Genomic DNA, 71896 nt, shown 5'->3' on the forward strand with positions numbered 1-71896 from the left:
TTTAAAAATACTCTGGTAAAAGTAGAAGTACTGACTAAACTTCTTTACTCAAGTAAAAGTAAAGAGGCTTTGAAATGTACTTCAGTAAAAAGTACCCATAACTAGCAGCTGGGAGTACTGCAAGGTGCCGAGCTGTGGAGACGCAGCCGGACCAGGTATAACCCTCATTAATGATTATATTAATAATGACCAAACACACATTCACACTAAAGGAACCAGCCTGTTTGGAAAATGTAAGAAGTAGAAAGTACAGGTATTTGTGTTCAACATGTAAGAAGTAGAAAGTACAGGTATTTGTGTTAAAAATGTATGAAGTAAAAGTAAAAAGTTGTCAGAAAATAGTAAAGTACAGTAACAAAGTGTTTGTAAAAGTTGAACTCTCTTAATGACAATTTTCACGGGGCTGGTGAGTCCACTACGGACTTATCTTTGGGAATAGTGAGAGGAAGGATAGCAAGGGGCGTGGCTATCCTGTGGCACAAAAAGCTGGACGCTGTCATTAATGTCATCAGGCTTGAAGTTGACTGGTGTATTGCTGTTCAGATCAAAATGAATAACAAGGCAAGGCAAGGCAAGGAAAGTTTATTTATATAGCAATTTTCAACACAAGGCAATTCAAAGTGCTTTACAAAAAAATGAAAGACATTAAGAAAATGGCATTTAAAATCAGTCATTAAAAATAAAAGCTAATAAAATAAACATAAAAAGAAAAAATACATGGATAAAAGTTACAGTGCAGTCTAAGATATGAATAGTTCAATCAAAATCAGCGACAAAAAGAAAAGTCTTCAGCCTGGATTTAAAAGTAGTAAGAGTTGCAGCGGACCTGCAGGTCTCTGGGAGTTTGTTCCAGATGTTTGGAGCATAATAACTGAACGCTGCTTCTCCATGTTTAGTTCTGACTCTGGGGACAGAAAGCTCACCAGTCCCTGAAGACCTGAGAGATCTGGATGGTTCATAAATAAGCAGGAGGTCAGAAATGTATTTTGGGCCTAAACCATTCAGTGCTTTATAAACCAGCAGCAGTATTTTTGAAATGTATTCTTTGACACACAGGAAGCCAGTGTAAAGACTTCAGAACAGGAGTGATGTGATCCACTTTCTTAGTGTCAGTGAGGACTCGAGCAGCGGCGTTCTGAATCAGCTGCAGCTTCCTAATAGATTTTTTAGTGAGACCTGTGAAAACACCATTGCAGTAGTCGAGTCTACTGAAGATAAAAGCATGGACAAGTTTCTCCAGAACCTGCTGTGACATTAGTCTTTTAATCCTAGATATGTTCTTTAGGTGATAGTAGGCTGATTTAGTAACTGTTTTAATGTGACTGTTGAAACTCAGGTCAGAGTCCATGACTACACCTAGATTTCTGGCTTTATCTGTTGTTTTGAAAATTGCAGGCTGAAGCTCAGCACTAACTTTTATACGTTCTGCCTTGGCTCCAAAAACCATTCCCTCAGTTTTATCTTTGTTTAATTGGAAAAAGTTCTGACACATCCAGTCATTGATTTGTTCAATGCAGTTATTCAGTGTTTGAATTGGAGCATAGTCTCCTGGTGAAATTGTTACGTAAATGTGTGTGTCATCCGCATAGCTATGGTAACTTATTTTGTTGTTTTTCATTATCTGAGCCAGTGGTAGCATGTAGACGTTAAAGAGAAGAGGCCCCAATATGGAGCCTTGAGGTACCCCACATGTCATATTTGTCAACTCAGATGTGTATTTACCTATAGAAAAAAAAGTTCTTTCTGTCCTTTAAGTAGGATTCAAACCAATTTAGAGCTGTTTCCGAAAGTCCCACCCAGTTTTCCAGTCGGTCTAGTAATATGCTGTGGTCAACAGTGTCAAACGCAGGACTGAGATCTAATAATACTAACACTGAAGTTCTGCCACTGTCTGTGTTTAAGTGGATGTCATTAAAGACCTTTACAAGAGCAGTCTCAGTGCTGTGGTTTGGACGAAAGCCTGACTGGAACACATCAAAACAGTCATTTAAATGCAAGAAATTACTCAACTGTTGAAAAACAACTTTTTCAATAATTTTACCTAGAAATGGGAGGTTTGATTTGGGCCTGTAATTGTTCATTACTGAATCATCTAGATTATTCTTTTTTAAGAGCGGTTTAATGACTGCAGTTTTCAGGGCCTGTGGAAAAATACCTGAGTGAAGAGATTTGTTTACTATATGAAGTAGTTCTGAGGCCATGCAGGGCAAAACATCTTTCAAATATCCTGTTGGAATAATATCAAGGCAGCAGGAGGAGGACATCAGAAGTTGTATAATGTCCTCTAAGTTTTTATCATTAATCTGATGGAATTGTGTCATGGTGTTTGACTTGATGTTAAGTGGACACAGAGACAACACATTTGCTGTACCTGATGCAGAGGCACTGACTGCTTGTCTGATTTTCTGAATTTTGTCAGTGAAAAAGGAGGCAAAATCATTGCACGCCCTGGTGGATAGAAATTCAGAGGCTACTGACACTGGGGGGTTAGTTAGTCTGTCGACGGTAGCAAACAAGGCACGTGCGTTGTTTTTGTTTTTGGTAATGATGTCAGAGAAGAACGATTGTCGTGCGTTTTTCAATTCCAAATTATAAAGGCCAAGTCTCTCTTTATAGATTTCAAAGTGAACCTGGAGATTTGTTTTTCGCCACCTGCGTTCCACTTTTCGACATTCTCTTTTTTCTGTTTTCACAGTCATGGCCTTTCTCCATGGAGATATTTTCTTCCCAGTCACTTCCTTTACCTTAATTGAAGCAATGGCATCTATAACATTTTTAATTTTTTAATTAAAATGATCTACTAGCTCATTTACTGAGATGTTAGCAGGGAGTTTAGCATTCTCAATGTATATACGTACACCATATGAGTCACAGCATAATGAAGATGAATACCTGAACAGACTTGCTTTTATACATTCTTGTATTGTTGATAATCATTCCACCAGTGTTTTTGTAGTGGGTGATATGAATGCTGACATATCAGACAAAAGGTCCTTGTTTGCTAAGCATATGCTACAGTTTTGCGATGATAACAATCTCATATTATCAAGCCAAATACTTCTGCCTACAGATAGCTATTCATATATAAGCGAGGCCTGGCATACAACTTCATGGTTTGAGCATAAGCACTGCTAATGCCCATGACATTGTAAGATCAATTGAGATTGAGTATGAGGCATCAATGTCAGATCACATTCCTTTTGTAATGTCACTAGACTATGATAGTCTCCCTGAGATGTCTCAGGAGATTAAAAATGCCTGTAGCACTAAAGTGCATTGGTCCAAGCTCACAAATGAGGATAGGCTATTGTACTATGGGATAACTGATGTCCTGTTGAGTGATGTATATCTACCCAAAGTAGCAACTCTGTGTGTTGATGTGGGTTGTAATTAGTGATGCACGATATTGGGTTTTTGAAACCGATACCGATAACTTCCTGTTTCTCAAGACCAATACCGATAATAAAAAAAGATGTACGCCACTAATTATTTTAACGCGATTAACGCATGTGTATTTTTTTCCCTTGGCCGCCCCGTAGTTTCAGAGCGCATCGAGTTTAAAATACCATCTACAAGCTGATGCTGACAGCCCCGCTCCTGCCGCCCGCTTGTGGCAGACCACACTTCCACGCTCACCAGCAGGCACCGACTGGCCATCGGGAGGACCGGGAGGGTGTGTGTATGTGTGGCCCGAGCGAGCGAGAGAGAGACCTTACGTGCATTGTTGTTGTTAGCATCTGGTGCTAGCTAGCTGCGCTAACGGATATAAGAAGCTGTTTAAAATGAAAACAGAGGAGCGACATTTTGCCACAACTGCGCCGAGCACTTGACTTTATGCAGGAAGCCAGACAGCGGGACATTGTACGAAAAGTCAGCACACTCAGCACGGATAGTGCACAACATGATTGCAGCGTCCAGGCAGCTCCGGTTCGAGCATATGCCTTGAGTTGCACATAGCTCCAACGCGCGCACGCACGCACGCACACACACACACACACACACACACACACACACACACACACACACACACACACACACACACACACACACACACACACACACACACACACACACACACACACACACACACACACACACTGTATTGTATTTTTGTCTTCGTACACTTTTAACACACCATCGTAACGATGGCGATGTTTCAGGTGACTGATCAGGTTCAAAGTATTAGGGAGCGCAGGATTTGTGAAGAACTCCCCTCTTCCTAAACCACTAATACCACAGTACTGGAAAAACGGGAGGAGCCGAGTGAAAAACAAGCGCCCCTCATCCCAATCCACCCACACCGCAGGATTTGTTTCTTTTTTTTTACCCAACAAATATATTGTATATTATCGGGGCTATTAATACTTTTATCGGGTTTATCGGGATGACGTCATAACTCCTATCGGACCGATATTTATCGTGCATCCCTAGTTGTAATGAAAGCTCTCACCGTGAAGACCTCTGTAACATATATGATTGTATTGTGGGAGCTGTATTGGAGGCCAATAGACCGTGCTATACCTGGAAGAGACACAACGTCAAGCCAGGGTGGAATAAACATGTGGCTGATCAATACGCTGAAGCCAAGAATGCTTTTGGGTCCGGGCAGGAAGGCCCAGAGAGGGGCCTGTTCTGGATCTCAAAAAGCGTACAAATGCTAGATATAAATATGCAGTTCGTTATGTCAACAAACATACAGAAACATTGAGAGCGGACTCTATGGCTGAAAAGCTCCTTCATAATGATGTGACTGGCTTCTGGAAGGAGGTGAGAGCTCTGAACAGGGCCAGTACGTCGTTACCGTGTACCATAGAGGGAGTATCTGGAGCCGATAACATAGCTGAGTTGTGGAGGCAACATTACTCTACCATACTTAATTGTGTTAAAAGTGACCCCTACGAAGTTGGTAATGTTGTGAAAAGTGACGCAGTGGGAATCACAGCTAAAGAGGTTTATCGAGCGATTGAACAGCTAGTTGATAACAAAGCATGCGGCTCTGACCGAATCACTGCAGAGCACCTTAAACTGGCAAGCCCGAAGGTTGCAGTTCTTCTTGCCATTTGTTTTACCGGCCTCATGACTCATGGTGTGTTGCCAGACTCCATGTTGACTGTTACTTTGGTCCCTGTCATTAAGGACAGAGCGGGCAAGGTAGGGAGCGTGGATAACTATAGACCAATTGCTCTAGCCAGTGTGTTATCCAAAGTCCTGGAAATAATTTTGTTAGATAGATTATGTTCTTATTTATGTACTTCAGATAACCAGTTTGGCTTCAAGGCTAAGCATGGTACTGAGCTATGCATCTATGCTTTGAAGGACATGGTAGAAACATATAGGAGTCAGAATTCCACTGTTCTGATTGGTTCATTGATGCCTCAAGGCTTTTGACCGAGTTAACCATCATAAACTGTTTTTAAAATTGAGACAAAGAGATGTGCCTAACAGTATAATTAGGATCCTGGCTTATTGGTATGCCAACCAGAGCATGCGGATCAAATGGGGGAATGCAGTCTCGGCGCCATGTGGTGTTGGTAATGGAGTCCGCCAGGGGGGGCTCCTCTCACCGTGCCTTTTTAATATCTATATGAATGATCTATCAGATGATTTAAGCGTCAGTAAAACAGGGTGTGTGATTGGTAATGTGATTGTAAACCATCTTATGTATGCCGACGATTTGGCTATTGTTTCTCCTAGCAGTGCTGGTTTTCAACAGTTGCTAAATGTTTGTTCTGATTACGGAGTCAAATTTGACGTTAAATACAATGCTAAAAAGAGAGCTGTAATGATCTGCAGAGCAACGGGGGATATGAACTTTTGTTTTCCAACATGCTACCTGTCAGGACAGGTGCTGTCTGTTTGCTGTAACACTTCATGTCTCTTCTACATCAACATGTGTCCCCTCTTCTCCATGTCTCTTCTACATCAACACGTGTCCCCTCTTCTCCATGTCTCTTCTACATCAACATGTGTCCCCTCTTCTTCATGTCTCTTCTACATCAACATGTGTCCCCTCTTCTTCATGTCTCTTCTACATCAACATGTGTCCCCTCTTCTTCATGTCTCTTCTACATCAACATGTGTCCCCTCTTCTTCACGTCTCTTCTACATCAACATGTGTCCGCTCTTCTTCATGTCTCTTCTACATCAACATGTGTCCCCTCTTCTCCATGTCTCTTCTACATCAACATGTGTCCCCTCAGCTCCATGTCTCTTCTACATCAACATGTGTCCCCTCAGCTCCATGTCTCTTCTACATCAACATGTGTCCCCTCAGCTCCATGTCTCTTCTACATCAACATGTGTCCCCTCTTCTTCATGTCTCTTCTACATCAACATGTGTCCCCTCTTCTCCATGTCTCTTCTACATCAACACGTGTCCCCTCTTCTCCATGTCTCTTCTACATCAACATGTGTCCCCTCTTCTTCATGTCTCTTCTACATCAACATGTGTCCCCTCTTCTTCATGTCTCTTCTACATCAACATGTGTCCCCTCTTCTTCACGTCTCTTCTACATCAACATGTGTCCCCTCTTCTTCATGTCTCTTCTACATCAACATGTGTCCCCTCTTCTTCATGTCTCTTCTACATCAACATGTGTCCCCTCTTCTCCATGTCTCTTCTACATCACCATGTGTCCCCTCTTCTTCATATCTCTTCTACATCACCATGTGTCCCCTCTTCTTCATGTCTCTTCTACATCAACATGTGTCCCCTCTTCTTCATGTCTCTTCTACATCAACATGTGTCCCCTCTTCTTCACGTCTCTTCTACATCAACATGTGTCCCCTCTTCTTCACGTCTCTTCTACATCAACATGTGTCCCCTCTTCTCCATTTCTCTTCTACATCAACATGTGTCCCCTCTTCTTCATGGATCTTCGCCATCACCATGTGTCCCCTCTTCTCCATGTCTCTTCTACATCAACATGTGTCCCCTCTTCTCCATGTCTCTTCTACATCACCATGTGTCCCCTCTTCTTCACGTCTCTTCTACATCAACATGTGTCCCCTCTTCTTCACGTCTCTTCTACATTAACACGTGTCCCCTCTTCTTCACGTCTCTTCTACATCAACATGTGTCCCCTCTTCTTCATGTCTCTTCTACATCAACATGTGTCCCCTCTTCTTCATGTCTCTTCTACATCAACATGTGTCCCCTCTTCTTCATGTCTCTTCTTCATCAGCATGTGTCCCCTCTTCTTCATGTCTCTTCTACATCAACATGTGTCCTCTCTTCTTCATGTCTCTTCTACATCAACATGTGTCCCCTCTTCTCCATGTCTCTTCTACATCAACATGTGTCCCCTCTTCTCCATGTCTCTTCAACATCAACATGTGTCCCCTCTTCTTCATGTCTCTTCTACATCAACATGCGTCCCCTCTGTGGAAAGAGACTCTGAAAGTTTCAGGAACAAAGATTCTCTCTCTTTTTGATCCATATCTATAAAAACCTGTCTGAAAATGAGCTGATCAGATTTTGGCCACTTTATGATGTTATAACGATGTGTTGGCTTGGTAACCATTAGCCAATCAGCAACCAAGGTAACCCCCCCCCCCCCACCTTATCACCTGAATCTCCTCTAGAGCACCATTGAGTTCTTTGTAACCAAATGTCTCTCAGAGGGGCGTGGGGAGGGGCTCCTTATTTTCATCTAAAGTAACAGACAGAGAATCAGCATTTTGGAAACAGGGCTGAAACAGAGGGGATTATGGGTAATGCTGCAATGATCTGTTTGGTGTTTCAGCCAATCAGAGACATGTTCTGGATATATATCTGAGACCTGTAATATATTGATGAAAAACAGTATAATAGAAACCTTTAAGATAAGAAGATAAGAAGTACTTTATTGATCCCAATTTAGGAATTATTTTCCGTTGCAGCAGCGTAAAAAAGACAAGGCATTGTACATTAGAGAAATTAAAAGACTAGAAATAAACAATCCAAAATGTAAATGTCTAAAATAGAAATATAATAGCATTAAAAAAGTAAAACCTTGTGTTTGCCACGTGTTGAGCCTGTGTGTATTCCTAATTCTCTGTGTGTTGCTGGGTCAGACTGCAAAACAGGAAATGGAAACACATACCGGGGCGTGACCTCCATCACCTTAGTGGGCGTGACCTGCCAGGCCTGGAGCGCCCAGAGCCCCCAGCAACACAACAGCTTCACCCCACAGACACACCCCACCAAAGGGCTGGAGGGAAATGTAAGTGTGTGTGTGTGTGTGTGTGTGTGTGTGTGTGTGTGTGTGTGTGTGTGTGTGTGTGTGTGTGTGTGTGTGTGTGTGTGTGTGTGTGTGTGTGTGTGTGTGTGTGTGTGTGTGTGTGTGTGTGTGTGTGTGTGTGTGTGTGTGTGTGTGTGTGTGAAGGTTAGAAATAAAAAAATCATAAAATGTGTTTCCATTTGATTGATTCCCTCTTTGTTTTTCATTGTTAGAGCTGCAGAAACCCAGATGGAGATGTGAACGGACCGTGGTGCTACACGACTGACAGGAACAAGAAATGGGACTACTGTCAGATACCCTACTGTGGTATGTAAACAATATTTGTGTGTACAATATAACAGCGAGATTGTAACTACTAAACCTATGTGTTCCGACCCATGACAACATCAGTTGTCCGGAGTAACATATCAAGAATAATATTGGATAGATTGTCAATGGAGGCCAAATCGTTGTCCTCCTTGAATTCTTGACTGGAAACTCTCTCTTTGCAGCTGGAATGAGTTGCGGGACGCCGGTCACCAAACCGAAGCGTTGTTTTGGTCGGATCGTGGGCTGCTGCGTGTCCAGACCTCACTCCTGGCCGTGGCAGATCAGCCTCCGCACCAGGTGAGGCAAAACAAAACTGAAGTATTATTCAAAGTGATGTACGACATTTGTGAGAATATGATAAAGATTGGCTCAGCCTGATGCGCCCGTGAAGATGGCCGCATTGTCTTTGGCTCTCTCCAACTAAGACTGTTGAACACCTGAACTGCTGAAACAATTCCATAACATTCATCTGCTACTTAGTAATAACTTGTATATAGACTCGTATTGCGCTATTCCACTTTTTTTTAAATTATTTTTCTTTTTGTTTTACATACATATAGTATACTTTAATATTGTTTTAATATTGTCTGCTTATCTGTATTATTGTGTTGCATTGTTGGAGAAGCCGGTGACCTAAGATTTTCAACGACATAATTACTCTAGCTATGTTAGTTTGACAATAAAGAACCTTGAGCTTGTGTAAAAGGAGAAACCAGTCGTCTCTGGCTCATATAATTAAGTACACATTTATTTGTATTATATTTTGTGCTTTTTACTCAAAATTTCTGTAAAAATCCATGTATTTGTGTCCACAAACAAAATCGTATAGGGTTTAAGGTGTGTTATATTATCTGATATCAAAAAAGGCGATATTATATCTGTCTTTTTCCTACTTTAACACATTTCTGCCAACAAAATAAACCCTACGGAGAGCTGGGATGTAGGCTGTTTTTTTCTAACAGCATTTTCAAGTGTCAAGAATAATTTACCTACATTGGATTGATTTTGCTCATTTATAACTGAACTTATGAGGCGATATATGTACCTCTAGTGAGAGGCCCAGCTCTTTGTATATTTTTCTGTATGTGGCCCTAGGTGAAACAAGTTTGGACACCCCTGGACTAAATCTGGTTTACTGAATGTTTGTCAATGTGTTGTTCAGGTCAAAGTGCCCTTCAGCCTATAAGGTGCTGCTGGGCGTTCACACAAAGCGAGCCAACGAGGCGTCCAAACAGGACAGGAACCTGGAGAAACTGGTCCTCGGACCCAACAGAGCAGACATCGCTCTGCTGAAGCTGCAGACGTGAGTCTATCCTCGTAATAATTAATCATACTAGTTATAGCATTACTTAGGAGTTAATTTACTCAAATGTGGTGTTTAACATACATTATATATCATTTAACTCGTGATTTCAAACAAAGCCACTTACAGAAAAAGTGGAAACCTTTTTGAGGTCTTTATACAGAAATGAGAAGCTATTTTTATGATATTGGCCAAACCCTAACCCATATGTTTTCTGAGATGTGTTTTCTGTGTTTGAATATATTTCCAAAACTGAAATCTGAACATTGGTTGAAGCTAGGTTCAACATCTTTGTTTGTTTCTATTAAAATTAATTGTTTTGCAGAGTGAATATATTTTATATCCGTCCATCAATCAGAAAATATTGTTAATTAAACTTTATCTGAACCAACCCCTGATTAAAAACCTTCAGAATATATAGAAATGAAACAGATAAGTCTGATTTATTGCTACTATAGGAGAGATTTCTGACTCACAGTATAAATAAAGAAAACAATGCATTTAGGAAAACCTTTAAAGGTATACATATATTGTGCAAAGTACTACAAAGTTGTTGTTGTTGTTGTTATTATGAGCTCCCCCTTTACCAGAGGCCTGTATACGAAGCTGGTTCAACCTAACCTGGATATGTTTGAGTTAGCCAGTTGGCCTAATCCAAAACATACGCGCTCTCGCTAAACGGTACTACGATGCGGGTTATCAAGTGGATCGCTCAAACCAGCCGTGTCCTATCTAGCTAGGTGCGCGTTCACATGAAAGGGGTGGTATCTGGAGCATTCGACCAATCACAAACATGGAGAAGCGCACTGACAGCGCAGCGTCATACTTCCTGAATGAAAAGTCAACTTTAATATTAGACATATGAAGAAGTTACACTTTAAACATCCATGACTTAAACACTTTATCCAGGATCAAAGCCACAGAGCTGCACCTGCAAGGTGAATACAGCTGGGAACAGAACAAGTGTTTGAATGCGTACATTAACAGGTTTATGATATCACTGCCCCGTCTAAGACACGATCTGACTTTAACTACATTTGACTCGAGTGTTTCGTCAACTTAATGTGTTCCTTAAGATAATACTTCTGCATACAGTCTGTGACACTGTGAGTGTTGCACGGCCAGATACGGCTCAATCAATTTAGTGTTGTGCGTTGCTGTCATAGACTGTATATATAAATGGACGTAGGGTCCGTGACGTCACCCATAGGATTCTGCAGAGTTGCCGTGAAGCCCTTAGTAGGTCGGAGTCGGCCACTAACGGCTCAACAGTGACGTCAGAGTTCAACTCCCGCCTTCTCTAGCCAGCTCCAAATAAGGGCAAAGAGGCGGAGCCGAGGCGGGACCTGCTGCCACCGAGCTGGAAGTTCCAGAGCTAGCTGAAGCTACCAAGCTAAGCTAACATGCTCCCCATCTGCACGCTGCCGTCGCATTTTACGTTTCTAAGGTAAGCGGACATGAAACTATTCAGCAAAACTATAAATAATAATCTAAGTTATTGAGTTTTTAGCATAATACTTCAGAATCTTAAAACCCCTTAATGTTTGTATGCAATTGTGCTAAATTCAACACTGGAATCAAGCAAATATTAATGTTTGCATGACATTTGTTATTTATATTTTGATATCACTTAACTATACGTTTAATACATTTAAGTCAAGCTAAGGTACATGTGATGGTAGCTAGTTAGTGCTCTTACCTGTGAGGCAAACAGCATAATAACCAGACTGTATCATTAAAACTAAAGTACCAGTTCTAGATCCTTGACTTTAGACAAACAATTCAAAAGACAAAATGTATTTAAAGACCAATCTTTATTTGAATGTGCCTCTTAACCTGATATATTAGTTACACAGTAATAGTATTGACAATCTAAAAAAACTAAGCAACTCAACAGTCAACTTTATGTTTCTTATTGTCTAAAGCAGTGGTTCCCAAACGGTGTGCCGCGGCACACTGGTGTGCCGTGAGGCAAGTCCAGGTGTGCCGTGGGATTTTGTGACAACCATATGTTATTATTGCAATATACACTACACAAAAATAATAATTTTTTTATTTACTATATCAGTACTTTGTATGCACTAATTTCATAATACAGAGGCAAACTCTATGCCTAAAAACAATTCTTTAAAAAAAAATCCTCACAGAACCCCATATTTCGCTGTTAACGCAGTTGCACAGGTGGGAATTATAAGACAGTGACACATCAACGGCTGAAGGACAACATTAAAACAGAGAAACACGCAAGAGGGAAAATGGAGCGCTTTCTTGTGCTGAGAAAACCACCAACCACCAGTGCAGAGACTGCCGACAACCCACCACCGAAAGAAAATAGGAAAAAAACGGTCAGCAGACAGTATCATGAAAGTTACCTGTCTTATGGCTTCAGTTGGACCGGGGATGTCAAAAATCCTCAGCCCGAGTGCGTCGTCTGTCGGCAGAAGTTAGCTAATGCGAACATGGTTCCAAGCAAGCTGAAGAGGCACATGGAAACCAAACATCCCTTCCATGTTCAGAGAAACTTGGCCTACTTCAAAAGAGCGCGGGATCTGAACCAGAGGCAGCAAGACCGTTTGTTGGATTGTGTGAAAGTGTCTGAAAAGGCAATGGAGGCTAGTTACATGCTAGCGGAGCTCATTGCAAAGCAGAAAAAACCTCACATAATAGCGGAGACACTCATCCTCCCAGCTTGCAAAAAAATGGTAGGTATCATGCTGGGTCCAGATGCCGAAAATGAGCTATCCAAAGTGCCGTCGTCTGATAATACAATTAAAAGAAGAATCGACGACATGTCAGAAGACATTGAGCAACATTTGACAGAGAAACTGCAGGCGAGCGGCAGATTTTCCCTACAAATAGAGGAATCTACTGACATAAGTGGGGCTGCCCAACTTCTGGCAAATGTCAGATATGTTGATGCTGACTCTATCAAAGAGACGTTTTTCTTCTGCAAAGAAATGGAAAGCCATACTACGGGAGAAGCAATATTCAGGGTACTAATAACTATTTAAAAGAGAACAGTCTGACCTGGAATATGTGCGTCGGTCTTTGCACAGATGGTGCGGCAAGCATGACGGGGAGAGTGAAAGGATTTATTGCTAAGGTGAGAGCACAAAACCCACATATCGTAACAAACCACTGCATTTTGCATCGAGAGGCATTAGTTGCCAAAACCATGCCCCCGGAGTTGACTGAGGTGCTGAATCAGGCTGTGCAGATGGTGAATTTCATCAAATCAAGGCCCCTGAAATCTCGCCTCTTCTCCCAGCTGTGCGCCGAGATGGGAGCCGACCACCAAAGCCTGATCCTCCACACAGAGGTACGTTGGCTGTCACGGGGGAAAGTCCTATCCCGTCTTTATGAGCTTCGGGAAGAGCTTTTGGAGTTTTCACGTGAACACGCTGTCCCACATAAAGACAAGCTCGCGGGTGAGAGGTGGTGGGCCAGGCTGGCTTACCTCGCAGACATATTTGGGCATCTCAATGAGTTAAACGCCAAGCTTCAGGGCAGGAATGAAAACATTTTATCATCCACAGACAAGATTCGGGGGTTTATGGGAAAACTTATCCTGTGGCAAGAGGCTTTGGAACAGGGCTCCATGGACATGTTCCCGCTGGCATCAGCTGCGCCGCAGGCAGCTAGGGAGCGCGCTGTATATGCCGAACACATTCAGACCTTAAAAGAGAGGTTTGAGCGCTATTTTCCACGTGTGGCTGACATCGAGGACTATGACTGGATCCGAGACCCATTCCACCAGGAATCCTCAACAGAAAAGCTCATTATGAAAGAGAGAGAGGAGTGTGCAGAGCTCCGTGAGGACCGCACACTGAAACTCAAATTTAGTGAGCTCCCACTGGATCAGTTTTGGTTGGCTTCTGCATCGGAGTACCCAAGCATCTCCCACCACGCGATTGAGCAACTTCTTCTTTTTCCCACTACCTAGCTGTGTGAGTTGGCGTTCTCTACTCTGGTTTACATGAAGAACAACAGGAGGTCACGGCTCTCTGTTGAACAGGACTTGCGAGTGGCCCTCTCCTCAGTGCCACCAAGGATTAAAAAGATCTGCGCAACCCGACAGGCTCATGTATCTCACTAATTTTTAAGTCGGCAAAATATTTATAATAGCACATTTATTATTTATTTTATTATTATTATTTATTTTCAATGCTGAAATGTTACATTTATCATGTGTAGTTCAGGGCCACGGACAGTGCAGCTTCCTTGCATTGACAGTTCTCTGTGCTGAATTTCTGCTGAGTTTCCTTTGCCTCATTTTTTATTTTGTGACCCGTCTGGTTTAAATGAATGTGTTGCTGCTTTGATGAAGCCTATTTTGATAAAGTTTCAAATATTTCTGAAATATTTCGTTATTAAATATTTCATGAGTAATATAGTTGTCTTTGTCACATTTTATTTGGCATTAGTAACAAATTATGCACATTTACAGATATTTTACATTATATGAGTGATAACACGTGTTATAAGGGCTATTTTGCACAATAGGTGTGCCTTGAGATTTTTACTTGTCCTTTGGTGTGCCTTGGGCACAAAAAGTTTGGGAACCACTGGTCTAAAGCATTTATTATTTTCATTTTCCCTCTCTCATATTCAGTGTGGACGGATTGAGACAGCGTGGTGTCCAGAGAGCAGCTGAGACTACAGGGAGAAACCTCTGTGTGATGGACGTCCAGTCTGTTGGTTTGGAGAGGACTGACGGTCTTTCCTCTGCGAGGAGGACCAGGCCTGATGGAGGAGCCCATGCTGGGCATAACTGATACCAACTGCACAGGCCTAGTCTGTCACTTTATTTGACTAAATGTGTTTACTTATACATTTAATAGGTTTACACCTTCTGTCCATTTGTGCTTTTTATTTAAAACATTTGATTAACTTTTGGTTCACATTTCAATAAATTGAATTTGCACTCCTTTTGTCCATTATTCTTACTGAAAATGTTAGATTACACATTCACATCTGACTGAAGATTGGCCCCATTTATTTGTGACGTTGCAAACTCTGCGGTACAAGGCACAAGCGATGTGAAGCTCATAAAGTGAGGCAAATAGAAATAATCAGCTGATGGAGTGTAGATGTGGAAATAGCTGCATTCGATCAGCTGACTGTTTTTACAATAAAAGTAGTTTCTTAGTGTACTGGTCTTAAAATCTCATAACATCAGCTTTTAATGTTCTTCTTGGATGTTCTTCTTGACCCTCAGAGAAGGAGAAAATGTCGTGTGTTTCAGGCATGTCCTTTCCTAACAAAAATGACAGGAAACATAAAACATATTATTGCAGAACAAGTGTGTTATTTATCAAAGCGGTGTGTTTGTGTGTTTAGGGGATGTAGATATAATTATTTTGTAATTGTAATGTTTTTTTTTTATTTTAACAGTGAGCAATCAGATTATGAATGAACAGTATGAAGTTCATCAACATTGAAATATATGTTATTATCAAAATAATATTTAACTGTTACAAAACATTGTGCAACTGTAGAAGCTTCCTCTGTTGTCTCACTGAAAGAATACATTTTACCACGTTTTTACAGACAATATTGAGAGATAAATAGTAGCAGTTCTCACTATGTGTTAAATATCTTTGCCTTCAATACATTAAATTAGAAAGCTGGCAAAGTCATATTGATAAATATCTATATGTAACTTTTTGCATGGAATAAACCCTCAACTTAACTTATGTGTAGGTGATCTAGTATTTAGTATTGTTTAATGGAATGTATATCAGTGTATTCAAGTCAATACTTCATTTATTTAAACCAATATCTTTCTTGATTCTGTGTACAGTATGAAAAAAGAGTCTTTGTACCTGAGCTGAAGTTCACTGCTGTGAGGAGTCCAGTTCTGTCTCTCACTCTCTGGTCCAGCCTGTCTGCATCACCTGGACACCTTAAACAAACAGATATATGTAAAGTACCATGTGTACAAACAATATAACTGATTCTCTTCTGTTGAACATGTTGGATTGTGTATTGTCCAAGTCAGGGTCTTTTTTATTTTACTGTAACTTTGGAAGTTGTGTTACCAATGCTTACTGTTTATTTGATACCCATTTGGTAATGCAATTAATAAAAACAATAAGGTTTGTGTTCGTTCTTCAGATGACTGTGACGTTAACGTGTAAGCCCGATAATGAACTCCAGCTCAATCAACCATGTTGTAATATCTAAGTAATCATCTTGAAATATGACATTAATAATTGTAATATACACACATCTTATTGTGAGGTTGATTTCACATACACTACTTCGACATTAGCTTGTCTACATACTTGATCATAGCCAATTTAAATTAACCTTAGATGCATACAGTTCCTCCTACATAATAAAATATCTCTAAGTTACAAGGATGTAACCTTATGTTATCAACCTCAAACAGAAGCCGTTTGTTCAACAGTATTATCCCACTTAACACTTGTCTATTTCGTTTTAACCTTTATATATACAGTCTATGATTTTAACTTGGAGGGTACGATTAGCTACCACTAGCTTACATGCTAACCCAAGCCTTACCATTCATTACGTAGCTGATTAAAATCATTAACACATAAATAAAGCACTCAAATTTTACTTACCGCATTCATGCACCGTCTGTTTTAACACACACAATAGTCACAATAGTCTGATATATAAGCATGAAGAACAAACAACCACGGCCGGCTACAAGTTGTGTTTCCTGGATGAGCTGAGCAGGCAGAGTCCCTGTAGCTAGCTTCACGGAGCAGCTAGCAGAGAGACAAGAAGCTAACAGCCGCAGGCACTTGACAGAGCCGTCACTCAATGTGACCACGCCCTAATTTATGCACACATTTTAAGACCTAATATAAATAAAAGGGTCGTGTTAGAAAACAATTCACTCACAGATCCATAATCATGAAGTTGGAATCTAACTATATCGATAATAAAAATATATGGAGCCAGGGAGAGAAACATGTTTTTTTCTGCTGTAAAGTTGGGCATTTTAACATGGGGTCTATGGAAATTGCTCCTTTCTGCAGCCATCGCCTATCGGCCAATATATGAACTGCAGTGTGTGGCACTTCCGTATTGGCTTCCCGGCTCTTCCCCAGAGTTTGTCCCTTGGTTGCTGTCTTTTTAATAATGTTATACAGTTGTGTTAATTTACAAGAAAATAACTAAGATTTAAAATGTAAACTTAATTATTCTCTGAGATTAAAGCGTGTTAATCTAAATGTATATATATTTGCAAGACATGGATATCATGACATGGTAATGTTATATGTAGCGTGTTTATCACCATGTTTTACAGCCGTTAAACTGATATTCCCCCCCCCCACCTGCAGGGTGACAGTGGTGGCCCCCTGGTGTGTCACTCTCAGAACCGGTACGTCCTGCAGGGCGTCACCTCCTGGGGTCTCGGCTGCGCCAACGCCACAAAGCCCGGCGTCTACGCCAGAGTCTCCAAGTTTGTGGACTGGATCGACACAACCATCAAAGCCAACTAAAGAACATCCAGCAAATACTCAACAACAACAACAACAACAACAGCATCGGTTGCACAAAAAGTGACTTTTCATCGTGCTTTTTGAACATACTTTAACATGTTCGTACTGTTCTGCTCCAACAGAGTTTGTAGTCGGAGATTATCGGTTTTAAAAGACGTGTTTTATTTCCTGTGGTGGAAAAATATAATAAGCAAAGGATAGGATGTGAAGCTGTGATTCTCTGTAAGAGTTGAACAATAAAACCTAATACAAAGGGAATTGTTAAATCATGGTTTATAGATAGTTAAATAAAACAAAAACTGTTCCTTTTTTTGGCATAATGTTAATAAATCTACACACACACATTCTCACACACACACACATACCATGTATACATCACTTCAGGGGACCCTGGACATTTTCAAAAAAGCCCTCAAAACGCACCTTTTTACCAAGGCTTTCCCCACTGTATAGTTAGTTTAATAGGTTTATTTTTCCGCTACTTCCCCCCCCACCCCCTTAACCTGTCTGCCTTTTTTCCCCTACCCGACTTGTAAAGCGACCTTGGGTTTCCTGAAAGGCGCTATGAAAATATTATATATTATTTATTATTATTATTACATTGACTTACATGCATTTCCTGGAGACTTATCCTAACCTTAACCATAACCAACACATACCTAACCCTAACCCTAACCCTAATCCTAAACCTAACCAAGTCTTCACCCTAAAATTAATGATTCCTCTTATGGGGACCTCCAATTTGTCCCCATAAGGGAGGCGAGTCCCCACACGTGACTATGTAAACAGATTTAGGTCCCCACAAGTATAGTAATGCTAGACCACACACACACACACACACACACACACACACACACACACACACACACACACACACACACACACACACACACACACACACACACACACACACACACACACACACACACATTGAAGGATCCTTGGTTTTTGTCTCCTTTTTCTTTGGTTTTGAGGTAAAATGTACTTTAAGATGAAGAACGCGTGATTTTATTTGGAAACATACTTTATTTTTGCCTCTTACGCCTGCTTCCCATTTAATTTTCGCCTTGAATTGATAGACTATTAGTAAATTACATTAAAAAAAGGCAGAACAAATGTGGGTATAAAACATTATTTTGCTATTGTTAAAAAAAGTCCTTGAATTGTATCGTGCTGTGTGATTTTCATTCATTAACGCAGCCTATTGTGCATGTGCACAAATCCTCCAGCGACACTGAACAGGTGATTGTGGATGTTGTTATGAATAACTCCATTATACTTAATATCCCTGAAAGTACCCCATTGACTTCATCAGGTTATCCTTTGAGTCTCACATTCAAATGCAGATCATCAACAGCACCCTCTGCAGGTCATCACAAGGTATTACAGTGTTTCCCCTAGGATGGAGTCATAGCAGCGGTGCTAAGGCACGTGGGCCCAGTATAATGTGAGCGCGGAGCGCATGGAATTGTTTAGTGTGTGCGTGTGCGAAGTGTGCCACGCCAATTTGTTTCTATGTGTCAGCACAAGAAAGGCTCTTGAGGCCTAGTACCAGGGCCGGTTCTAGCTAATTTACTGCCCTAGATTTTATATGTAAAGAATAAATGAAAAATCTCTACAAAAGGCAAATACACTACAAAAAACAGAAACTTGTTGACATAGGTCATATCCGTCAAAATGGCTTCAAATGTATTCAGTATTGTATGAGCTTGTTTTAATTGGGGGGTGGACGTCACATCCTCTAGGGGGGTCCGGGGGTATGCCCCCCCCCCGGGAAGATTTTTTTTTTTTTAACATTTTAAAGTAAAATGCTTCAATCTGGTGCACTTTGAGCACACAATTACTAGAGACCTGATCTAGGGGGTACAACTCTAAAACACCCATATGAAAAAGATCGGTTTACATTTTAATAATCAAATAAGTATGTGAACATAACCAATAACCCACCATAGCCAATAACACATACATGTAACTTATTTTATTTTTGTTGTTCATTCATATCTTATTTGACCTAGTTAACATTTATTTATGGTTTACTGTCCTATAGTATACATTGGAATGATTTCAAACCTGTTTTTATTTATCCTAATAATTATAAAGGAGTGCCTTGACAATATGTGTTTACATAATTTGTGTTCAAAACGTGTGAGTGAGCACCCTGGCAGCCGAGTTCTGCACATACTGGAGCCTGTCCAGGGCTTTACTGGGAACCCCGAACAGGACTCCGTTGCAGTAATCCAACCGGGAGGAGACGAATGCATGAATGAGGGTTTCGGCCACGGAATCAGAGAGTGATGGTCGTAGACGGGAGATGTTCCTGAGGTGATAGAAGGCAGACTTAGTGACGGATTTGATGTGTGACTGAAATGAGAGAGTGGAGTCAAGGATGACACCCAGGTTACGGACTTCGGGAGACGGGGAGATGGAACAGCCGTCAATGTGGAGGAGGAGATCCCCAACCTTCCGGAGCAGTGCTTTGGGGGCCACAACCATGAGCTCAGTCTTCTTACTGTTGAGTTTGAGTAGATTTGCTGTCATCCAGGTTTTTATGGCATGGAGACAGTTGACCAAAGACTGTGGAGGGAGCTGGGCGGATGGTGAGGTGCTGAGATAGAGCTGAGTGTCGTCAGCGTAGCAGTGGAAATTGAGACCGAATTGACGTATGATCTGGCCAAGGGCCAGATCATACGTCGTTGATCGTCGTATGAATGTTGTTACTTCAAGGCCGAAAATTAGGATGAGCGCCAATGGTCAAAAATGTTTTTTCCCTCCCAGAGCTAGCAGTGCAGCGCCCCCCAGATCTGGTGCCCGATACCAAAAATCGGCCCTGCCTAGTACATACAGTGGCAATGTCTCAACATTTAGCAAAAATACACCTTTATTGAACATACAGTAACACAAATACTACAAATCCACATAACAAACAATCAAAAATGAAAAAGGGTCGCCACTTATTATTATTTTAATTTCTTTTTTTAAATGAGTTTTATTTTATTTTTTTGGGTAGCTAGCTGGCGCCCCCTAGCAGCGGCGCGCATATTTCAGCAGCGGCGCGGCGCCGCCACTATTTGTATATAGGGGAAACACTGTATTACATGAGTTCTGATAAATATTCTTTTATATATTTGTTTCTGTTACAGCAGCATGTAAACACACACTAAATATATATATCAACAGTAAAATAATAATGTGTGTCTTGTTAGAAAAAGCTTCCAGCTCTTTCTCTTTTAGTAGACATATGACAACAGTAATAGATAGATATAATTATTAACAAAGCACTTATATACTAATAAAGGACTGGCTTATCTAAAGCCAGTTGAGTAGCACTTGAAATGTTTGGCTCTATGAAACCTGATGTACTTATATGATTCTGTTTTCTTCAAGTTTGTATCTTGTTGGTCGAATGCACTTATTGTAAGTCGCTTTGGATAAAAGCGTCAGCTAAATGCAATGTAATGTAATGTAATATGTTAAAAGAGACCTATCATGCAAAATGCACTTTTTGATGTCTTTTATACATAAATATGTGTCCCCGACCCCAGTGTGTACCCAAATCTTTTAAAAACGTGGGTACAACGAGCGGATACAGATTTGCTGCCGATCTGACGTCAAATCGGCGGAGGACCCACAGAATGTTGCTATCAGAAACAATGCCTGACGTGTTTTGGACGTAATCTCGTATTTGTTTACATTAGCAAGCCTCGCTAACACTCAGAGCTAACCCGTACTGGAGAGCACATGAGTTTAAAAAGCAGGAAATATAAAAAGGAACTCACCTTGTGATAAACCCGCAAGAGAAAAAGCATTTGAGCTCCATACTGTTTCAGAAATAATCCTTGATGTGGTTTAGAACAGGATGGCATTTTCTCATGGCCCTACAATATATTGTTCCACTATATCATAATATGTCCACTTTAATATCTTGCACTCAAATACTTCTTCCAAATGTACTGAAATCATCAAAATAAAAAGTACTGATAAGGCATAGACATCAGTCAAACCCTGACCCTTAATATACCCCAACATGTTTGTTAAATTGATGTTTTTAAGGCACACATTTCTCGTATTAATCAGTATTTCTCAGCACTAACACACTGAACTGTCTAACATTGGTTGTTTTGTAATCACATGTTTGCAGTTGAGGACCTTGGTCCCTTTTAGCTAAAGATTAACTGTAGCTTTTGATCACATTTGATGTAGATCACATAGTATGCCCCAGTAAAATAAGGAATAAAGTGTGTGTCACATAATAACATCATAACACACTTGTACACATCATAATTGAAATAAACATGCAACCGTTTATGTTATAATGGAAGTATTAGCGTAGCAAAGGACATGCTTAGGTTTGACGCAAATTCCAGTAAAGTGATAGAGAAAATGGGCCTAATGATAAAACATAAAAGGTCACATGATGTAAAAAAATCGGTCAAAGCTCATCTCCTAAAATCTTTTGTAGCTGCAGCAAATAAACAGATTAGCTTGAGAAGCTTTTGGGTAAGTATTAAAAAACATGCTACATTTGTTTATCCTGATAAATATAACATATAACGGAGAAGATGTGGTTTACATGCAACATTTAGTGCTGTAAAAATCTATGTTTAAGAAGGTTTTTGACCTCTTTTGCCGTCCTTGTCGGGCCAATAATTGACTAGCGATAGAGCTGTCCTATTTATTTTCAGGACATCCTGAAGGGAGCCCAATAAGACACCAAGAGGACCCTTGGTGACTTCGTCGAATATGAGCTGCTAGAATAAAAAGGCCTCAACATGGACCTGTGTAAAGTGGCTTTCCTCCTGGGAGCCCTGATCTGCTCCGGTAAGATATAAAGGCATCTTTGAATGATAATTAAGGTTAAAAAACAATATAAATGCTGTTATATATGTAAAAAAACAGACAATAAGATGATATTTTGCCCTATTTGAGATTAACTCATTAGGACAATGTGTCCAAGTTGATTAAATGTGTCTTTTAATACTATTTTGATCATTTGATGAAGACATTTCTGCATGTTACTAGCACCATTTGTGTCCCTTGCACCATTGTCTTGCGCCATTTAGTTTAGTTTTATGTCTTAAGTATATTGTATGATGTTGGAAGTCCCTGGGAATTAAAATTATCTTTGGCCAAAATACGCTGTAATTATTTTCGAATGATAATCTTGAATCTAGAAAGAGACAAATCTAGAAGCACATAAAGATCATGTGTTCATTTTAACACATGATATTTACCTAGTTTAAGGAATGGGAAGAAAAAACATTTTGAAAATGATCAAAAAAACGTAATGTCTGTGAGAAGCGCTAAACAAATGTGTTTTATTTGCTTAGTTTAACTATAAATAAGTGACAGAAAGGCAAATACTGTCATTCATGTGGATTCATTCATAATTGTAAAATCACACATTTTTTAATTACATTTCAGAAATCTCATTGAAATACCTGACAATTTGAACATCAACAATCACCAAATCGTCGAAAACAATCGCATTTAAAATCTGGAATTGTGATCAATGAGCTCAACCACGGGCCAAAAATATCAAATATTAACAAAGACAGTGTCTCACATACTTTAAATGAGATTAATGCATCTACACATACATAATATATGATTAGACAATTAGATCATTACAATTATTAGATCACAACGTTGTTATGTCATGTGGTTTTCCCGAATGGGATATTTATAATTTAATAGACCTATTTGTTTAGCTCATCCTAATTTTCAGCCTTGATGTAACAACATTCATAATTAAGTAAATGTAACACCCTTTTCACCCCGGTTACACTTTTCATTTGTCCTGTACGATGGGCGCTGTAAGTGATGAAAGTGGGGGATGTTGACTTATCTGGCGGCCGCAGCTCACAGCCAAAGTGCGAGCGAGCAAGAGAAAGAGAGAGAGGGTGCGCATTGGTACCACGGATTGTTGTTGGATTGAGGCTGATAACTACAGCTCAGTGAGGTAAAGGACTCTGAGTGTTTAGATAGTTAATTTTAGTCTAAGTTATCTCAGTGGGTCTCAAACGGTTTGGTCACAATTTCACATATTTCCAAGGCACTCCTTTATAATTATTAGGATACATAACAACAGGTTTGAAATCATTCCAATGTATACTATAGGACAGTAAACCAACAATATCATTTAAGTAGGTTATTGGTTACGTTTAAATACTTATTTGGTTATTAAAATGTAAACTGATCTTTTTCATATGGGTGTTTTAAAGTTGTACCCCCTAGATCAGGTGCACCAGATTGAAGCATTTTACTTTAAAATGTTAAAACAAATCTTTCCGGGGGGGCATACCCTCGGACCCCCCTAAAGGATGTGACATCAACCCCCCAATTAAAACATGTTCATAGAATAATGAATACATTTGAAACCTTTTTTATGTATATAATAGGGCTGTCAAACGATTACAATTTGTAATCAGATTAATCACAGCTTAAAAATTAATTAATCATGATTAATCACCATTCGAACTATGTCCAAAATATGCCATTTATTTACGTATATTGTTGTGGGAATGGAAAGATAAATGAAAGAAGGCGGATATATCCATTTAACATACAGTATCTATGTTTATTATAACAATTTTCTGCGTGCCAAAATGAAAGACAACCCACACACCTATCAATCATCAAACCGTGGGGTCTTAATTCATTACGTGTTGATTTCTATCAACGGGGGAGTACTTCAGGAAAGTCGACAGAGGGGGGGGGGCGGTTGCGGCTAGTGGAGTACTTCGTGACTACAGAGTGTGAACGTTGTGATCAGCTGTTTTAGCGCAGTTCTCCAGTGAAGGGGGAGTCTCCCTCCGCAGCCGGTTGGCGTAGTTTTGGCACAAGTCCGTTGTACAGACCGACGTTAACAGCAGCCTGTCTGTGCACACGGAGACCGACTCTGTCGTCCAGTGATCTAACCGCCTTCTGGAAAAGCTTCACAAGTACGTCGGTACGTAAATGCGCTGTGTGACACAAGTGACGGTACGCATTTCAGATTACCACATAACCTGCGTACCAGTTATGTGCACCCCTGTACTACAGCAAAAGTATTCTCCGTCGGGACTTCCTGCAACAACACCACGCCGTTATCAAAGATGTTCTATTGAGAAGATGATCACTACGTGACAAAAGTTTTCAAAACCGTGGCAACTGAAATCAATCTTACTAACTGCTGTCTGTGCAATTTACTCCGCGCGAGTTGGCAGACTTTATTTTGCTTACTTTAACATCATTGTTCATGGTGGGGCTAATCCATTTATTGGTATGGGTGTAGCCTACCCCAGCCATACCCTGGCGCTGCCACTGGTGGCACGTATGGGGCGGGCCATTCTGCACATGCGTTAAATGCGTTAAATATTTGAACGCAATTAATTCAAAAAATTAATTACCGCCGTTAACGCGATCATTTTGACAGCACTAGTATATAACCAACATGTCAATACGTTTCAGTTTTTGTAGTGTATTGGTCTTTTGTAGAGATTTTTCATTTATTCTTTATATATTCTATTGTGTATTGCTTGGAGGGGGGGGCCACCAAATCATAATCTTGCCTTGGGCAGCAAAATGTCTAGGACCGGCCCTGACTCTGACCCACAGATAGTCATTGAATAAAAGTGCTGTACTTAATTACACATGTATTACAATGTACTAACCTTGATCATTTGCATTTTTTTTAAAACGTAAAGATACCGTGACGTGTTTTCTGTTCTGACTGTGTTTTGTATTTGCTTTCTATGACTCAAAGTCATCACAATATTCAACACTGGGTTTTCCCGGCACAATGTTCGATGACTCAACTTTATAAACAAATGTATGAATGATCTTAGTTTGATTTAGTTTTTTGTGCTCTAGAACCATATGACTTTCTAAAATGAAAAACACCAAAAATGTATAACTTAATATCACTTCCTTTAGGATAGTATATACTGTATGTCTACTGCAGTGTATATAATAGGGAGGTAACGATACCAAAAACTCACGGTACGATAATATCGCGATATTGAAAAATAAAACTAGGGCCACCAGGGTGGGTGGAGGGGGTCAGGAGGACGGGTTTGGGCTGATAACCCAGGAGCACCGCGGAGGACCCGGAAGGGATCTCGGGTGGACGGCCCGGGGGCAAGGCAGAAGCCGAGAAGGGGGACTCGGGCGGACGGCCCGGGGGCAAGACAGAGTCCAAGGTGGGGGTTATGGCGGGGCCAACTGTTACGGGGCGTAACAGTAACAAAGTATTTGTACTACACTACTTCCCACCTCTGGTAATTTGGCATTATTAAAAACACTGCCATAACTTACGTTGTTTGTTCCCCTGTGAGATCTATAACTGAACTTCCTATTTTCAGCGTGCGAGCCCCCCACCATCGTCCCGGAGCTGAGCTGTTACACCGGGGAGGGAGAGTTGTACCGCGGCACCATCTCAGTGACCGAGTCCGGGAAACAGTGCCAGAGCTGGTCCGTTCAGACTCCTCAGAAACACAACCTCTCCCCAGACAACCACCCCTGCAAGTAAGAACAAATACATCATATATTAACGATGGGCTTATTCAGTGGTGGAAAGTATTTTTATATATTTTTTATTTTATTATTAATATTTAAACTTCTTTTGGTAATTTTATTAATTATAATCCAGTGAAATAATAATACTTTTTCCCCCCAAAAAAAAATCACCATTCTGCATAATGACTTCTTCATTTTATTATTTTTAGTTTATTTTAATATAGATGTATACTTACTACTACTAATACTACCATTTGTAATGCCAGACTTAAAGACTATTTATACTGTGCTATTATTACTTTTTCTAAAATATATTTTATTGTTTTAGTTAGCTACCTTTTTTCATGATTATTTCTGCGTTTTTTTCCCGTCAGAGGCCTGGATAGCAACCACTGTCGTAACCCGGACAACGAGAGGATGCCCTGGTGCTACACCACCAACACTGAGACCCGCTGGGAGCACTGCAAGGTGCCCAGCTGTGGAGCCGGACCAGGTATAACCCTCATTAATGATTATATTAATAATGACCAGAGACGGCAAAAGTACCCACATCCTTTACTCAAGTAGAAGTACAGATACTCGTGTTTAAAAATACTCTGGTAAAAGTAGAAGTACTGACTAAACTTCTTTACTCAAGTAAAAGTAAAGAGGCTTTGAAATGTACTTCAGTAAAAAGTACCCATAACTAGCAGCTGCTTTAAAGAGTACCTGCCCCCCCTTTATATTAATAGAACAATAATGTCATTGTTAGCTAATGAATGTTTCCATGCTGAACAACGGCAACATGACAACGTTTCCATTGGTCCCTCTTCTTTAGAGAAGACCAGGAAATGATGGATACACGGATCGTGTTCAAATCAATAGGCACGCAATGACTCTAAAGAATAATGATCACGCCACCAAACACACATTCACACTAAAGGAACCAGCTGTTTGGGAAATGAGAGAAGTAGAAAGTACAGGTATTTGGGTTCAACATGTAAGAAGTAGAAAGTACAGGTATTTGAGTTCAACATGTAAGAAGTAGAAAGTTCAGGTATTTGAGTTCAACATGTAAGAAGTAGAAAGTACAGGTATTTGGGTTCAACATGTAATAAATAGAAAGTACAGATATTTGTGTTCAACATGTAAGAAGTCAAAGTAAAAAGTCGTCAGAAAAATAAGTAGTGGAGTAAAGTACTGATACCAGAAAATACACTTAAGAACAGTAACAAAGTATTTGTACTACACTACTTCCCACCTCTGGTAATTTGGCATTATTAAAAACATTGCCATAACTTACGTTGTTTGTTCCCCTGTGAGATCTATAACTGAACTTCCTATTTTCAGCGTGCGAGCCCCCCACCATCGTCCCGGAGCTGAGCTGTTACACCGGGGAGGGAGAGTTGTACCGCGGCACCATCTCAGTGACCGAGTCCGGGAAACAGTGCCAGAGCTGGTCCGTTCAGACTCCTCAGAAACACAACCTCTCCCCAGACAACCACCCCTGCAAGTAAGAACAAATACATCATATATTAACGATGGGCTTATTCAGTGGTGGAAAGTATTTTTATATATTTTTTATTTTATTATTAATATTTAAACTTCTTTTGGTAATTTTATTAATTATAATCCAGTGAAATAATAATACATTTCCCCCCCCAAAAAAAAATCACCATTCTGCATAATGACTTCTTCATTTTATTATTTTTAGTTTATGTTAATATAGATGTATACTGTTATGGAAATCTAGGACCCAAACACGGCTGGAGAGTACAAGTCAAAAGTGATCAAAACAAATAAATGGTGAATCAAGCAAAGCTGTCTTTTGGTTATTTATTTGAAGCTTCAAATACACGATACAATAATATAATGTCACAGGTCGGACAGAGTATGAAAAGTCTGCCCGAGAGTGCGCAGAACAATGAAGAAGCAGAGATTATATAAAGAAAGAGTGGGAATGTTATAACTCTTGGGTTCACACGGTCAGATTGTTTATGAGACACCCAGTGGCCTTGCAGATAGCATAACAGTTCTTGTGTGACTCCCAGTCTGCTAAAACAGCTGTGGCCTTGCAGAGCCACAAGAGAATATAATAATAGTAAGAATATATCAGGAAATAAGAAGCATTTGGTTTAAGCATATGAAAGATATAATAAGGATGATAATAACTAAAAATGTCCACTACATTCTCCCCTTTTGATCATACTTGATCAATAGAAAAAACAAATGATAGGATAGACTGATATAACACATCAATGAATACACTCCATTGCTGGTTTAAGTAAACACATCACAAATATATCATAGAAAACTGGCTGTTTTTGTGGAGGACAGACTCCAATATAATGTAAGCATAAGAGAGGAGATACACACATGATTATATTGATAAATCGGAATCAGACTCTTCTGATTCTAGCTGATCTATCTCACTGTGGCGCAAAGGATTGTCTTGTAATGGAATAGTAGTATACTGAACGAAAGCTGAGGATACCATACTGGAAACGCATTTCTTCAGTATTGGGATAATCAAACAGGTACAACTGATTAATAGGCCAAAAATGATCGCCAGGGGTGTAACTATACTAGCCAGCCATGCTTTCCACCCGCCTGATGTAAGCCAGGCCCACCAGTCCCAGCCCCCTGCGTTGGATATGTCATCAGCTTTCATGTCAGCTAACAGGTTGTTAAGATGCAGCACGGTGTCAGTGATGTTCTTGGTGGCGTCGGGAATGTAAGTGCAACAGGAGTCACCGATCACATGACACAGGCCACCCTTTGAGGCGAACAAAAGGTCAAAAGCGAATTGGTGCTGCATGAGCATGTTCCTAGAGGCTATTATGAATGGGGTCAATGCCTGGAAGCCTTGCGTCGTCTCGTAAGTGAGGTTCTCTAGCCGGACGTGTAAGGTATCTATTTTATGGGCATTGTTTACTGTACCCCACCATGGGAACAGGCCACCCATGAATTTAGTCATATCTCTTTTTACCTTGTGGTGGTCGGGGTGTTGGAACTCTGGGTAATGATGTGTCGTGTGCATTAAGGACGTGAGTACAGTGACTGCTGGATTCAAATCCACTAGAGTGCATGTACCTATCCAAAGGGGAGCCAGAACTTGATAGAGCTTGTTGCCGCACAACCAAACGTAATCTTCTGGCGCGCTAAACCCAGCATCACTGGGCCACGCCAGTTGGAGGGAAATATGTTTAACATCAGGGAATGCTACGTTAGAAAGGATTCTCTCAGGGGCACCCGATATGTGACAATACGAGATTTTGTAAGCACCGTCACCGCATGTGTTGCGGGTACAACCAGTAGTAGTGCCTAGGAAAAAATAAGGTTGTGTAAGAGACGTTTTGTGGTAAACTCTCTGGATGCATAGGCTGTGTTTCATCCCTCTCAAATGACTGGGGTGCACATGGCTGACGGGTTGGTACTTTGCGTATGTGGTGTCAAGCGTGGATGCACGCAAAGAGGAGTTAGACCGATTGCTGCATGGTGGGGGAAGCTGCCTAGCATAACGCCACTCGGTTACACTGTCTTCACCCTTGATGGGCCTTGTCAGAGCCATACACGCGCAGAGGTGTTCAACCTGGGTCAGAGAGCGCGGACGAACTGGCACGGACATTGATGAGTCCTGGGGGAAAAGGGTGCATGCATAACATGACCCATTTTGTCCTGCGGCCTGCAAGAATGATCTCAGAGTGTGCCACTAGACGTTACCGGTGATCCCATTACTGGTCTGACCCACATCAATGTTGCTATGGTCGTTATCGCCTATGTATAGATTAAATGTAGATGTACATATGGATGTCAATAGTGGCGTCAAAGGTTGCTTACGTTTTTCCGGGGTCTGAGTTTTGGGCGCGATGTCTATGTAAAATGTGCCACACGGGTCAGCGCCGGATACATACATACAGACAACAAAATAAAATAAATGTGGTTCGCCCTGCTTTCCCCATGTACCTCTTAGATGTACATCTTTCCTGTGACTACGATCTTGCAGTGGCTGGCGTGGACCCACGTAGCTCTCTCGGCGACCTTGACTGCTGTCTGGGTGACGAGAAGTACCTGGTAGGGACCTTGCCAACGATTGGATTTCCAGCTCTTTCTCCGGAAATCCTTGACCAGCACGAAGTCGCCCGGTTGAAGGCGGTGAAGCGGACCAGTGGCAGGAGTAGGCAAGGCTGCGGCTACCTGACGTCGGATGTCTGCTAAAGTGGATGATAGGTTAACACAATATGACAACATAGCATCCTCACACAAAGTTGTGGAGGGAAGAGGACATCCTGGAGCCTTGAGTCCAATCTGTGGAGGAGCCCCAAAAAGGATTTCAAATGGGCTGAGTTGACTCCGTGTTCTTTTCCGCATCCTCATGTACATCAGCACAATGGGCAGAGCTTGTGTCCATGACAGACCTGTGTCTGCACAGCATTTTGCTAGTTTGTTTTTGATTGTGCCGTTCTCTCTTTCCACCCCACCCCCACTCTGCGGGTGATAAGCACAATGCTTTCTGATGTCCATGCCCATGTATTCTCCTATCTGCGTAATGGCCTCATTAGCAAAATGTGAACCGTTGTCACTAGAAATTGTGTCTGGTAGTCCCCATCTAGGAATGATTTCCCTCAGTAGTGCCTTTGCCACAGCATTTGCTGTCTGTGCTTTTACTGGGAAAGCTTCAACCCATTTGGACCACATGTCGACCACCACTAAACAGTGTTTCTTACCCTCTGATGGGCTAAGCTCAATGAAGTCCAGCATTAGGTGCTCAAATGGCCTGGTGGGAGGTGGATGTGCTCCGGGTCCTGTAACCTTTACTGGTCTACCAGAATTTTGCATAATGCAGATTAGGCATGCTTCACAGTGCTTTTGAGCTGTTACTGTGAATCCCCTTGTGAACCACTCCTGATTAATAGACTCTAACATCCCCCCTTTTGACACATGATCCCACCCATGTGTCAACTTAGCGAAATGAGGGAAAAAATGTCTGGGAAGACATAGATTGGAATTTGGGCCAACCCAGGTGCTGGATTTTGGGTCAAAAACAGCCCCAGCAGCCTTCCATTGAGCCTTCTCAACTGGCGTAGCTAGCTGCTGCATAGAAGTCAGTGATGACATTTTGTCAGTGAAGGAGGGGACAGGGATTTTAACAAATGAGTGTGCGTGAGGTGCGAGAGGAATCAGGGCAGCTGCCTTTGCGGCTGAGTCAGCAGACGCATTTCCTAGGGAAACTGGGTCTGTACTGCTTGCGTGTGCGGCACATTTACAGACCGCAACCTCAGATGGGAGCAAAATGGCGTCTAGTAAGCCTGCAACCAGTACATGGTTGAGTACTGGTTTGCCATCAGATTTCAGAAATTGTCTACACTAACAAATAGCCCCAAAATCGTGTACTACCCCGAAAGCATATCGTGAGTCAGTGTAAATAGTCACGGTTTTGCCTTCTGCAAACGTGCAGGCTTCAGTTAGTGTGATGAGCTCTGCTGCCTGTGCTGAGAGGTGACATGGAAGCGGTCCAGAACGGAGTACAGCAGAATCTGAAACAACAGAAAAACCCACCCGATTAGTGCCCCCTTGGTCGCGAGAGCCAGACCCATCAACATACAAAATGAGGTCAGCGTTGGTCAGAGGAACGTCTTTTAAGTCCGGTCTAGGTGTGCACACAATGGAAATTACGTCAACCGTCTTCAGGCAATGTTCAAACTAAATGAAGTCTCTCCTTTTGAAACATCATGTGTTGAAATAAACACCTGCAGTTCAAAAATAAAAAATGAATTGCCTAATATTTTTGTTGTGGAATCAATTAATTTCTTTCTTTAAAGGCAAAAACATGAAAAAGCTAAGAGAAAAACCCTATTGAATACAATATTATTTGGAGCAACTTAATTTATAAATGGTTGTCAACTTAAAAACATGTGTTCATGTTCAACATGTGGTAATTAAGTACATACAATTTAAGATTATATTTAAATCATACGGTAAAACAAGTTGGAACTTTTGGAGTAATCAACTTAAAAACTTGTGTTTATGCTACCAATTATTAAGTAAGTGGTAATTGAAAACACCTCTGATTGTAGAGGAAAAGCCTTCTCCCCTAACCCAAATAACTTTGTTGCTTTAACAACATTTCAATAGAAGTTGTCTTAACTCAATAACCATCGATGCAACCTATTGCCTTGATTTTCTTTGTTTAGCCAAGGCATTTGTTGTTAGAGTGTACGTAGACTGGGCCTCCCATATAACCTGGCTGAGCCGATATAAAAACCAATCAGCAAATAACTTTTCAATACATTATTGATTACTATTTTTTGAGGTACTTTTAGGTTGGAAGTGAACATAAGTCATAGGTACATGGTGTACTTTTCCTTCACTACATGTATGTAATACCTTTAGTTACTTCACAGATGTGGATGAATGATGTGAAATATAACCAAGTGTTAAATCAGACTTTAGTTCCCCCTGGAGTAAATCCACAAGCTACCCTGCAGTCTACAAAGTACTTCAGACTAGCTGCACCTTCACCAGCTTTGAGAACACTTTCATGATCAATCATTATAAAACACATCATATATTATTCTGAAATTGACCAATCTGCACAACGACTACTTTTACTGTCTTTACTTTCACTATATTTTTATAATACTTTTCTACTTTTACTTGAAGAACATTTTGAATGCAGGACTGTTACTGTAACACTCTGGTATTTCTACTTTTACTCAAGTACAAGATCCGAGTACTTATTCCTTTACTCAAGTACAATATCTGAGTACTTCTAATTTCACTACAATATCTGAGTACTTATTCCACTTCTGGTAGTGTATTAGTCTGAATTGTAGCTACAAAATCACACAGAGCTGCATACAAATAGAATAATATGTACACGTGTGTACAATGATTTGTAGGTAATTTTGACTACTCAAGACACCTCACTTATACATCTTCAAAGTATTGGCTTTCAGAATATTAAACTTGTTTCGGCAAATTCAGATGATAAATACAACTTTGAAGCTTGTAACGGCATAATTACAAGCAGAGAACGGACTAATGTAACATCACAGCAAGCATAACAACAGCCGTGTGTTATGAACACATACGCAAGAATGACATCATCTGTCGCTTAGTGACTTTTTTAACATTTAGTCTTAACACAAACGTGTGAATGTGTAAGGTTTACCATTATATTCAAATGTGAACAAAAATTGACTGTCTTTGTGTACCGGAACACTGGAAAAAAAACATTTGAGACATCTATGGCAGTAAATATGTTGCAGAGGCTGGAACTTGGGAAATAATCAGATAAGAATTGCGGACGAGCGTGCATGCACAGCTGCATTTACATCGTAAATCCTGGACAAATCTCCACTCGTCAGGAGGTTTGTCTCTGATCTTTTTGACAGGAAACACTGGAATCGTTACACGGAATAATGACCCCTTGTTTAAGCAGAGAGGTAAACACTGGCCGAATGCCATCAACAGCTTCACGTTTCAATGAGTACGGTACGGAACGTGAACATTAACCCTACGTCATATCTGTGAGCTGCCCAGAGTGAGTATGGCACATCTGAAAGCGCGGCAGGAAGCTCAGAGATATGAGAATTACCTTATCCTCAACCAACAGCAATGTGCGCAGAACGGCTACGTTCGTGCACATTTTCATTTGATACACGTCACGTGACATAGAGTACATGACATATTCTGTGTGTGTAGGTGTCTAATCAGTGACTGATTCCCAATCTTTAACGATTGGACCCAAATCCCTCCATCTATCAGTGGGCCCCCTGGCTAGTGAAATGTGTGTACCGCCCCTGGGATTTGACACAGCTGGTTGTGTCTTGTGTGTGTGTGTGAGTCTAACAGAGATAGCGCTACCCAGCGAATTCCAATACATTTTTAAACATGAGCTCATCATTCACACATTCCAACAGAACAACTCTCATCATAGCATTTACACGGATCTTTCAACCACGTTAGCAGTACAATGCAAAATGAGAAGCCTCCACACAGCAGGTGGAAAACCACGTTGACCAGTCAAAAGCAACAACTCCTGAGAATCAGGATATGTCAGCAGCCCATTGATACACATTCACCAGTTCTTTATCATCAAATGACACTTTTTTGAACCATCGTAGGAGATGGCTGTCGGACTTTAAGACCCTCATTTGTGGAAAAATGAGGTCCAAGCCGAACCGGAGAATCAGATCTCTGCCCAGTAAATGTATTGGGCAGACAGATAAAATAACTGTTTTTTACTGATGTGGGAAATGGATTACTGTCAACACCGTTATCTCCACTCTGAAGTGGTACAGAAACTTCTCCTTTATAGTTACCCAGCACATGAATAAATCTATCACTAAATTTGCATTCAGGCAACTCTGCCCTTTTTTACCACAGAATGTGTAGCCCCAGAATCAACCAAAAATGTGTGGGACATTTCTTAATGCAAACATTCACTGTCATATTTCAAATATGTACCCTTTTTAATTACAGACATGTCCTCTAATTCTTCTAATTTCTCAATAGCATGTATGATGCGTGTGTGTGTGTGTGTGTGTGTGTGTGTGTGTGTGTGTGTGTGTGTGTGTGTGTGTGTGTGTGTGTGTGTGTGTGTGTGTGTGTGTGTGTGTGTGTGTGTGTGTGTGTGTGTGTGTGTGTGTGTGTGTGTGTGTGTGTGTGTGTGTGTGTGTGTGTGTGTGTCACTTCCCTGGTTAGATGCTGCTGGCTGAATTTCCGTCTCGCTCGATTGGGCCCCTTCCTTGCTGTCCCCCTCTGCCTCCACTCACTGTTCTGTGAGCAGTCCCATAATCCAATGTTCAACACTTGAAACATCTTTCGTCAAATGAAGGTCTTGCTTCTCGTCCTCTGTCTCGGAAAAACCTCCTCTGCCTCTCCCTCGGTATTGTGATCGGCCAGCATTTTGTTTAGCTTGCGCTGTGTCTGTGAGTCCGTTGAGAAAGGCATTACTGAGGTTTGTTTCCCAAACACCTGCTTGGTCTCCTATGGCATCGGGTTTGTTTATCCCGCTGTTGTCGAGCTTGGAGTTGACGCTGACTGCATGGCTGGGGCTTGTAGTGGAGGTGGTTGAGGTGTTCCAACCAGATTGCCAGGGTTGTACGCCGGAGGAGGGAAGGGATACCCAGTCGAGGAGAGGTCATTCAGGCCTGCAATGGAAGGACACAGAGATGTCTGGGGTTTACATGTCTTTTGGAAATAATGTATTTCTTTTCTTCACATTCATTTTCAACCAATATTTTATTTAATGCCCAAGGCATTTTTTTTTTTTACTCCCCAGTATTATAAACACTTTCTGTGAGTGTCCAGTTTTCTATAAGTCTTTTACTTTAATTGTAGGCTACTCTTCTTTTTCATCCCATCTCCATACTCTTGTAATTTATCTCCCAGGTTTTTGATTTTTATTTTACTCAAAGAACCTCCCTTAGGAAATCCGAACATTTCCGTCCATATATTTAATTTAGACAGACTTCCTTCACCATATTTTGCTCGCATGACATCAACAATCGGACCCTCAGGAGGCTGTACACACCCCCTCCCCTGCTTTGCTCCCATAGCAAAGCCTTTTTAAAATGTTACCAAAACACTCCGTGTTACCAAAACACTATTTTTCATCCGTCGATGCCAGATATTCCAAATATCTCTGCTTTCGAGCAGTCCCTCTCATAAATGTCATGGAGTTTAATTACGTTTAACTTTAAACAATTTAGACTTTGTACATCTCACCCAATATTGGAAGCCCCTTTTAGTTCGCTGGATCTCGTGAAGTCAATCGGTTCCACCCCTCGCGCTGGTCCCCTCGTCCCGTACGTTTTTTTCCGTCGAGGTAGAGGAAGACCAAAAGATCCCGGAGCGCGCAACCACCAGCGTCCAGAGGTTTTCCCGATCAAACATACAGAGATCCTGCCGACAACGCCATTTGTTATGGAAATCTAGGACCCAAACACGGCTGGAGAGTACAAGTCAAAAGTGATCAAAACAAATAAATGGTGAATCAAGCAAAGCTGTCTTTTGGTTATTTATTTGAAGCTTCAAATACACAATACAATAATACAATGTCACAGGTCGGACAGAGTATGAAAAGTCTGCCCGAGAGTGCGCAGAACAATGAAGAAGCAGAGATTATTTAAAGAAAGAGTGGGAATGTTATAACTCTTGGGTTCACACGGTCAGATTGTTTATGAGACACCCAGTGGCCTTGCAGATAGCATAACGGTTCTTGTGTGACTCCCAGTCTGCTAAAACAGCTGTGGCCTTGCAGAGCCACAAGAGAATATAATAATAGTAAGAATATATCAGGAAATAAGAAGCATTTGGTTTAAGCATATGAAAGATATAATAAGGATGATAATAACAAAAAATTTCCACTACAATACTTACTACTACTAATACTACCATTTAATGCCAGACTTAAAGACTATTTATACTGTGCTATTATTACTTTTTCTAAAATATATTTTATTGTTTTAGTTAGTTACCTTTTTTCATGATTATTTCTGCGTTTTTTTCCCGTCAGAGGCCTGGATAGCAACCACTGTCGTAACCCGGACAACGAGAGGATGCCCTGGTGCTACACCACCAACACTGAGACCCGCTGGGAGCACTGCAAGGTGCCCAGCTGTGGAGCCGGACCAGGTATAACCCTCATTAATGATTATATTAATAATGACCAGAGACGGCAAAAGTACCCACATCCTTTACTCAAGTAGAAGTACAGATACTCGTGTTTAAAAATACTCTGGTAAAAGTAGAAGTACTGACTAAACTTCTTTACTCAAGTCAAAGTAAAGAGGCTTTGAAGTGTACTTCAGTAAAAAGTACCCATAACTAACAGCTGCTTTAAAGAGTACCTGACCTCCCTTTATATTAATAGAACAATAATGTCATTGTTAGCTAATGAATGTTTCCATGCTGAACAACGGCAACATGACAACGTTTCCATTGGTCCCTCTTCTTTAGAGAAGACCAGGAAATGATGGATACACGGATCGTGTTCAAATCAATAGGCACGCAATGACTCTAAAGAATAATGATCACGCCACCAAACACACATTCACACTAAAGGAACCAGCTGTTTGGAAAATGTGAGAAGTAGAAAGTACAGGTGTTTGTGTTCAACATGTAAGAAGTCAAAGTAAAAAGTCGTCAGAAAAATAAGTAGTGGAGTAAAGTACTGATACCAGAAAATACACTTAAGAACAGTAACAAAGTATTTGTACTACACTACTTCCCACCTCTGGTAATTTGGCATTATTAAAAACACTGCCATAACTTACGTTGTTTGTTCCCCTGTGAGATCTATAACTGAACTTCCTATTTTCAGCGTGCGAGCCCCCCACCATCGTCCCGGAGCTGAGCTGTTACACCGGGGAGGGAGAGTTGTACCGCGGCACCATCTCAGTGACCGAGTCCGGGAAACAGTGCCAGAGCTGGTCCGTTCAGACTCCTCAGAAACACAACCGCTCCCCAGACAACCACCCCTGCAAGTAAGAACAAATACATCATATATTAACGATGGGCTTATTCAGTGGTGGAAAGTATTTTTATATATTTTTTATTTTATTATTAATATTTAAACTTCTTTTGGTAATTTTATTAATTATAATCCAGTGAAATAATAATACATTTCCCCCCCCAAAAAAAATCACCATTCCGCATAATGACTTCTTAATTGTATTATTTTTAGTTTATTTTAATATAGATGTATACTTACTACTACTAATACTACCATTTGTAATGCCAGACTTAAAGACTATTTATACTGTGCTATTATTACTTTTTCTAAAATATATTTTATTGTTTTAGTTAGCTACCTTTTTTCATGATTATTTCTGCGTTTTTTTCCCGTCAGAGGCCTGGATAGCAACCACTGTCGTAACCCGGACAACGAGAGGATGCCCTGGTGCTACACCACCAACACTGAGACCCGCTGGGAGCACTGCAAGGTGCCCAGCTGTGGAGCCGGACCAGGTATAACCCTCATTAATGATTATATTAATAATGACCAGAGACGGCAAAAGTACCCACATCCTTTACTCAAGTAGAAGTACAGATACTCGTGTTTAAAAATACTCTGGTAAAAGTAGAAGTACTGACTAAACTTCTTTACTCAAGTAAAAGTAAAGAGGCTTTGAAGTGTACTTCAGTAAAAAGTACCCATAACTAACAGCTGCTTTAAAGAGTACCTGACCTCCCTTTATATTAACAGAACAATAATGTCATTGTTAGCTAATGAATGTTTCCATGCTGAACAACGGCAACATGACAACGTTTCCATTGGTCCCTCTTCTTTAGAGAAGACCAGGAAATGATGGATACACGGATCGTGTTCAAATCAATAGGCACGCAATGACACTAAAGAATAATGATCACGCCACCAAACACACATTCACACTAAAGGAACCAGCTGTTTGGAAAATGTGAGAAGTAGAAAGTACAGGTGTTTGTGTTCAACATGTAAGAAGTCAAAGTAAAAAGTCGTCAGAAAAATAAGTAGTGGAGTAAAGTACTGATACCAGAAAATACACTTAAGAACAGTAACAAAGTATTTGTACTACACTACTTCCCACCTCTGGTAATTTGGCATTATTAAAAACACTGCCATAACTTACGTTACTTTAATCTCTGTAATGTAAACAAAATCATAACCTTTACGATGTGTGTTCGTTTGTGAGGCTTGTAGCCCTCACATTGTTCTTATAATGTTTCTTAAATGTTTTTGTATAAATGTATTTGTTCTGCTATATAATATGGAGAGTCTGACAGGAGTTTCACTGTTGAGAAACGGAGAGAGCAGGGGAGAGAGATATCACGTCTCGATGTATACACACTATGAGTCTGGCAGTACGTCCATTCCATTCGATGTACGATGTATAACAATAAATTCAAGGAACTCAAGATTTGATGTCAAGGCCGGGTTTACGAACCCCACTCTCCCACTCCAAGGGCGTCTCTCTATCCATCGCTCCACAAGTGGCACTAAAGCTTACTGAACAAAAGTATAGTATATTGACTCCACTATAAAGTAAAAAGACATTTCTCTATCATTTTGGTGATCGAAATTGACATCGAAAAATTATCTCTTTTGCATCTGCTCTTCGAGCCGGTTCTAATGAGAGCAAGCTCAAAGCGGTCGGAACTTCCTTTGCGCCGTCGAGGGTACTGTCGGATATAACAATAAATTCAAGGAACTCAAGATTTGATGCCAAGGCCGGGTTTCGAACCCCTCCAAGGGGCGTCTCTCTATCCATCGCTCCACAAGTGGCACTAAAGCTTACTGAACAAAAGTATAGTATATTGACTCCACTATAAAGTAAAAAGACATTTCTCTATCATTTTGGCGATCGAAATTGACAAAAAAACACATCAAATCACATCTACAAATCAATACGAAGCTAATGAAACCACTTTCAGACTCCTAGCGTGTTTACAAGTTTGAAAACGTAGCAATGGCTTTTCACATCACACCATTGTGTGATATATGAGTCGTTTGTACATTTTACTGGTGGAAAACAAAGCTATATGTCTCGTTACTCTATTGACGAATCTATAAAGCACACTTAATTAACCCACCCGAAACTGGTAGTCAAAATAGAATTATTATAATATATATTATAGATATTATAATCTATTATACTATTATTATATATATATTGTGGTGCACTTTTTTTTTTTATTCAAATATTGCTATATCTGCAATCAAAGTCAGTCCCTCCCAGTACTGGGTACTAGTTAATTCCACTATCCCCACTATATTTAAAAAATAAGTCATATATAAAAAAATTATTTAATAAAGTCTGAGTTAACTTTTTTTGAGATCCATAGAAAAGGGGTGAAAATGGAAAAAAAGTATCCGAAAATAGTGTCCCGTAAGGCGGGTAGAGTCCCTGACAACTCCCCTTACATACCCTAGGGACCAGAGGGTACAATGGTTGGACATTTACTACCGGCCGCGGTATGCCTAGTGTACAGGGTCCATATAACCGACTTAATGCATAGCGGGAAGTCGGTTATATAGACATCAACAGAATAAGTGTTTAACGGTGATTTAAACTAGTTTATGCGGGGAAAAGAGTGCTCAAAATCGGATTCAACAGGCCATCCACACCGACTCCCATTAAAAGTGATTGAAATGTACAGGAATCTGTCCATTTCAATCACATTTGATGACCCGTCCAGGGTGACTTTCTTCCCCAGGAATTAGTGTCTGAAAGCTGGCTAACATTACTTTAAATACAGTGTGCACATGGCTTTATTACCCATGAAATAGTGTGTGAAAGCTGGGTGAGTTTGATGTGAATTTAAGGAAGATATGGCCATTTCATCCACACCTCACGACTCCCATTAAAAGTGATTGAAATGTACAGGAATCTGTCCATTTCAATCACATTTGATGACCCGTCCAGGGTGACTTTCTTCCCCAGGAATTAGTGTCTGAAAGCTGGCTAACATTACTTTAAATACAGTGTGCACATGGCTTTATTACCCATGAAATAGTGTGTGAAAGCTGGGTGAGTTTGATGTGAATTTAGGGAGGGAGAGCAGCAGCAGCAGCCGCCGCAGCAGCAGCAGCAGCAGCAGGCTGTGACCCTGGCGGAAATACATTGATTGTTTTAGCCAGGAATAAGTGTTTAGAAGGCGGGTAAAGTGTCCCTGCAGCTCCTCCATGACGGTAATAATGATTAGAAATCATTTACAGGGCAGAAAGCTGTTTTTAAAAGTGAAAAAACGATTTGAAACCGTTTGAAATGACTGGCGGGTGCTGATGGAAAGCAGGCGGAAATACATGGATTGTTTACCCAGGAAAAGGTGTTTAAAAGGCGGGTAAAGTGTCCCTGCAGTTCCTCCATGACGGTAATAATGATTAGAAATCATTTACAGGGCAGAAAGCTGTTTTTAAAAGTGAAAAAACGATTTGAAACCGTTTGAAATGACTGGCGGGTGCTGATGGAAAGCAGGCGGAAATACATGGATTGTTTACCCAGGAAAAGGTGTTTAAAAGGCGGGTAAAGTGTCCCTGCAGCTCCTCCATGACGGTAATAATGATTAGAAATCATTTACAGGGCAGAAAGCTGTTTTTAAAAGTGAAAAAACGATTTGAAACCGTTTGAAATGACTGGCGGGTGCTGATGGAAAGCAGGCGGAAATACATGGATTGTTTACCCAGGAAAAGGTGTTTAAAAGGCGGGTAAAGTGTCCCTGCAGCTCCTCCATGACGGTAATAATGATTAGAAATCATTTACAGGGCAGAAAGCTGTTTTTAAAAGTGAAAAAACGATTTGAAACCGTTTGAAATGACTGGCGGGTGCTGATGGAAAGCAGGCGGAAATACATGGATTGTTTACCCAGGAGAAGGTGTTTACAAGGCGGGTAAAGTGTTCCTGCAGCCCTTTAAATACAGTGTGCACATGGCTTTATTACCCATGAAATAGTGTGTGAAAGATGGGTAAATTTGCTGTGAATTTAAGGGAGATATGGCCCTTTCAAACAGGGAGATGTACAGGCCTTTATTACCCACGAATTAGTGTCTGAAAGCTGGCTAACATTACTTTAAATACATGGTGCACATGGCTCTGTTACCCATGAAATAGTGTGTGAAAGCTGGGTGAGTTTGATGTGAATTTAAGGAAGATATGGCCATTTCATCCACACCTCACGACTCCCATTCAAAGTGATTGAAATGTACAGCACTCTGTACATTTCAATCACATTTCCCGACCCGGCCAGGGTGACTTTCTTCCCCACGAATTAGTGTCTGAAAGCTGGCTAACATTACTTTAAATGCATGGTGCACATGGCTCTGTTACCCATGAATTAGTGTGTGAAAGATGGGTGAGTTTGATGTGAATTTAAGGGAGATATGGCCATTTCATCCACACCTCACGACTCCCATTAAAAGTGATTGAAATGTACAGGAATCTGTCCATTTCAATCACATTTGATGACCCGTCCAGGGTGACTTTCTTCCCCACGAATTAGTGTCTGAAAGCTGGCTAACATTACTTTAAATGCATGGTGCACATGGCTCTGTTACCCATGAATTAGTGTGTGAAAGATGGGTAACGTTGCTGTGAATTTAAGGGAGATATGGCCATTTCATCCACACCTCACCACTCCCATTCAAAGTGATTGAAATGTACAGCACTCTGTACATTTCAATCACATTTCCCGACCCGACCAGGGTGACTTTCTTCCCCAGGAATTAGTGTCTGAAAGCTGGCTAACATTACTTTAAATGCATGGTGCACATGGCTCTGTTACCCATGAATTAGTGTGTGAAAGATGGGTGAGTTTGATGTGAATTTAAGGGAGATATGGCCATTTCATCCACACCTCACGACTCCCATTAAAAGTGATTGAAATGTACAGGAATCTGTCCATTTCAATCACATTTGATGACCCGTCCAGGGTGACTTTCTTCCCCACGAATTAGTGTCTGAAAGCTGGCTAACATTACTTTAAATGCATGGTGCACATGGCTCTGTTACCCATGAATTAGTGTGTGAAAGATGGGTAACGTTGCTGTGAATTTAAGGGAGATATGGCCATTTCATCCACACCTCACCACTCCCATTCAAAGTGATTGAAATGTACAGCACTCTGTACATTTCAATCACATTTCCCGACCCGACCAGGGTGACTTTCTTCCCCAGGAATTAGTGTCTGAAAGCTGGCTAACATTACTTTAAATACAGTGTGCACATGGCTCTGTTACCCATGAATTAGTGTGTGAAAGATGGGTGAGTTTGATGTGAATTTAAGGGAGATATGGCCATTTCATCCACACCTCACGACTCCCATTAAAAGTGATTGAAATGTACAGGAATCTGTCCATTTCAATCACATTTGATGACCCGTCCAGGGTGACTTTCTTCCCCACGAATTAGTGTCTGAAAGCTGGCTAACATTACTTTAAATGCATGGTGTACATGGCTCTGTTACCCATGAATTAGTGTGTGAAAGATGGGTGAGTTTGATGTGAATTTAAGGGAGATATGGCCCTTTCAAACAGGGAGATGTACAGGCCTTTATTACCCACGAATTAGTGTCTGAAAGCTGGCTAACATTACTTTAAATGCATGGTGCACATGGCTCTGTTACCCATGAATTAGTGTGTGAAAGATGGGTAACGTTGCTGTGAATTTAAGGGAGATATGGCCATTTCATCCACACCTCACCACTCCCATTCAAAGTGATTGAAATGTACAGCACTCTGTACATTTCAATCACATTTCACGACCTGTGTAGACTGGCTTTCTTACCCATTAGGTACACCGACAAAGCCACCTCTTCGGGGCCGCTCCAAGACCCCCAAAACACGGACGCAGCAGCCCCAGCATCTCTCCCTGACATGAGCAAACAGGTTATTTCAGACTTCCATGACATACCCCGGGGAAAAGCACCTCTCTGTGGCCGCTCCAAGACCCCCAAAACACGGACTGAGGAGCTCCAGGATCCCTCCCATGTACCTCCAGAACCTCGAGCACCTTGGGTCCCCGGGCCCCCGAACTTAAGCACTCCCCCACGGACTAAACCAAGATGATCACACCCTCAAGAATCTCGTGCCCCTGGCTACACTTAAAGGGGGTCTACTTTGCGGTGCTTTGCCGTCCGCCCATCGGCACCCATAGTCGGCCTTCTTCACAGCAGCAGCACCCAACCTCCATGGAGGATTTTGCTCGTGCCCCTGGCTACACTTAAAGGGGGTCTACTTTGCGGTGCTTTGCCGTCCGCCCATCGGCACCCATAGTCGGCCTTCTTCACAGCAGCAGCACCCAACCTCCATGGAGGATTTTGCTCGTGCCCCTGGCTACACTTAAAGGGGGTCTACTTTGCGGTGCTTTGCCGTCCGCCCATCGGCACCCATAGTCGGCCTTCTTCACAGCAGCAGCACCCAACCTCCATGGAGGATTTTGCTCGTGCCCCTGGCTACACTTAAAGGGGGTCTACTTTGCGGTGCTTTGCCGTCCGCCCATCGGCACCCATAGTCGGCCTTCTTCACAGCAGCAGCACCCAACCTCCATGGAGGATTTTGCTCGTGCCCCTGGCTACACTTTAAGGGGGTCTACTTTGCGGTGCTTTGCCGTCCGCCCATCGGCACCCATAGTCGGCCTTCTTCACAGCAGCAGCACCCAACCTCCATGGAGGATTTTGCTCGTGCCCCTGGCTACACTTAAAGGGGGTCTACTTTGCGGTGCTTTGCCGTCCGCCCATCGGCACCCATAGTCGGCCTTCTTCACAGCAGCAGCACCCAACCTCCATGGAGGATTTTGCTCGTGCCCCTGGCTACACTTAAAGGGGGTCTACTTTGCGGTGCTTTGCCGTCCGCCCATCGGCACCCATAGTCGGCCTTCTTCACAGCAGCAGCACCCAACCTCCATGGAGGATTTTGCTCGTGCCCCTGGCTACACTTAAAGGGGGTCTACTTTGCGGTGCTTTGCCGTCCGCCCATCGGCACCCATAGTCGGCCTTCTTCACAGCAGCAGCACCCAACCTCCATGGAGGATTTTGCTCGTGCCCCTGGCTACACTTAAAGGGGGTCTACTTTGCGGTGCTTTGCCGTCCGCCCATCGGCACCCATAGTCGGCCTTCTTCACAGCACCACCTGCCCTGCTGGAGGTTCACACTTTAACTTTTTTTACCCTCTTCTACCTTACAAATCATCCCACACTTGAGCACTCCTCACTCGGACTAAACACCTACATGCTACCACCAGAACCAGAATATCGTGCCCCTGGGGATCTTAAAAGAAGAAAACCCATAGTGGGATTAAAAACAGAAGACTTAGTAATTTTAACAAACTTTATTTACAGTAATATTGACAGTAATAAATAAATTCAAACAGGATATAACGTATTTACAAGGGGACTGATTACAACAACACACTGCATATTTACAAGTTGATCACTGGCAACAGTGGGTGAAGTTGGGGCAGAGTATGGCACCCTCTCTTCACCCATGTCTGAGGGGTTGTGTTCGGCCAGTGACTGGTCCCTCTTCGGGACATGTCTTGGTAGGGAGTCTGGGTAGGGAGCCGGGCTGTGCTCCTCTCCAGAGTTGTCACTGTCGATGTCAATACCCGCAAAAGTGTCTTCATTTCCCGCTGCTGCTGCTGCTGTCGATGCCGCCGCCGCTGCTTGAAGTGACTCTGTGAAGAGCAACCGAATGTCCGCAGCCTCCTTCAAAGAAGGATTATTCGCGTAAAATTTGTCCGCAGTTGCAGTGTTGTGACACATGAAATCACTCACTCTTTGGCGGTTGCCTTTGTCTTGAAACCTCTTCGCATTATCGGCGTGGACTGTGCGGAGGTCGGTGAAGTTAATGGGACTGCGGAGCCCCACATCAGCCCATGCCAACCTCAGGGAGTAGGCAAGCTTCCTGAACGGGTTCTTCCCCTCTGTGTACAGAAAGTAACGGCTCTGGGTGCAGGTCAGCGTACCCTTAATTTCCAGCCACCTCTTCATCCATCCAAATTCTTCTACGGTGAGGTACAGCTGCGCCTCCCCGAACGCGTTGGCCGTCTTGTGGTTACTTACCTGTTATGACAGAGATAGAGAGTGTCAATACAATGTCAATCATGCATATAACTGCCAGAATAAATACATTGATTAATAGCACTCACATGAACCAGGTAGCCGAAGGCAGTGCCAGTTGTATCCGCCTTTCGGACCTCGGCGTTGGTCATGTTGGAGTAGACCCCCGGACGGTGGCCATAAATGCAGCTCCAATGAAGAGTCATATACCCATAGAGCAGTGTCCGGGTCGCGGTAGTCGGATTGCTGGCCATCACATCCAGGAGCTGAGGGATGCGAGTGGTGGTCGAAGTCAAGCATGTCATTAGGTCGTTGTGGCTCGGCAGACCTTCCATCTTGTCACGCTTCACTTGCATCTGGTGGATAAGTACTTTTCTCTTCAGGGACTTCAGGATGGCAACTACTTCCCGTTTGATTAAAATCATGTCCGTTTGGCTGAGCCTGCTCCCCTTGCACGGTGTGTCGGCCATGTACTTGAGAAAGTGTGATATATTCTTGATGTAGAAGTCGGAGGTCGTGACCTGAAGGCTTGACTTCATCAGGCTCCGGGACCACCCGCGTATCCTCTTGAGATCCCTCAAAAAGAGCCAGTCAGACAGGCGATTGAAACCGTGTGCCATGAAACTGAGGAACGACTTCACTCTGCTTAGTTTGGAGACTGTGTTTTCCTGGAGCCTCACTGGTGGGTCGATACCTGCATAATGCTCCCGGTATCCTTGCAGATACTCCTCTGTGAAATATAAACAGTACTTTAATGACAACACATGATGTGTTACAGAAACTGCATGTGTCACATAGCCAAAACACTTACCCATGATCCGTGGGAATGTTATGTCCCGCATTATATTTCCCCGGCCCCTGCCCCGGAACCAGGGGGAATTTATGGGAGGGGAGGTTGACGAGGCCTCGGTATGGATGGATGCAGGCTCTGAGGAGCTGGATGAATGGGTGTGAGAGCCAGTGGGGGACTTGCTGCAGGCGGGAATGGGAGACGTGCTGCAGGCGGGAATGGGAGACGTGCTGCAGGCAGGAATGGGAGACTTGCTGCAGGAGGGACCTTTCGACTTGGACAGCCTCGTTGGTGTCGACTCTGGTCGGGGTCGTTTCTTCAGAATGACCCGCTCTCGTTCCTCCCCATCGAACGCGGGCATGTCCCCGGCCCGCTGATCCATCCTCTGTCGCTTGTCCTTTATCCTCTGCTGCAACTTGCAGCGCAGGGATTTCACCTCAGCAGCATATATGTCCCGCTGAGCCCTCACTGCGTTAGCCTCCAGCCTCCATTCTTTGCAGTCCGGGTTGTCACATTCATTCACCGGGGACAAGGGTGGAGGTTGTGACAGTATATCGTCGTCTGCCACCGTGTCAACAGCCCAAGCGGTAATCATTTCTATTGTGGGGTTTGTCATTCGGAGTTCATAAAGCTCCTTCTTGGCCACTGTCATTTTCATTTGATTTTGAACCACATGTAGTTCCTCCCGGGCCAAGCTCAACATGGTCTCTGGCCAAGTGGCGATCCAGCCTTGTGCCGTGGTACTCGCATCCCAGAATGGTACAGGGATGGAGCCTAATGTTGGTCCGTCCGTTGGCCAACAACAGCAGAATTTTTCTTTCATCCAAGTTACGCACACCATGGTTCCTCTGTAGGTGCTTGCTCAGGGCACGGTAGGAGCTATTGCAGATCGGACAACGGACCGCCATCCGACCTGTATTCTTGAGCATTTCGGTACCGGAAAATGTCACCAGAATCGTGGGTAAAAAAGAAGGAAGCGTGAAAAGACTCACGAAAGACGCACTCAGCTTATTTTCAAATCTGTGTTTGTTTTCATTTGCATCATGGTGCGGTGTCCCATTTAGGCACTCGTTAGGCGGGCAGAGATCCCTGTAATCTCCCCTCACGTTCCTCCAGAGTCTGATTCTCCCAAAGGATACCCGACAGTTTCGGGTACGACCCAGAGGGCGCACGGTGGACGGCCAGGGCGAGGCCGCCACACCGCGCTGGAGTCAGGGTCCCGGTGAGGCGCAGGACGGAGCACCCGGCAGTAGCCTCCAGCAGACCCCCGCGCGGTTCCCTCATCCCTCAGAAGAGGTGGAGAGGCGGAGGGGTGGGTCTTTTCATCTGCTGGCGGGTTGCCGGGATAACAGTATCCTCCGGGGAGGCATTGAACCCCTCTCAACTGCCCCCCGGAGGAGGCAGGGGAGTCAGGTACCCAGAGGGTGGACGGCCAGGGCGAGGCCGCCACACCGCGCTGGAGTCAGGGTACCGGTGAGGCGCAGGACGGAGCACCCGGCAGTAGCCTCCAGCAGACCCCCGCGCGGTTCCCTCGTCCCTCAGAAGAGGTGGAGAGGCGGAGGGGTGGGTCTTTTCATCTGCAGGCGGGTTGCCGGGATAACAGTATCCTCCGGGGAGGCATTGAACCCCTCTCAACTGCCCCCCGGAGGAGGCAGGGGAGTCAGGTACCCAGAGGGTGGACGGCCAGGGCGAGGCCGCCACACCGCGCTGGAGTCAGGGTCCCGGTGAGGCGCAGGACGGAGCACCCGGCAGTAGCCTCCAGCAGACCCCCGCGCGGTTCCCTCGTCCCTCAGAAGAGGTGGAGAGGCGAAGGGGTGGGTCTTTTCATCTGCTGGCGGGTTGCCGGGATAACAGTATCCTCCGGGGAGGCATTGAACCCCTCTCAACTGCCCCCCGGAGGAGGCAGGGGAGTCAGGTACCCAGAGGGTGGACGGCCAGGGCGAGGCCGCCACACCGCGCTGGAGTCAGGGTCCCGGTGAGGCGCAGGACGGAGCACCCGGCAGTAGCCTCCAGCAGACCCCCGCGCGGTTCCCTCGTCCCTCAGAAGAGGTGGAGAGGCGGAGGGGTGGGTCTTTTCATCTGCTGGCGGGTTGCCGGGATAACAGTATCCTCTGGGAAGGCATTGAACCCCTCTCAACTGCCCCCCGGAGGAGGCAGGGGAGTCAGGTACCCAGAGGGTGGACGGCCAGGGCGAGGCCGCCACACCGTGCTGGAGTCAGGGTACCGGTGAGGCGCAGGACGGAGCACCCGGCAGTAGCCTCCAGCAGACCCCCGCGCGGTTCCCTCGTCCCTCAGAAGAGGTGGAGAGGCGGAGGGGTGGGTCTTTTCATCTGCTGGCGGGTTGCCGGGATAACAGTATCCTCCGGGGAGGCATTGAACCCCTCTCAACTGCCCCCCGGAGGAGGCAGGGGAGTCAGGTACCCAGAGGGTGGACGGCCAGGGCGAGGCCGCCACACCGCGCTGGAGTCAGGGTACCGGTGAGGCGCAGGACGGAGCACCCGGCAGTAGCCTCCAGCAGACCCCCGCGCGGTTCCCTCGTCCCTCAGAAGAGGTGGAGAGGCGGAGGGGTGGGTCTTTTCATCTGCTGGCGGGTTGCCGGGATAACAGTATCCTCCGGGGAGGCATTGAACCCCTCTCAACTGCCCCCCGGAGGAGGCAGGGGAGTCAGGTACCCAGAGGGTGGACGGCCAGGGCGAGGCCGCCACAACCAGAGAACCAGAAAAAAGGGGTGAAATGGGAAAAAAGTACCCCAAAATAGTGTTCCATAAGGCGGGTAGAGTCCCCTGACAACTCCCCATACCTTTCTCCAGGGTGGGAAACAGTACAAGTCAACTTTTGGAAGAACCAGAGAAAAGGGTGAAAATGGATCAATTGTATCCGAAAATAGTGTTCCAAAAGGCAGGTAGAGTCCCCTGACAACTCCCCATACCTTTCTCCAGGGTGGGAAAAAGTTTAAGTCAACTTTTGGAAGAACCAGAGAAAAGGGTGAAAATGGATAAATTGTATCCGAAAATAGTGTTCCAAAAGGCAGGTAGAGTCCCCTGACAACTCCCCATACCTTTCTCCAGGGTGGGAAAAAGTACAAGTCAACTTTTGGAAGAACCAGAGAAAAGGGTGAAAATGGATAAATTGTATCCGAAAATAGTGTTCCAAAAGGCAGGTAGAGTCCCCTGACAACTCCCCATACCTTTATCCAGGGTGGGAAAAAGTTTAAGTCAACTTTTGGAAGAACCAGAGAAAAGGGTGAAAATGGATAAATTGTATCCGAAAATAGTGTTCCAAAAGGCAGGTAGAGTCCCCTGACAACTCCCCCTACCTTTCTCCAGAGTCGGAAAAAGTCTAAGTTAACTTTTTGGAAGAACCATAAAAAGGGGTGAAAATGGATAAAATGTATCCCAAAATAGTGCCTCTTGAGGCGGGTAGAGTCCCCTGACAACTCCCCTTGCATTCCTCCAGACACCAGTTTGAAAACTTAAAGTTTTGTGAGAACCATGATTGGGGGTCCTCCAGGCAACAATTTCATCCGATCCAAAGTGCTCATGAGGCGGATACATTCCTCCATGATTTCCCCATCATGTGAAAATAGCTCGTTTTTTTCTAAGTGCTCTCAAAAACCGGGTTTCCGATTTCGTGCAGATGGTAGCTTGGAAAAGATGAATGAATTTTTTGGACGGAGGAGGGGAGCTCTCGTTTCCCCTCTCCGTTGTAAATTGCAACGGGGGAGTGCAAAAGTCTCCGGGGCTTCGTTCCGAAGCGCCGAAGACTTGACCCCCTCCCCCGTTGGCACTTAGCCGTTTTTCAAGAATTTTCAAAAACTTCATTTTTGATTATTTTAACATATAATTGACCGTTTTCTTTACTTTTTTTTGCTTTCCACGGGTGGAGGCGCATGGCAGGCCGCATATGAGCTTCCAAATTCGGCCTGGAACGTCCGGGAATTATGGGTTAAGCTCCATATACTGACGACTCCCATTAAAAGTGATTGAAATGTACAGGAATCTGTCCATTTCAATCACATTTGACGACGCATGCAGGGTGACCCTGGCTACACTTAAAGGGGGTCTACTTTGCGGTGCTTTACCGTCCGCCCATCGGCACCCATAGTCGGCCTTATTCACAGCAGCAACACCCAACCTCCATGGAGGATTTTGCTCGTGCCCCTGGCTACACTTAAAGGGGGTCTACTTTGCGGTGCTTTACCGTCCGCCCATCGGCACCCATAGTCGGCCTTCTTCACAGCAGCAGCACCCACTCTCCATGGAGGATGTTTCTCGTGCCCCTGGCTACACTTAAAGGGGGTCTACTTTGCGGTGCTTTACCGTCCGCCCATCAGCACCCATAGTCGGCCTTCTTCACAGCAGCAGCACCCAACCTCCATGGAGGATGTTTCTCGTGCCCCTGGCTACACTTAAAGGGGGTCTACTTTGCGGTGCTTTACCGTCCGCCCATCAGCACCCATAGTCGGCCTTCTTCACAGCAGCAGCACCCAACCTCCATGGAGGATGTTTCTCGTGCCCCTGGCTACACTTAAAGGGGGTCTACTTTGCGGTGCTTTACCGTCCGCCCATCGGCACCCATAGTCGGCCTTCTTCACAGCAGCAACACCCAACCTCCAGTGGAGGATGTTATCATGCCCCTGGCAACACTGGTAAACACTGGTAACATATGTCTAGCCGCTGACAGGAACTTGACATCGGAACTTGACATCGCATTTCCATTGAGCGGACTCCCGTACATGGGAAGGGCAAGTCCCACGGTACCTCCGTTCATAAGGCTGACATTTGCCTTACATACCTCCAGAGTCGGAAAAAGTCTAAGTCAACTTTTGGAAGAACCAGAGAAAAGGGTGAAAATGGATAAATTGTATCCGAAAATAGTGTTCCATAAGGCGGGTAGAGTCCCCTGACAACTCCCCCTACCTTCCTCCAGAGTCGGAAAAAGTCTACGTCAACTTTTGGAAGAACCATAGAAAAGGGGTAAAAATGGAAAAAATGTATCCGAAAATAGTCCCCTGACAACCAGTTCAAACCATACTGGGGGGTCTCCAGGGAACACATGTACCGGGGCCAGAGTGCACATGGAGCGGGGAGACATTCCTCCATGAAGTGAGGCAGCCGTTTTTCTTCTGAGTCCTTTAAAAAACCGACTTCCGGTTTCCGATTTCGTGCAGACAGTAGTCTTTCACACCATAAAAATGGACAAACGATACATCGAATTACATCTACAGATCAAGACGAAGCTAACCGAAGTACTCCCAGACTTCTAGCGTGTGAAAAACGTGTGCAAAGTATCCGCAAACGGACCAGTGTCTGTGATGCTAGCTTTGCTGCTAGTGGTTAGCATTTTCAATGGAAAAATACATTGAAATGGCTGCCGTTAGCTTAGCGACTAGCGGTTAGCATAATATTAGTATTTCACACATTGCACTGTTCACCCTGACATAAATTATAATGTAACCCATTATCCATTTCTTAATAAAAGTATCCCTCTCGCAATTCAACTAATTTTAAATAATTTTCACATTTCCATTAAAAGGTCTCACGCGGGTAGCGAACTGGGCTCGCCCATGGCAAAGAGCAACACTTATCTCAGTACGCCACAGGGACGCGTAGGCACTTCAGGGAAAAAAGTATAATATATATATGGATATATTTTTCAGTATGTATATCAACGGGACATTTTCATATATTTTCCGCCATCAAAATGTATAAACGACACATCAAATCAAGTGCAAGAACACACTCGCAAAGGCTCGGAGCGCCAAGCACATTTTTAGAATTTTTTTCAATTTGCTCATTCTTCTCCAGCAAAACCCTGTCTGACTCTACGAGTAACTCAGGATTTTGTGAGAAAGTTTGCCATTTTATTTAAAAAAGGTTCTGGGTGTTCTAGGGTTCCCATACTTCAGATCCCTGATCTGGGCCCTATTTAGACCCTTTTTCGGCCTTGTGAAAAAATTATCTATTTATATCTCTTTTAGGATTTCACGTTTTTTTAATTAAAAATATGTTATAGGAGTGAACGGTAGCAGCTGGATCCCTGAAATTCTACACCAGTGTACTACATATAGCGGGGAACATTTTCTGTGAATATCAATTGCGTCACTCCAATGCTTGATTTTATATTAATATTATTCCAATGAAAAGCTAATTTGTCTAAAAGTGCTACTAATTCATATCTTTTGATAACAACGTCTGATCGGTTCGGGCTCAATGGCTATTCCCCACGTCTGATTATTCTGCATCCAATGGTATCCTCTTTGAGTCTCTAGGACTTCAGGGGGCGGAGCTAGGGCAGTCAGACGCTAATGGCAGTAATGCATGATGGCATTTGATTGAACAAAAGTTCTGGGTGGGCCAGGGTGCCCATATTTCAGATTCCTGATATGAGGAAGGAGGACTCGTGTCTGGTGGCCGGGCTTGCCACGGAGCCCGGCCGGGCCCAGCCCGAAAAGGCAACGTGGGCAACACCTCCGCTTCTCCGTCCCGCGGGCCCACCACCTACGGGAAACATCGATGGGGTCGGGTGCGCTGCCAGAAGGGTGGCAGTGAAAGCGGAGGGTCTCGACGGACCAGACCCGGGCGGCAGAAGCTGGCTTTGGGGACGTGGAACGTCACCTCTCTGGGGGGGAAGGAGCCGGAGCTTGTGCGGGAGGTGGAGCGGTACCAGTTGGATCTGGTTGGGCTCACCTCTAGAGCACAGCGTCGGCTCTGGAACCTTACTTCTGGAAAGGGGTTGGACTCTATTCTTCTCCGGAGTTGCTCAAGGTGTGAGGCGCCGGGCGGGTGTGGGGATACTCACAAGTCCCCGGTTAGGTGCTTCGTTGTTGGAGTTTACCCCAGTGGACGAGAGGGTCGCCTCCCTACGCCTGCGGGTTATGGGGGGGGAAACTCTGACTGTTGTGTGTGCTTATGCATCCAACAGCAGTTCAGAGTATTCGGCCTTCTTGGAGACCCTGGAAAGAGTCCTGTATGGGGCTCCTGAAGGGGACTCCTTAGTCTTGCTGGGAGACTTCAACGCACATGTGGGCAATGATGGAGACACTTGGAGGGGCGTGATTGGGAGGAACGGCCCCCCTGATCTGAACCGGAGTGGTGGTTTGTTACTGGACTTCTGTGCTAGTCATGGATTGGCCATAACAAACACCATGTTCGAACATAAGGATGCTCATAAGTGTACGTGGTACCAGAGCACCCTAGGCAGAAGGTCCATGATCGATTTCGTTATCGTATCATCGGACCTGAGGCCGTATGTTTTGGACACTCGGGTAAAGAGAGGGGCGGAGTTGTCAACTGATCACCATCTGGCGGTGAGTTGGGTCGAGTGGCGGGGGAAGCCTCTGGATAGACCTGGTAAGCCCAAACGTGTAGTTCGGGTGAACTGGGAACGTCTGGAGGAGGCCCAAGTTCAGGAGGCCTTCAACCCACACCTCCGGCGGAGCTTTTCGGGCATTCCTGTGGAGGTTGGGGACATTGAACCAGAGTGGTCGGTGTTCAAAGCCTCTATTGCCGAAGCCGCGGTGGGGAGCTGTGGTCTCAAGGTCCTAGGTGCCTCAAGGGGCGGTAACCCTCGAACCTCCTGGTGGACACCGGTGGTCAGGGAAGCCGTCCGACTGAAGAAGGAGGCCTTCAGGGATTTGTTATCCCGGGGGACTCCCGAGGCAGTTGCAAGGTACCGACAGGCCCGAAGGGCAGCAGCCTCATCCGTGGCCGAGGCAAAGCAGCGGGTGTGGGAGAAGTTTGGAGAAGACATGGAGAAGGACTTTCGGGCGGCACCAAAGTTGTTCTGGAAAACTGTCCGACACCTCAGGAGGGGGAAGCAGGGAACCATCCAAGCTGTGAACAGTAAGGATGGGACGTTGTTGACCTCAACTGATGGAGTGTTGGGGCGTTGGAAGGAACACTTTGAGGAACTCCTGAACCCGACAACTCCGCCCTCTATGTTAGAGGCAGAGCTGGAGTATGACGGGGGATCAACACCAATCTCCCGGTGGGAGGTCACTGAGGTCGTTAAACAACTCCACAGTGGCAAAGCCCCGGGGGTGGATGAGATCCGCCCGGAAATGCTGAAGGCTCTGGGTGTTGAGGGACTGTCATGGTTGACACGTCTCATCAACGTTGCGTGGAAGTCGGAAACAGTACCGAAGGAGTGGCAGACCGGGGTGGTGGTCCCCCTTTTCAAAAAGGGGGATCAGAGGGTGTGTGCCAATTACAGAGGCATCACACTACTCAGCCTCCCCGGGAAAGTTTACTCCAAGGTACTTGAAAGGAGGGTCAGGCCGATTGTCGAACCTCAGATTGAGGAGGAACAATGCGGATTCCGTCCTGGTCGTGGAACGACGGATCAGCTTTTTACTCTCGCAAGGATCCTGGAGGGGGCCTGGGAGTACGCTTATCCAGTCTACATGTGTTTTGTAGACTTGGAGAAGGCGTATGACCGGGTTCCCAGGGAGTTACTGTGGGAGGTGCTGCGGGAGTATGGGGTGAGGGGGTCTCTACTCAGGGCCATCCAATCTCTGTACTCCCAAAGCGAGAGCTGTGTCCGGGTCCTCGGCAGTAAGTCGGACCCATTTCCGGTGAGGGTTGGCCTCCGCCAGGGCTGCGCTTTGTCACCAATCCTGTTTGTAATATACATGGATCGGATTTCGAGGCGTAGTCGTGGGGGGGGGGGTCTGGAGTTCGGTGGACTAAGGATTGCACCACTGCTTTTTGCAGATGATGTGGTTCTGATGGCTTCATCGGTATGCGACCTTCAGCACTCACTGGATCGGTTCGCAACCGAGTGTGAAGCGGCTGGGATGAGGATCAGCACCTCCAAATCTGAGGCCATGGTTCTCAGCAGGAAACCGATGGACTGTTCACTCCAAGTAGGGAATGAGTCCTTACCCCAAGTGAAGGAGTTCAAGTATCTCGGGGTCTTGTTCTCGAGTGAGGGAACAATGGAGCGTGAGATGGGCCGGAGAATCGGAGCAGCGGGAGCGGTACTGCAGTCGCTTTACCGCACCGTTGTGACGAAAAGGGAGCTGAGCCAGAAGGCAAAGCTCTCTGTCTACCGGGCCATTTTCGTTCCTACCCTCACCTATGGTCATGAAAGATGGGTCATGACCGAAAGAACGAGATCGCGGATACAAGCGGCCGAGATGGGTTTCCTCCGCCGGGTGGCTGGTGTCTCCCTTAGAGATAAGGTGAGAAGTTCGGTCATCAGGGAGGGACTCGGAGTTGAGCCGCTCCTCCTTCGCGTCGAAAGAAGCCAGTTGAGGTGGTTCGGGCACCTAGTTAGGATGCCACCTGGGCGTCTCCCTAGGGAGGTGTTCCAGGCACGTCCAGCTGGGAAGAGACCAAGGGGTAGACCTAGGACCAGGTGGAGGGATTATATCTCTTCGCTGGCCTGGGAGCGCCTTGGGATCCCCCAGTCAGAGCTGGTTGATGTCGCCAGGGAAAAGAAAGTTTGGGGCTCTCTGCTGGAACTGCTACCCCCGCGACCCGACCACGGATAAGCGGGAGAAGATGGATGGATGGATGGATGGATGGATATGGGCCCTATTTAGAGGCCCCCTGTGAAAAAATTATCTCTTTTGCATCTGCTCTTCGAGCCGGTTCTAATGAGAGCAAGCTCAAAGCGGAACTTCCTTTGCGCCGTCGAGGGTACTGTCAGCATTGCGAATGTGACCTCTGACCTCTGATCTCTTTAGCCCTTTTCAAAGTACTTTAAACACTCACGGAGCACTGCGGCTGCTCAAAAGGCCTTAACGGAAGGTTTTGTTACATTTTAAGCCGTAACCTTTGACATTTAGTCGCACCAGAGGCATCCATTTGCATCTGCTCTCCGAGACGGTTAAAATGACATCAAGCTCAAAGCGGTCAGACCTTCCTTTGTGCTGTAAAGGGCACTGTACGGCATGAAAGCGTGACCTTTGACCTTTGGAGCTTTGTTACATTTCAAGCCGTAACCTTTGACATTAGGAGCAGCGGAGGCATCAATCTGCATGTACTCTTCGAGCCGGTTCTAATGAGAGCAAGCTCAAAGCGGTCGGACCTTCCTTTGCGCCGTCGAGAGTACTGTCGGCATTGCAAATGTGACCTCTGACCTCGGTTTTGACCTTGTCCGAGGTCGCAGGGTCCCCATATTTTGCAAGCGGGTTCCACACAAGCTAAACAACACACTCTCAAAGGCTCGGAGCGCCAAGCACATTTTTGGAATTTGTTTCAATTTTCTCATTCTTCTCCAGCACTAGCCTCTCAGACTATTCACGTAAATCAGAATTATGTGAGAAATTTTAAATGTTATTGAAAAAAAATTATGGGTGGGTTTAAGATTCCATACTCCAGATTCCCAGACACCCCCCCCCCCCCCCCCCATAAGTCCATGGTAAAAAATACCCATGTACCCATATTGGGTTGTCGTACACCCCCCCCACACACCATTACAAATATTTGGTAAGTGGGACCCATATTGACTTTCTGCCACCCCCCACCCCCCCCCCCCATAAGTATAAGTACACAGTACGTTAATATTTGTTTAATATGTGGTAAGTGGGCCTCATATTGACTTTCTGCCACCCCCCCATGCAGTACAAGTACAACCCTATTAGAACACCGCCACCTAGGGTCCAATAACGTGCACCACACAAATACGTTATTTCCGGCACAAATATAGTGGCGACGGGACTGCAAATTCGGTGGACTTGGCCCCAATATATGGATGGCGCTGCTAAATCCCTATGGGAGAATTGGACGGCCGGGCACTATGTTGCTTCCCTCGCAGACATATTTGGGCATCTCAATGAGTTAAACGCCAAGCTTCAGGGCAGGAATGAAAACATTTTATCATCCACAGACAAGATTCGGGGGTTTATGGGAAAACTTATCCTGTGGCAAGAGGCTTTGGAACAGGGCTCCATGGACATGTTCCCGCTGGCATCAGCTGCGCCGCAGGCAGCTAGGGAGCGCGCTGTCTATGCCGAACACATTCAGACCTTAAAAGAGAGGTTTGAGCGCTATTTTTCACGTGTGGCTGACATCGAGGACTATGACTGGATCCGAGACCCATTCCACCAGGAATCCTCAACAGAAAAGCTCATTATGAAAGAGAGAGAGGAGTGCGCAGAGCTCCGTGAGGACCGCACACTGAAACTCAAATTTAGTGAGCTCCCACTGGATCAGTTTTGGTTGGCTTCTGCATCGGAGTACCCAAGCATCTCCCACCACGCGATTGAGCAACTTCTTCTTTTTCCCCACTACCTACCTGTGTGAGTTGGCGTTCTCTACTCTGGTTTACATGAAGAACAACAGGAGGTCACGGCTCTCTGTTGAACAGGACTTACGAGTGGCCCTCTCCTCAGTGCCACCAAGGATTAAAAAGATCTGCTCACTAATTTTTAAGTCGGCAAAATATTTATAATAGCACATTTATTATTTATTTTATTATTATTATTTATTTTCAATGCTGAAATGTTACATTTATCATTTGTAGTTCAGGGCCACGGACAGTGCAGCTTCCTTGCATTGACAGTTCTCTGTGCTGAATTTCTGCTGAGTTTCCTTTGCCTCATTTTTTATTTTGTGACCCGTCTGGTTTAAATGAGTGTGTTGCTGCTTTGATGAAGCCTATTTTGATAAAGTTTCAAATATTTCTGAAATATTTCGTTATTAAATATTTCATGAGTAATATAGTTGTCTTTGTCACATTTTATTTGGCATTAGTAACAAATTATGCACATTTACAGATATTTTACATTATATGAGTGATAACACGTGTTATAAGGGCTATTTTGCACAATAGGTGTGCCTTGAGATTTTTACTTGTCCTTTGTTGTGCCTTGGGCACAAATAGTTTGGGAACCACTGGTCTAAAGCATTTATTATTTTCATTTTCCCCCTCTCATATTCAGTGTGGACGGATTGAGACAGCATGGTGTCCAGAGAGCTGCTGAGACTACAGGGAGAAACCTCTGTGTGATGGACGTCCAGTCTGTTGGTTTGGAGAGGACTGAGGGTCTTTACTCTGCGAGGAGGACCAGGCCTGATGGAGGAGCCCATGCTGGGCATAGCTGATACCAACTGCACAGGCCTAGTCTGTCACTTTATTTGACTAAATGTGTTTACTTATACATTTAATAGGTTTACACCTTCTGTCCATTTGTGCTTTTTATTTAAAACATTTGATTAACTTTTGGTTCACATTTCAATAAATTGAATTTGCACTCCTTTTGTCCATTATTCTTACTGAAAATGTTAGATTACACATTCACATCTGACTGAAGATTGGCCCCATTTATTTGTGACATTGCAAACTCTGCGGTACAAGGCACATGCGATGTGAAGCTCATAAAGTGAGGCAAATAGAAATAATCAGCTGATGGAGTGTAGATGTGGAAATAGCTGCATTCGATCAGCTGACTGTTTTTACAATAAAAGTAGTTTCTTAGTGTACTGGTCTTAAAATCTCATAACATCAGCTTTTAATGTTCCTCTTGGATGTTCTTCTTGACCCTCAGAGAAGGAGAAAATGTTGTGTCTTTTAGGCATGTCCTTTCCTAACAAAAATGACAGTAAACATAAAACATATTATTGCAGAACAAGTGTGTTATTTATGAAAGCGGTGTGTTTGTGTGTTTAGGGGCTGTAGATATAATTATTTTGTAATTGTAATGTTTTTTTTTTAACAGTGAGCAATCGGATTATGAATGAACAGTATGAAGTTCATCAACATTGAAATATATGTTATTATCAAAATAATATTTAACTGTTACAAAACGTAGTACAACTGTAGAAGCTTGCTCTGTTGTCTCACTGAAAGAATAACTTTTACCACGTTTTTACAGACAATATTGAGAGATAAATAGTAGCAGTTCTCACTGTGTTAAATATCTTTGCCTTCAATACATTAAATTAGAAAGCTGACAAAGTCATATTGCTAAATATCTAAAATGTAACTTTTTGCATGGAATAAACCCTCAACTTAACTGATGTGTAGGTAATCTAGTATTTAGTATTGTTTATTGGAATGTATATCAGTGTATTCAAGTCAATACTTCATTTATTTAAACCAATATCTTTCTTGATTCTTTGTACAGTATGAAAAAAAGAGTCTTTGTACCTGTGCTGAAGTTCACTGCTGTGAGGAGTCCAATTCTGTCTCTCACTCTCTGGTCCAGCCTGTCTGCATCACCTGGACACCTTAAACAAACAGATATATATGTAAAGTACCATGTGTACAAACAATATAACTGATTCTCTTCTGTTGAACATGTTGGATTGTGTAGAGTCCGAGTCAGGGTCTTTTTTATTTTACTGTAACTTTGGAAGTTGTGTTACCAATGCTTACTGTTTATTTGATACCCATTTGGTAATGCAATTAATAAAAACAATAAGGTTTGTGTTCGTTCTTCAGATGACTGTGACGTTAACGTGTAAGCCCGATAATGAACTCCAGCTCAATCAACCATGTTGTAATATCTAAGTAATCATCTTGAAATATGACATTAATAATTGTAATATACACACATCTTATTGTGAGGTTGATTTCACATACACTACTTCGACATTAGCTTGTCTACATACTTGATCATAGCCAATTTAAATTAACCTTAGATGCATACAGTTCCTCCTACATAATAAAATATCTCTAAGTTACAAGGATGTAACCTTATTTTATCAACCTCAAACAGAAGCCGTTTGTTCAACAGTATTATCCCACTTAACACTTGTCTATTTCGTTTTAACCTTTATATATACAGTCTATGATTTTAACTTGGAGGGTACGATTAGCATCGTTAGCACCGATGTAGCTACCACTAGCTTACATGCTAACCCAAGCCTTACCATTCATTACGTAGCTGATTAAAATCATTAACACATAAATAAAGCACTCGAGTTTTACTTACCGCATTCATGCACCGTCTGTTTTAACCGCAGAGCGAGTCACAATAGTCTGATATATAAGCATGAAGAACAAAGAACCACGGCCGGCTACAAGTTGTGTTTCCTGGATGAGCTGAGCAGGCAGAGTCCCTGTAGCTAGCTTCACGTAGCAGCTAGCAGAGAGACAAGAAGCTAACAGCGGCAGGCACTTGACAGAGCCGTCACTCAATGTGACCACGCCCTAATTTATGCACACATTTTAAGACCTAATATAAATAAAAGGGTCGTGTTAGAAAACAATTCACTCACAGATACCATAATCATGAAGTTGGAATCTAACTATATCGATAATAAAAATGTATGGAGCCAGGGGTAGAAACATGTTTTTTTCTGCTGTAAAATTGGGCATTTTAACATGGGGTCTATGGAAATTGCTCCTTTCTGCAGCCATCGCCTATCGGCCAATATATGAACTGCAGTGTGTGGCACTTCCGTATTGGCTTCCCGGCTCTTCCCCAGAGTTTGCCGCTTGGTTGCTGTCTTTTTAATAATGTTATACAGTTGTGTTAATTTACAAGAAAATAACTAAGATTTAAAATGTAAACTTAATTATTCTCTGAGATTAAAGCGTGTTAATCTAAATGTATATATATTTGCAAGACATGGATATCATGACATGGTAATGTTATATGTAGCGTGTTTATCACCATGTTTTACAGCCGTTAAACTGATATTTCCCCCCCCCCCCACCTGCAGGGTGACAGCGGTGGCCCCCTGGTGTGTCACTCTCAGAACCAGTACGTCCTGCAGGGCGTCACCTCCTGGGGTGTCGGCTGCGCCGACGCCATGAAGCCCGGCGTCTACGCCCGAGTCTCCAAGTTTGTGGACTGGATCGACACAACCATCAAAGCCAACTAAAGAACATCCAGCAAATACTCAACAACAACAACAGCATCGGTCGCACAAAAAGTGACTTTTCATCGTGCTTTTTGAACATACTTTAACATGTTCGTACTGTTCTGCTCCAACAGAGTTTGTAGTCGGAGATTATCGGTTTTAAAAGACGTGTTTTATTTCCTGTGGTGGAAAAATATAATAAGCAAAGGATAGGATGTGAAGCTGTGATTCTCTGTAAGAGTTGAACAATAAAACCTAATACAAAGGGAATTGTTAAATCATGGTTTATAGATAGTTAAATAAAACAAAAACTGTTCCTTTTTTTGGCATAATGTTAATAAATCTACACACACACATTCTCACACACACACACACACACACACACACACACACACACACACACACACACACACACACACACACACACACACACACACACACACATACCATGTATACATCACTTCAGGGGACCCTGGACATTTTCAAAAAAGCCCTCAAAACGCACCTTTTTACCAAGGCTTTCCTCACTGTATAGTTAGTTTAATAGGTTTATTTTTCCGCTACTTCCCCCCCCACCCCCTTAATAATAATAATAATAATAATAATATATTGGATTTATATAGCGCTTTTATAGTACCCAAAGACGCTTTACAATATGAGGGGGGGGGGGGGGGGGGGGGTAGATAGACTGGGGCAGGTAGACAACAGACTAAGAAAAAACAACAAAAACGACAAAACAAAACACAGTGGCAGTCAGGAGGAGGTCGAAAATGAGTGGGGGGGTGTTTTACGGATAGAGAGAGGTGAAAAGATGGGTTTTGAGGCGGGACTGGAACAGAGTGAGGGACTCGGACTCACGGAGGTCTTGGGGAAGGGAGTTCCAGAGCTTTGGGGCGGCCACAGAGAAGGCTCTGTCTCCAAAGCTCCGGAGATTGCCAGTGGGGGTGGAAAGCAGGCCGGCCGAGGTGGATCTGAGGGTCCGGGGAGGATGGTAGGGGATGAGAAGGTCAGTGAGGTACGGGGGGGCCAGATGGTGGAGGGCTTTATAGGTAAGGACCAGGAGTTTGTAGATGATGCGGTGAGTAACGGGAAGCCAGTGTAGTTCTTTGAGGACCGGGGTGATATGGTGCCATGATTTAGTGTGGGTGAGAAGTCTGGCAGCTGCGTTCTGAACACGCTGGAGTCTACTGAGGGAGGTGGAGCTGATGCCGTATAGGAGGGAGTTACAGTAGTCGAGGCGGGAGGAGATGAAGGCGTGAATGAGTCGCTCAGCTGCGGGGCGGGTGAGATAGGGACGGATTTTGGCAATGTTGTGGAGATGGAAAAATGAGATTTTGACAACTTGGCGGATGTGGGAGTCAAGGGAGAGGGTGGGATCGAATATAACCCCGAGGTTGCGTGCCTGGGTTGAGTGGGAAACAGGGGTGCCATCGATGGTCAGTGTGAGGTTGGGGGTTTTACTGAGGGTGGATTTGGAGCCGATGAGGAGGAGTTCAGTTTTATTGCTGTTGAGTTTAAGAAAGTTTTTTTGCATCCAGGATTTCAAGTCAGTCAGACAGGATTCAATGTGGGTGATGGGGGGGTTATGGAGGGATTTGGTGCTGAGGTAGATTTGAGTGTCATCGGCGTAGCAGTGGAAGTCCAGGTTGTAGTGGCGGAGAATCTGACCAAGGGGGAGGATGTAGATGATGAAGAGGAGGGGGCCGAGTACTGAGCCTTGGGGAACACCTTGGGTGACTGTAGCGGTGGCAGAGGAGTGATTGTTGAGGGAGATGAAGTGGGATCTGTCGGAGAGATATGACTGGAGCCACCTGAGTGCAGTACCTTCGATACCGATGTCTTGGAGTCGGGTGAGCAGGATGTTGTGGCTCACGGTATCAAAGGCTGCACTCAGGTCGAGGAGGATGAGGATGTTGAGGGAACCGGTGTCAGCAGAGGTGAGGAGGTCATTGAGGACCCTGACGAGTGCCGTTTCTGTGCTGTGATGGGGACGAAAACCAGACTGAAGGGGTTCGAAGAGGTGATTTGATTGAAGATGGCGGTGAAGTTGTTTGGAGATGATGCGTTCTATTGTTTTGGAGAGAAAGGGGAGGTTGGAGATGGGGCGGTAATTACTGAGGGATGAGGGATCCAGACCGGGTTTTTTGAGGATGGGAGTGACAGCAGCAGTTTTAAAGGCAGAGGGAACGGTTCCTTGGGACAGGGAGGAGTTGAAGAGGTTGACAAGGTAGGGGCAGAGGACAGGGAGGCAGGACTTCAGTAGAGGGGTGGGAAGAGGGTCAAGGGAGCAGGTAGTGGGTTTGGAGGAGCTGATCAGATTGAGAATTTCAGAGGGGGAGACCAGAGTGAACTGGGAGAGGCGGCCGTGGGGAGGGGGAGTCGGGAGGTCAGGGGAGAAGGAGGGAGAGATTGGAGAAGCAGATAGGGAGTGATTAATGGCAGTGATTTTGTCCGAGAAAAACTGGAGGAATGAGCTGCATAAGGAAGTGGAGGAAGTGAGGGTGTCGGCACGGGGTTTGAGGAGCTTGTTGATGGTGGAGAAGAGGGTCCTGGGGTTGCGGGAGGGGTCGGTGAAGATGTTGGAGAGGTAAGCTGATTTTGCGGCAGTGAGGGCATCTCTGTAGGTGGTGAGATGAACTGTATAAGTTTGTGGTCAGAGAGGGGAAAGGGGCAGGGGTGGAGGTCGAGTACTGGGAGGTTGGTGGAGCAGACAAGGTCAAGGATGTGTCCTTTATCATGGGTGGGGAAGGTGACATGTTGGGTAAGTGAGAAGTTGTCCAGAAGGGAGGAAAGTTCAGAGGCATGTTTGCAGGTGGGGGAGTCCATGTGGATGTTGAAGTCACCAAGGAGTAACAGACGTGGGGAGAGGGATGAAGCAATGATGAGGAGTTCAGTGAGATCAGAGAGGAAGGAGGGGTCCGGTTTGGGGGGCCGGTAGATGAGGATGACTGTCAGTGAGGGAGGGGCTTTGAAGGCGAGGAATTCAAAGGATGGTACTGAGGGGAGGGTGAGTTCTGTAATCCGGATGTTCTGGTTGTGGATGACAGCCAGCCCACCACCACGGCGTGAGGGGCGGGGTTTCATGATGTAATTAAAACCAGGAGGTGATGTTTGGTTGAGGGAGAAGAAGTTGTTGGGTTGTTGCCAGGTTTCAGTGAGCAGAAGGAAGTCAATCGAATTGTCCAGAATTTGTTCGTGAAGGATGTGGGTTTTGTTGGTAAGTGACCGGATGTTGAGGAGGGCGAAGTTGGTCAGGTGGGGGATTGGAGGGGTGGTGGCAGGGTGGAGAGGTATGAGGTTATCCAGGTCCCTTAACCTGTCTGCCTTTTTTCCCCTACTCCCCCCCCCCCTACCCGACTTGTAAAGCGACCTTGGGTTTCCTGAAAGGCGCTATGAAAATATTATATATTTTTTATTATTATTATTACATTGACTTACATGCATTTCCTGGAGACTTATCCTAACCTTAACCATAACCAACACATACCTAACCCTAACCCTAACCCTTACCCTAACCCTAATCCTAAACCTAACCAAGTCTTCTCCCTAAAATTAATGATTCCTCTTATGGGGACCTCCAATTTGTCCCCATAAGGGAAGCCAGTCCCCACACGTGACTATGTAAACAGATTTAGGTCCCCACAAGTATAGTAATGCTAGACCACACACACACACACACACACACACACACACACACACACACACACACACACACACACACACACACCCACACCCACACACACACACACACACACGCACACACACACACACACACACACACACACACACACACACACACACACACACACACACATTGAAGGATCCTTGGTTTTTGTCTCCTTTTTCCTTGGTTTTGAGGTAAAATGTACTTTAAGATGAAGAACGCGTGATTTTATTTGGAAACATACTTTATTTTTGCCTCTTACCTCTGCTTCCCATTTAATTTTCGCCTTGAATTGATAGACTATTAGTAAATTACATTAAAAAAAGGCAGAACAAATGTGGGTATAAAACATTATGTTGCTATTGTTAAAAAAAGTCCTTGAATTGTATCGTGCTGTGTGATTTTCATTCATTAACGCGGCCTATTGTGCATGTGCACAAATCCTCCAGCGACACTGAACAGGTGATTGTGGATGTTGTTATGAATAACTCCATTATACTTAATATCCTTGAAAGTACCCCATTGACTTCATCAGGTTATCCTTTGAGTCTCACATTCAAATGCAGATCATCAACAGCACCCTCTGCAGGTCATCACAAGGTATTACAGTGTTTCCCCTAGGATGGAGTCATAGCAGCGGTGCTAAGGCACGTGAGCCCAGTATAATGTGAGCGCGGAGCGCATGGAATTTTTTAGTGTGTGCGAAGTGCGCCACGCCAATTTGTTTCTATGTGTCAGCACAAGAAAGGCTCTTGAGGCCTAGTACCAGGGCCGGTTCTAGCTAATTAGCTGCCCTAGATTTTATATGTAAAGAATAAATGAAAAATCTCTACAAAAGGCAAATACACTACAAAAAACAGAAACTTGTTGACATAGGTCATATCCGTCAAAATGGCTTCAAATGTATTCAGTATTGTTTGAGCTTGTTTTAATTGGGGGGTGGACGTCACATCCTCTAGGGGGGTCCGGGGGTATGCCCCCCCCCCCCCCCGGGAAGATTATTTTTTTTTTTTAACATTTTAAAGTAAAATGTTTCAATCTGGTGCACTTTGAGCACACAATTACTAGAGACCTGATCTAGGGGGTACGACTCTAAAACACCCATATGAAAAAGATCGGTTTACATTTTAATAATCAAATAAGTATGTGAACATAACCAATAACCCACCATAGCCAATAACAAATACATGTAACTTATTTTATTTTTGTTGTTCATTCATATCTTATTTGACCTAGTTAACATTTATTTATGCATATTTTCGTATCTCTCCAACTTTAAACGATATTTTTGGTTTACTGTCCTATAGTATACATTGGAATGATTTCAAACCTGTTTTTATTTATCCTAATAATTATAAAGGAGTGCCTTGGAAATATGTGTTTACATAATTTGTGGTCAAAACGTTTGAGACCCACTGAGATAACTTAGACTGAAATGAACTATCTAAACACTGAGTCCTTTACCTCACTGAGCCTCTCAGTCTGACAGGAGAGCTCTCCTCCACCCTGGTTGTATAAACATCTACTTCTTATATCCGTTAGCGCAGCTAGCACCAGATTCTAATAACAACAGCGCCGGTACCGGTGTGCCCTCGCTCGCTCCCACGCTCGCACTTTGGCTGTGAGCTGCAGGCGCCTGATAAGCCAACATCCCCCACTTTCATCACTTACAGCGCCTATCGTACAGGGTAAATGGAAAGTGTAACCGTGGTGAAAAGGGTGTTACATTTACTTAATTATGAATGTTGTTACTTCAAGGCCGAAAATTAGGATGAGCGCCAATGGTCAAAAATGTTTTTTCCCTCCCAGAGCTACCAGTGCAGCGCCCCCCAGATCTGGTGCCCGATACCAAAAATCGGCCCTGCCTAGTACATACAGTGGCAATGTCTCAACATTTAGCAAAAATACACCTTTATTGAACATACAGTAACACAAATACTACAAATCCACATAACAAACAATCAAAAATGAAAAAGGGTCGGCACTTATTATTATTTTAATTTCTTTTTTTAAATGAGTTTTATTTTATTTTTTTGGGTACCTAGCTGGCGCCCCCTAGCAGCGGCGCGCATATTTCAGCAGCGGCGCTGCGCCGCCACTATTTGTATATAGGGGAAACACTGTATTACATGAGTTCTGATAAATATTCTTTTATATATTTGTTTCTGTTACAGCAGCATGTAAACAAACACTAAATATATATATCAACAGTAAAATAATAATGTGTGTCTTGTTAGAAAAAGCTTCCAGCTCTTTCTCTTTTAGTAGACATATGACAACAGTAATAGATAGATATAATTATTAACAAAGCACTTATATACTAATAAAGGACTGGCTTATCTAAAGCCAGTTGAGTAGCACTTGAAATGTTTGGCTCTATGAAACCTGATGTACTTTTATGATTCTGTTTTCTTCAAGTTTGTATCTTGTTGGTCGAATGCACTTATTGTAAGTCGCTTTGGATAAAAGCGTCAGCTAAATGCAATGTAATGTAATGTAATATGTTAAAGGAGACCTATCATGCAAAATGCACTTTTTGATGTCTTTTATACATAAATATGTGTCCCCGACCCCAGTGTGTACCCAAATCTTTTAAAAACGTGGGTACAACGAGCGGATACAGATTTGCTGCCGAGAGAAAAAGCATTTGAGCTCCATACTGTTTCAGAAATAATCCTTGATGTGGTTTAGAACAGGATGGCGTTTTCTCATGGCCCTACAATATATTGTTCCACTATATCATAATATGTCCACTTTAATATCTTGCACTCAAATACTTCTTCCAAATGTACTGAAATCATAAAAATAAAAAGTACTGATAAGGCATAGACATCAGTCAAACCCTGACCCTTAATATACCCCAAAATGTTTGTTAAATTGATGTTTTTAAGGCACACATTTCCCGTATTAATCAGTATTTCTCAGCACTAACACACTGAACTGTCTAACATTGGTTGTTTTGTAATCACATGTTTGCAGTTGAGGACCTTGGTCCCTTTTAGCTAAAGATTAACTGTAACTATTGATCACATTTGATGTAGATCACATAGTATGCCCCAGTAAAATAAGGAATAAATTGTGTGTCACATAATAACATCATAACACACTTGTACACATCATAATTGAAATAAACATGCAACCGTTTATGTTATAATGGAAGTATTAGCGTAGCAAAGGACATGCTTAGGTTTGACGCAAATTCCAGTAAAGTGATAGAGAAAATGGGCCAAATGATAAAACATAAAAGGTCACATGATGTCAAAAAATCGGTCAAAGCTCATCTCCTAAAATCTTTTGTAGCTGCAGAAAATAAACAGATTAGCTTGAGAAGCTTTTGGGTAAGTATTAAAAAACATGCTACATTTGTTTATCCTGATAAATATAACATATAACGGAGAAGATGTGGTTTACATGCAACATTTAGTTCTGTAAAAATCTATGTTTAAGAAGGTTTTTGACCTCTTTTGCCGTCCTTGTCGGGCCAATGATTGACTAGCGATTGAGCTGTCCTATTTATTTTCAGGACATCCTGAAGGGAGCCCAATAAGACACCAAGAGGACCCTTGGTGACTTCGTCGAATATGAGCTGCTAGAATAAAAAGGCCTCAACATGGACCTGTGTAAAGTGGCTTTCCTCCTGGGAGCCCTGATCTGCACCGGTAAGATATAAAGGCATCTTTGAATGATAATTAAGGTTAAAAAACAATATAAATGCTGTTATATATTTAAAGAAACAGACAATAAGATGATATTTTGCCCTATTTGAGATGAACTCATGAGGACAATGTGTCCAAGTTGATTAAATGTGTCTTTTAATACTATTTTGATCATTTGATGAAGACATTTCTGCATTTTACTAGCACCATTTGTGTCCCTTGCACCATTGTCTTAGTTTTATGTCTTAAGTATATTGTATGATGTTGGAAGTCCCTGGGAATTAAAATTATCTTTGGCCAAAATACGCTGTAATTCTTTTTGATTCGAATGATAATCTTGAATCTAGAAAGAGACAAATCTAGAAGCACATAAAGATCATGTGTTCACTTTAACACATGATATTTACCTAGTTTTCAAGGAATGGGAAGAAAAAACATTTTGAAAATGATCAAAAAAACGTAATGTCTGTGAGAAGCGTTATACCTAGGGGTAGTGGTGGTCTAATGGATAGTGAGGTGGGCTGCAGATCGGAAGGTTCTGAGTTCAAATCCCGCCTGGAACACCACCACTAGTGTGCCCTTGAGTAAGGCACTTAGCCCTCAGTTACTCCAGGGAGAATGTCCCTGTAATTGGTAATTGTAAGTCGCTTTGGATAAAAGCGTCAGCTAAATGAAATGTAATGTAATGTAATACCTTTACCTATAAATAAGTGACAGAAAGGCAAATACTGTCATTCATGTGGACCCAGAGTTGATCAAATAATTGTAAAATCACACATTTTTTAGTTACATTTCAGAAATCTCATTGAAATACCTGACAATTTGAACATCAACAATCACCAAATCGTTCGACAACAATCGCATTTTTTTCAAATTAAATCTGGAATTGTGATCAATGAGCTCAACCACGGGCCAAAAATATCAAATATTAACAAAGACAGTGTCTCACATACTTTAAATAAGATTAATGCATCTACACATACATAATATATGATTATGGTTTTCCCGAATAGGATATTTATAATTTAATTGACCTATTTGTTGGTGCAGCCTTGATGTAACAACATTCATAATTAAGTAAAGGTAACACCCTTTTCACCCCGGTTACACTTTTCATTTGCCCTGTACGATGGGTGCTGTAAGTGATGAAAGTGGGGGATGTTGACTTATCTGGCGGCCGCAGCTCACAGCCAAAGTGCAAGCGAGCAAGAGAAAGAGAGAGAGGGTGCGCATTGGTACCGCGGATTGTTGTTGGATTGAGGCTGATAACTACAGCTCCGTGGGGTAAAGGACTCTGAGTGTTTAGATAGTTAATTTTAGTCTAAGTTATCTCAGTGGGTCTCAAACGGTTTGGTCACAATTTATGTAAACACATATTTCCAAGGCACTCCTTTATAAGTATTAGGATAAATACTATAGGACAGTAAACCAACAATATCATTTAAAACTGGAGAGATAAAAAAAATATACATAAATGTTAACTGGTCAAATAAGATATGAATGAACAACAAAAATAAAATACGTTGCATTTATTTGTTATTGGCTATGGTAGGTTATTGGTTAGGTTCAAATACTTATTTGGTTATTAAAATGTAAACCGATCTTTTTCATGTGGGTGTTTTAGACATACCATAATGAATACATTTGAAACCTTCTTTATGTATATAACCAACATGTCAATACGTTTCAGTTTTTGTAGTGTATTGGTCTTTTGTAGAGATTTTTCATTTATTCTATTGTGTATTGCTTGGAGGGGGGGGGGGCACCAAATCGTAATCTTGTCTTGGGCACCAAAATGTCTAGGACCGGCCCTGACTCTGACCCACAGATAGTCATTGAATAAAAGTGCTGTACTTAATTACACATGTATTACAATGTACTAACCTTGATCAACTTTGCATTTTTTTTAAAACGTAAAGATACCGTGACGTGTTTTCTGTTCTGACTGTGTTTTGTATTTGCTTTCTATGACTCAAAGTCATCACAATATTCAACACTGGGTTTTCCCAGCACAATGTTCGATGACTCAACTTTATAAACAAACTTATGAATGATCTTAGTTTGATTGTGTTTTTTGTGCTCTGGAACCGTATGACTTTCTAAAATGCTAAACACCAAACATGTATAACTTAATATCACTTCTTTTAGGATAGTATATACTGTATGTTTACTGCAGTGTATATACTAGGGAGGTAACGATACCAAAAACTCACGGTACGATAATATCGCGATAAAAAGTCCACGGTACGATATTTATCGCGATATTGAAAAATAAAGAAATAAAATGTGATTTTTTCTTTATTAAATAATAAATCTGATTTGTACAGCATTTTAGTAGGATAGTAGTATTTTAAAGTGTCAACAATATAATAATCAGACCCTGCAATAGAATAAATCAAGTTTCACTTTAGTTTTTCAAGTAACTCAACTCTAACTCACTTCAGCATCATCAAGGTTATCTTTTAGGAATATGAGCATGTCCACATTTCCAGGTAGAAGCTGGGATGTTTGGGCGTTTACAATATCCCCTGCTGTGGAGAAAACTCTCTTGCTTGGTACTGGTGTTGCTGGGACAGAGAGACATGCTTTGGCCGTGGGTGACAGCAGTGGGTCAAACTGTGCATTGTCTCTCCACCACTTCAAAAACAATACAGTTGTTGCCAAGAAGGCGAGGCTTATTGACAGGGCGAGATATAAATATACTGTTGGTACTGGTCAATGTCTCTAGGTATGTACATGTAGCCCTGTAAATACGATGTCCTTTTGTGTTATCTGTTGTTTTATGTTCATGTTGTAACCTACTTGCTGCCATGTTGGACAGGTCTCCCTTGAAAAAGAGATCGATGATCTCAATGGGACCATCTGGTTAAATAAAGGTTTAAAAAATAAATAAAATAAAAAATCGCGGTAGATTTTGTCAGTCCCACGACGGTATTGAGACATTTATTTACCGCGATATCGCGATATTCGATATATCGTTACATCCCTAGTACACATTAGACCTGTCGAAAGTGATTTGTTATGATTAGTATAATAACTATTTTTTAAATGTGTTGTATTGCTTTTAGAACTTTATTTATTTATTTATTATTTTGTTGTTATCATCATCATCATCATCATCATCATCATCATCATCATCATCATCATCATCATCATTAGCGTTAGCATTATTAGCATTAGCATTATCATCATCATCATCATCATCATCATCATCATCATCATCATCATCATCATCATTATTATTGTTATTTAAAATATGTTGTATCACTTTTAAAACTGTATGTATTTCTTTATTATTTTATGTATTATAATGATGGTATAATTGTCTTTATCCAATGTATCCTTGATTTCAAACCACATTAATATAGCTTGGATGACATCATTGATGTTTAATGGTCTTTATATCTGAAACGTAATGAGTTAATATTCCTGTGTCTGATGTCAGCGAGCGGCAACGAGGCGGAGAGCTACGCTAAAACTGAGGGAGCTTGGATCCTCTCTCTGCAGAAAAGACAATACTCAGTAAACACTGTGGCCGAGTGTGCCGCCAAATGTGACGCTGAAACGACCTGGACATGCAGGTAAGTTCACTCTCTTTAAAATCCATTTCACCATTTATCTTTTACGTTTAACTCTGAGCTTCCTGTGTGTGTTTCCTCAGATCTTTCCTGTACGTTGAGAAGGATCAGGACTGCT

General features: G+C 43.1%; 5 protein-coding genes across 5 annotated transcripts in view; 4 read left to right on the forward strand and 1 right to left on the reverse strand.

Annotated features, from left to right (window-relative positions):
* Nucleotides 1–17619, forward strand: part of LOC117439795 (plasminogen-like) — a 36285-nt gene extending 18666 nt beyond the window's left edge. Inside the window, exons 13-17 of the mRNA XM_071201931.1 lie at nucleotides 8056–8204; nucleotides 8435–8528; nucleotides 8714–8828; nucleotides 9694–9834; nucleotides 17154–17619. Of these exons, the coding sequence (XP_071058032.1) occupies nucleotides 8056–8204; nucleotides 8435–8528; nucleotides 8714–8828; nucleotides 9694–9834; nucleotides 17154–17379 (725 nt within the window). The 3' untranslated portion in view covers nucleotides 17380–17619. The remainder of the gene's footprint in view (nucleotides 1–8055; nucleotides 8205–8434; nucleotides 8529–8713; nucleotides 8829–9693; nucleotides 9835–17153) is intronic.
* Nucleotides 17620–21980: 4361 nt separating this feature from the next.
* LOC139433058 (plasminogen-like) lies at nucleotides 21981–26378 on the forward strand. Its single transcript, XM_071201932.1, has 3 exons — nucleotides 21981–22133; nucleotides 25658–25820; nucleotides 26186–26378. Exons 1-3 carry the CDS (start codon nucleotides 22085–22087, stop codon nucleotides 26376–26378), a joined length of 405 nt encoding a protein of 134 aa, XP_071058033.1. The 5' UTR covers nucleotides 21981–22084.
* Nucleotides 26379–33768: 7390 nt separating this feature from the next.
* Nucleotides 33769–58326, forward strand: LOC139433059 (plasminogen-like). The gene is made up of 5 exons (XM_071201933.1): nucleotides 33769–33797; nucleotides 36316–36434; nucleotides 37117–37285; nucleotides 37651–37769; nucleotides 58012–58326. The coding sequence occupies exons 1-5, from the start codon at nucleotides 33769–33771 to the stop codon at nucleotides 58023–58025; spliced, it is 450 nt and encodes a 149-aa protein (XP_071058034.1). The 3' UTR covers nucleotides 58026–58326.
* On the reverse strand, nucleotides 44527–47432 carry LOC139433093 (uncharacterized). Its single transcript, XM_071201979.1, has 3 exons — nucleotides 46143–47432; nucleotides 45421–46061; nucleotides 44527–45334 (listed from the first exon to the last, which is right to left on the reverse strand). The coding sequence occupies exons 1-3, from the start codon at nucleotides 46960–46962 to the stop codon at nucleotides 44636–44638; spliced, it is 2160 nt and encodes a 719-aa protein (XP_071058080.1). The 5' UTR covers nucleotides 46963–47432; the 3' UTR covers nucleotides 44527–44635.
* A 9538-nt stretch (nucleotides 58327–67864) lies between the features above and the next one.
* Nucleotides 67865–71896, forward strand: part of LOC117439796 (plasminogen-like) — a 29213-nt gene continuing 25181 nt past the window's right edge. Inside the window, exons 1-4 of the mRNA XM_034075879.2 lie at nucleotides 67865–67882; nucleotides 68068–68203; nucleotides 71646–71781; nucleotides 71862–71896. The exon at nucleotides 71862–71896 is cut by the window's right edge and continues 72 nt beyond it. Coding sequence (XP_033931770.1) covers nucleotides 68155–68203; nucleotides 71646–71781; nucleotides 71862–71896 — 220 coding nt within the window. The 5' untranslated portion in view covers nucleotides 67865–67882; nucleotides 68068–68154. The remainder of the gene's footprint in view (nucleotides 67883–68067; nucleotides 68204–71645; nucleotides 71782–71861) is intronic.

Source organism: Pseudochaenichthys georgianus, chromosome 24, assembly GCF_902827115.2.
Source record: "Pseudochaenichthys georgianus chromosome 24, fPseGeo1.2, whole genome shotgun sequence".
Taxonomy (NCBI): Eukaryota; Metazoa; Chordata; class Actinopteri; order Perciformes; family Channichthyidae; genus Pseudochaenichthys; species Pseudochaenichthys georgianus.

Bases quoted from the DNA above. Each gene is read 5' to 3' on its own strand.
- LOC139433058 (XM_071201932.1), top strand. From the start codon at position 22,085: ATGGACCTGTGTAAAGTGGCTTTCCTCCTGGGAGCCCTGATCTGCTCC. The intron at 22,134-25,657 runs GTAAGATATAAA...TCCTATTTTCAG, and splicing joins GGGAGCCCTGATCTGCTCCG to CGTGCGAGCCCCCCACCATC. The intron at 25,821-26,185 runs GTAAGAACAAAT...TTTTCCCGTCAG, and splicing joins CCAGACAACCACCCCTGCAA to AGGCCTGGATAGCAACCACT.
- LOC139433093 (XM_071201979.1), bottom strand. From the start codon at position 46,962: ATGGTGTGCGTAACTTGGATGAAAGAAAAATTCTGCTGTTGTTGGCCA. The intron at 46,062-46,142 runs GTAAGTGTTTTG...TATATTTCACAG, and splicing joins AACATTCCCACGGATCATGG to AGGAGTATCTGCAAGGATAC. The intron at 45,335-45,420 runs GTGAGTGCTATT...CTGTCATAACAG, and splicing joins CCTTCGGCTACCTGGTTCAT to GTAAGTAACCACAAGACGGC.
- LOC139433059 (XM_071201933.1), top strand. From the start codon at position 33,769: ATGCAAAATGAGAAGCCTCCACACAGCAG. The intron at 36,435-37,116 runs GTATAACCCTCA...TGAACTTCCTAT, and splicing joins CAGCTGTGGAGCCGGACCAG to TTTCAGCGTGCGAGCCCCCC. The intron at 37,286-37,650 runs GTAAGAACAAAT...TTTTCCCGTCAG, and splicing joins CCAGACAACCACCCCTGCAA to AGGCCTGGATAGCAACCACT.